General features: G+C 40.0%; 1 protein-coding gene and 1 long non-coding RNA gene across 3 annotated transcripts; one reads left to right on the forward strand and one right to left on the reverse strand.

Annotated features, from left to right (window-relative positions):
• Nucleotides 1–321: 321 nt before the first annotated feature.
• Nucleotides 322–20,255, forward strand: LOC118677379. The gene is made up of 3 exons (XR_004974388.1): nt 322–472; nt 3,072–3,350; nt 19,729–20,255. It is a non-coding gene; the product is annotated as an uncharacterized LOC118677379 (long non-coding RNA).
• TM4SF18 (transmembrane 4 L six family member 18) lies at nt 9,326–45,879 on the reverse strand. Of its 2 annotated transcripts, XM_036352466.1 has the most exons (6): nt 45,772–45,879; nt 45,483–45,676; nt 42,358–42,447; nt 14,829–14,971; nt 11,713–11,893; nt 9,326–9,634 (listed from the first exon to the last, which is right to left on the reverse strand). In XM_036352466.1, the coding sequence occupies exons 2-6, from the start codon at nt 45,657–45,659 to the stop codon at nt 9,620–9,622; spliced, it is 606 nt and encodes a 201-aa protein (XP_036208359.1). In that variant the 5' UTR covers nt 45,660–45,676; nt 45,772–45,879; the 3' UTR covers nt 9,326–9,619. The 2 variants fall into 2 exon arrangements, with proteins under 2 accessions (XP_036208359.1, XP_036208358.1); XM_036352465.1 differs by lacking the exon at nt 9,326–9,634 and having other exon boundaries at nt 11,433–11,893.
• Nucleotides 45,880–51,743: the final 5,864 nt, after the last annotated feature.

Genomic DNA, 51,743 nt, shown 5'->3' on the forward strand with positions numbered 1-51,743 from the left:
GTTCTGGATGATAGCCATTTTTGTCTTTGTAGCTGGACATTTGTAAACAAGGATCTGAAGTCCTGCCAAGAAGAAGTGAATGTTCCATCAGGAACAAAAACGTGACTTGCAAGTGAGTCACGCTGGGTCAAGATTGCACACAATCTTGATTTCCTGGAACATTTCCCTCTCTGAGAAAGGATAAGATTAAATAGTCATGGGTACAGCAGAAAGGGAGGGCACAGCTGCAAGTTGTCTTCAAAGCATTATTGTAATATAGAACAAAACAAAATTTAGTTGATTAACTGCTGACGCACTAACCTCATGGCAAACCCCAATAAAAGCAATGGTTAAGGGTACAGAGGTTGCTACATGCCTGAGCGAGTGGTAGCCCTCTGCCCGGCATCAATAGCCTCTGTGCTCGTCTTACCTCTGCATCTTCAGTTCATTAAACACCCCTCAACACTTGGCGCCCAGAACGTGGGACCTTAAGGTAAGTGCGGGGAAAGCACAGGAACGAAAGGGAAAAAGTCTGTGACAGTTTACGCAAAACTTTCGGCAAGCCAGGCAGAGCAATGTGGAACTCCCTGACAGCAGAGAGTCAATATATGACTCTGCTGCATTCAGTGCTTAAAAGCACTGGGGTTAGTGTGTCTCAAGATACTTTTAGGAAATTAGCTAGAGAAATAAGAAGGCATTGTTATTGGTTTGAGCCGACAGGCAGAAATCAGTCCGCTTGTGAAACTGATAAAGACATGCCTAATAGACCATTACCTTCTTTGCCTCATGACAATAATACAGAGGAAAAAGGGAAAGATTTTGAACAGAAGTTGGAGGGATATGAAGATATAGAAGGGACTGATAAAGAGGGCATTCAGGATTTCTCAGAAAGTGAAACTAATAGCACTGATTCTAGTGGTTTTAAAAAAGAAAAGCAAGACAAGGGATGACGAACAAGAGTTATTAAAAGATTTTCTGATTCATATGAAGGCTTTAATATGTGGTATCCCACTGCCTCATGTTAAACCCACTAATAAGTTACTGGACTTAATGAAAAATGCTTTTTCAGTTCAACTGCCACTGCCGGAGGAGCCCAGGAAAACTCCCACGGCTCCTCCTCCAGACCCACCGCATTATTCCACAGGGGCACATCGGCAATTCCAGCTGCCTTTGCCTACTGAAATAAACAAAATATTATTAGATTTAGAACCTGGAGATGAGATTGTTCCTCCACCTGGAGAAGAAATGATGATTTCCTTGCATTTCCGATACAGCGGCAGCAAAAGCCACCGGATATGCAACAGTATCCCCAATATCCAAATGGTTAATGCAGAAAAGGAGGGGGGCCATTGTCAAGAAGAGCAGGGAGAGATAGTTTCTTATCTGAACTATGCTGGACTCAAGGCTGCAAGCTGCTACTAAGCACAACAAGTTTTTCTCTGCCCCGTTTTGTTCTCTTTAACCCTTCCAATACTAAATCAGACTAGTCAGGCATATGTACATCAACCTTTAGAAATAGTCAGAAAAAGATTTCCTAATGCTCTAATTTATCATTATATGGATGATATTTTAGTAGCTTCTGAAATTCAATCACAATTACAGGAGATTTACCAATACCTCCTTGAAAAACTCCAAGACTATGGATTAGAAGTAGCTCTAGAAAAGGTACAATGGCAGGAGCCATGGAAATATCTTGGGCAAAAATTAACAGATGTATCCATGATTCCACAGAAGGTTCAAATTAGAAGAGACAGTTTAAAGACTCTAAACGATTTTCAAAAGTTATTAGGAGACATTAATTGGTTAAGACCCAGCCCTGGTATACCTACTTATCAATTAACTCATTTATATCAAATCCTAGAGGGGCAATCTGAATTAGATAGTCCCCATGTTTTAACCCCTGCTGCAGAAAAAGAATTAACTTGGATAGAAGAGCATGTACAACAAGCACAATTAAATAGAATTCTTTCCATGGACAATTTTAAATGATTAATCTTCCACACTGAGCATTCTCCTACAGGGTTACTTGTTCAAGACAGTAATGTTGTTGAATAGATTTTCTTGCCTCATAAATCACAGAAAAAATCACAGACTTATATTCAAAAAATTTGCCAAATTATTTACAAGGAAGATTAAGATTAAGACAATTATGTGGTTTAGATCCAGAAGAAATTATAGTACCTTTTACTGTCAAGGAAATTCAAGAATTGTTTTGAATATATGATGATGGGCAAACTGCTTGTGCTCATTTTTTTAGGGAAAATACATAATCATTATCCTACAGATAAAAGGTTACAATTTCTTAAGAAAACTCAATGGATATTGCCTCGTATTATAGCTAATGAACCAGTTCAAGGCCCTACTGTTTATACCGATGCTAACAAGCTCGGAATAGCTGGTTTTCATTTCGAACAGCTAACAAAGGCAATTCAATCTCCATACACTTCAGTGCAATGGGCAGAACTATTTGCCATTGTTTTATTACTGCAACATTTTCCTCAAGCTGTAAATATTGTCACTAATTCTCAATATGCAGAATTCACTGTTAAAAATATTGAGACTGCCACTATTCTCAATGATGAGTCAGAGCTGCATGTTTTATTTCGACAACTCCAAACTTTAATTAGTTCTTGGGCTACTGCAGTGACGTCTGAGAAATCAGATGCAGTAATTACTCACTTAATGGAAGCTTTTGCAGTGATGGGAATACCTCAAAATATTAAGACTGATAATAGTTCTGCATATCTATCTACAAAATGTCGAACATTTTTTCAATTTCATCATATCACTCACATCACTGGCATCCCTGGTAACAGGACAAGCTATTATTGAAAGACAAAATCGCACCCTAAAGGAAATGCTCAAAAAACAAAAAGGGGGAGAATCCCCTAAACAAAGACTATTAACTGCTCTATTTACTTTAAATTTTTTAAATCAAGATGAGACTGACAGCACTGCTGCTCAGCGACATTGGGTAAAGGAGGTTTCACAAGAATTGAATCAACCTGTGTTTTATCATAATGAGTCCTCTCAGCCGTGGGATCCTGCATGGGTCCTACGATGGGAGCAAGGTTATGCTTATATTTCCACAGGTAAAGAAAAGTTCTGGGTTCCTGAGAGGTGTCTTAAGCTGAGACATGGGAACCAAAAGGAAGTTCTACTTAAGTGACCTGACCAAGGATTTCTCAGAGATGACGTTGACGGGGCCTCCTATCCGCAAAGCTCTACGGTCAATGCAACATTCATCTGTGCCAACCTGGGGTCAGGTGAAGAAGCTTACCCAAGAGGGAGAACAACTGGTTCCGCATCATGGTAAAGAAGTGACACGATCTACTTTGTTCCTTGCTATGCTTGCACTAATAACCACTCAGGTAAATGCTGAAAATCATACATACTGGGCTTACATTCCTAATCCCCCACTGAATAGAGGTTTTTCTTGGTTAGATTCAAAGGTTCAAATTTATGTTAATGACTCAAATTGGATACCCAGACCTTATGATGATCGAGGTCCATTATAACCAGAAGAGGAAGGTAGAGTCATAGAAAATTATACCACTGGAATGCAGGGAGTGCCAATATGCTTAGGTCAAGGAGAACATTGTTTAACAATACAGGCACAAGCCTGGCTGAGCATTTTGGAAAACACTACTACTTCAACAAAAAATAGGCGTTTGTTTCTTCTGAGTGCTCATGGGTTTAAAAATGTTAGTTGGGATAACAATAGTACACCTCCACTACTTCCACCATGTCATGTTCCTACGTTTACGCACTTGTCCAATTGGGTCCATTAGGAATCCTGTCGAGGATAGACGGTTCAGGTTTTATCTAATACTTCCTATGGACGCATCATTGGTTGGAGCCCTTCAAGTTCTGCCCGTTCCAAAGCCAATGGAGTTGATCTACAATAGTGTAGAGAAGAGAACAAGTCCATGTCCACGCAAGCGAATGCAAGCATCGTGTGGCATGGTCGAGGATTTGCCCCCCCCCCAACACCTCATCAAGAAGGACATCCTGTTCAATCTTGCCGGGGTCCAACCCCAGCAGGTCCAGGGGTCCCCAAAGGTGTGGATGGAGTCGGCGAAGAAGGAATGACACAGAGACAGCGTTCAGTTGATCAGCAGCCTAGCAAGGATCTCCAGCCAGGATCTCCAACCAAGTTCTGGTCTGGATCTCCAGCGAAGTTCTGCTGTTTATTGTCTTGTTACATCCGTATTTATCCCACTTGATTTTAATCCTGTCAATTTCTATTACAAAGGTTAGGGCGTTTCTTATCTCCATTCCAGGGAGTAAAGATTATGTAGCTTAAGCATGATTGTTTGTAGTGATTAACTACCCGCCTGGCACTTAGTTAAGGAGTTTCATCCCCTCCCTGACTTCAGGGAAAAATTCCTACCTGGGGAAACAACATTTCTAGGAGAGGCATCCCCTCCCTGACTTCAGGGAAAAATTCCTACCTGGGGAAACAACCTTTCTCGGAGAGGTGACCTTGGTTAAAACACACAGCAAGGGGAGCAAACATATTAAGAACAGTATGCTATATACGCCAGGTCCCTTGAAACATATGCTGTGCAGATGTTTCTTTCCTGCAGCGACTGTGTCAAGCAGCAAGGATGGACCGGCTTCCGGCACAATCTGACTTATAGAAATTAGGATCTGCCTTACACTCTTTGAAAGCATGGACTGGCTTCTATAAAAATAACTCTGGGAATTACACCTTACAATTTTATGTTAACAAAACTGCCTTTGTACAAGCCTGTGTTCAATTACCATTTTTATTAATGAAAGGAGATGTTAAGTGGAATGCTAACTCGGGGGAAATTTCCTGTATTAATTGTTCTTTCTATACTTGTCTAAATTCTTCTATTGTATTTAACCAATCATCTGAAAGCATTTATATTTTGAAAGCTAGACCTGGAGTATGGCTGCCAGTACAAAAGCATCGTAGATGGCAGGATTCTCCAGCTACTGCTATGCTACAGGATATTGCAGAAGATTTGCTTAAAAGAGGAAAAAGGTTTATTGGAATGTTAATTACAGTAATTTTGGGACTTATAGCGATTATAGCCTCTGCAGCTGTTGCAGGAGTAGCATTGCAACAATCTGTTCAGACTACTGATTTTGTAGCTGATTGGCATAAGGAGTCAGAATGATTATGGTCCGTCCAAAGACAAATCGATACTGAAATACATGCAGAAATTGCTGATCTGCAACAAGCTGTATTAATGATAGGAGATCAAATTGTAAGTCTGCAAAGACAAATGAATATAAAATGTGACTGGAATTATTCATCATTTTGCATTACCCCTGTACCTTATAATGAAAGTTTGTTTCCATAGGAAAAGGTTAAAAAACATTTGTTCAATCATATGAATCTAACAGAAGAAATTCTAGATTTACAATCTCATATACAAGAAACATTTCAGAAGGAATTGCATAGATTAACTGGGCAAAATGTGTTAAAAGATATGGTTGAGGGATTGCAACAATTAAATCCTATACCCCATTTACAAGCCACTTTAGGAGCTTCTGCTGGAATGCTATTATTAATAATCTGTCTCTGTATCATTTTATATTTAGTCTGCCAAAGACTCAGGAAAACCAAGCAACTAGCTAATAGAAAAGCAGCTTTGTTATTGCTGATGCTCCATCAAATGAAACAAAAAAAAAAAAAAAAGGGGGTGATTTGTAGCTGGACATTTGTAAACAAGGATCTGAAGTCCTGCCAAGAAGAAGTGAATGTTCCATCAGGAACAACAACGTGACTTGCAAGCGAGTCATGCTGGGCCAAGATTGCACACAATCTTGAGTTCCCGGAACATTTCCCTCTCTGAGAAAGGATAAGATTAAATAGTCATGGGTAGAGCAGAAGGGGAGGACACAGCTGCAAGTTGTCTTTAATGCACTATTGTAATATAGAACAAAACAAAATTTAGTTGATTAACTGGTGATGCACTAACTAACCTCATGCTAAACCCCAATAAAAGCAATGGTTAAAGGTACAGAGGTTGCTACATGCCTGAGTGAGTGGTAGCCCTCTGCCCGGCATCAGTCGCCTGTGTGCTCATCTTATCTCTGCCTCTTCAGTTCATTAAACATCCCTCAACAGTATTTTAGTTGTAGTTTTTGTGTGGGTGTGGGGGGCAGCACGTCCAAGTGTGTACCTATGCCGCCATCTTGGTTCTCTCTGAACTTCTCTCTTAAGACTGTTTTTGCTGTGACCCAGAGATTTTGGGTTGTTTTGTGTTCATTTTCATTTGTTTCCAGGAAGTTTTTAATTTCTTTCTTGATCTTGTTGGTAACCCATTCATTGTTTAATAACATGCTATTTATCCTCCATATGTTTGAATGTTTTGGGGTGTTTTCACTGTAGTTGATTTCTAATTTCATTCCACTGTGATCTGAGAAGATGCTTGATATGATTTCAATCTTCTTGAACTTTTAAAGACTTGTTTTGTATCCTAACATGTGGTCTATCTTTGTGAATGATCCACGTGCACTTGAGAAGAATGTATATTTTGCTGCATTGGGATGAAATGTTCTGTAAATGTCTACTAGTATTAGATCCATCTGATCCAGTGTGTCCTTCAGAGTCTCTGTTTACTTGTTAATTTTTTTGTCTGGAACATCTTTCCAGTGAAGTTATAGGGGTGTTAAAGTCCCCTATTATGACTGTATTGTTGTCAATCTTTCCATTAAAGTCCTCTAAAATTTTTAAAAATATATTTAGGTGCACCTATATTGGGTGCATATATGTTTACCAGGGTTATATCCTCTTGTTAAATCTATCCTTTAGGATTATGTAGTGATCTTTGTTGTCTCTTGTGATGGCCTTCATTTTAAAGTTTATTTTGTCGGATATGAGTGTTGCTACTGCAGCTTTTTTTTCTTTTCCATTTCATGGAAAATTATTTTTCCATCTCTTCACTTTCATCCTGTGTGTGTCTTTTGTTTTGAGGTGGGTCTCTTGCAGACAGCATATAGTTGGGTCATGTTTTTGTATCCATTCAGTTACCCTATGCCTTATGATCGGAGCATTTAATCCATTTAAATTTAGGGTTATTGAGAGGAACTTATTTATAGCCATTTTAATTCTGTATAGCTAGGTTTCTCTCTCTGTTTCTTCTTCTCAGCACTCCCTTTAGCATTTCTTGTAATGCTGGCTTGGTGGTGATGAACTCCTTTAGCCTTTTTTTTTGGTCTGGGAAGCTCTTCATTTGACCATCTTTTTTGAATAATCGCCTTGCTGGATATAGTAATCCTGGTCTCAGATCCTTGCTTTCCATTACCTTAAGCACGTCATGCCATTCCCTACTGGCCTGTAGGGTTACTGCTGAGAAATCAGGTGTCAGCCTTTTGGGAACTCCTTTGTAGGTAATAGTTTTCTTTTCTCTTGCTGCCTTTAAGATTCCCTTATTGTCTTTAATTTTGGGCATTTTAATTTTAATTATGATGTGTCTGTGCATGGGTCTGTTCATGTTGTTCTTGTTCTCTGTGCCTCCTGAACTTGTGTGACTTTTTCCTTTACCAGGTTGGGAAAGTTTTCTACCATTATTTCTTCAAACACCTTCTCTATTCCTTTCTTCCTTTCTGCCTCTTCTGGCACAATTGCTACTCTAATATTGTTATGTTTCACATTGTCCCAGAGCTCCCTCTAGCTGCCTCCTGTTTTTTAAATTTTTTTTTCTTTTTGGTTCTCTGAGTGATATTTTCAATTCTGTTTTCTTATTCATTGATTAGATCCTCAGCTTCCCCAAATCTACTGTGTATTCCTTCCAATGTGTTCTTTGTTTGTGTTATGTCATTCCTTATCCCAGACTGTTCTTTTTCCATAGTTACTATATCTTTTTTCATATTGTTGAGCATTTTTACCATGATTACTCTGAACTCTGTTTCAGGTAAGTTTCTTATCTCTGCTTCATTTACCTCTTCTTCTGGAGAATTCTCCAGTTCTCTCATTTGGGGGTTGTTTCTTTGTCTCCTCATTTTGGTTGTCTGGGTTTGTGACTATGTTTTAGGTAGATGCTCTACACCTCTCAATTTCTATTGCAGGACAGTGTTAAAGTCAGTTTCTGACTAATTGGATCAGGCAAAGACTTAAAGCCTCCAGAGACCGCCTCTGTCTACAGACTAATAGAATTCCAACTTGAATTGCCCCCGGACAATCATCCTCAGGTATAGCAAGAGTTTTTTTCAACAGGGTGGGTCAGTTGCTTCTGCCTGGAGGCTAATTGCTACTTTTAAGATTTTAAGTGACCTCAGGGCAAGGTGTTGTCCAATAGGGTGTGTTGACTTTCTCCCCTACCAGGCAAGGCAAATGTCTATGTGGGAAAGATGTCCTCTGCTGTGTAAGGGAGTGACTCAGCCCAGGAAACTTGGGGTGTCTGCCTTCTGAGCTCTACCCCTCAAGTTCTCAGTCCTGGGTTCTGCTCTCACAGCTCCATTCCTCTTCACCCTCTCTCTGCCAGAGCACAAGTTGGGTGGCACCACAGGGAATTTTTGTACATTGGCTCTTCAAGAGGGTGCCTGAACTTTCAGCTGCCACTCCCTGGCAGACAGCACCCCACTGCTTTTCACAGCTAGATGTTATGTGGGTACCATCCTCAGATTTTCTGCTCTCTTCTGGGGAGCCCAGCTTGAAGATTAGATCCCAGAGTTCTCAGTGGCACCCCTCCACAGATGAGATAGCTCTCCAAAACTTCAGTTCCTGTCTGTGGACACTTGGTCAGCCCTTTTGCATCCCCACCCCTCATACCAGTTTCTGTGTGGTCTCCACCTTCAGTCCTCAGGTATCAGGGTTCTCTCCTGTGAGTTTTCTGTTGATTATCAGGGAGCATTTCAGTATTTCAGTTGTAATTACAGCTTGTTCCTGGGAGCATGTCTTTGCAGCATCCACCTGCTCTGCTGCCATTTTTAATCCTTGTTATCCTCTTTTTAAAGATTAAGAGACAGGTTCAGAGAGGTTAAATAGTTTGCCTGCGGACACAGCCAAGTTTCAAACCTAGGCCTAAGTCCAGTTCTTCTGCCTGACCCTTACACATGTTCCCTAATAAACTAAAGGGCTGATGAGAACAACAGTAAGAATGAAACCTTCTGAGATGCCTTTCTGTGCCTTAACCAAAAAAAATCTGTTTTATTTGTTTTAGATATAGTTTTTACTGTAAATGTAAGTTTGTAATCTGTTTTTTCACATAGCACTATTCATAATCTTTAAAACATCATTTGTAATGACTATGTAATATTACAACTAATGTACCACTCTTTATTTAATCTTTCCCCTAAACTTTAAATTTTTTTTGTATCTAATTTTACAGAATATTAAATTATGTTGAAATATATGCAATTTGCATAGAGTTTCATCTTTTATTCTTATTTATTTCCAAACTACAGGTTACTAAAAACAGACTTGTTTGCTCAAAGTGTATAAACATTTCTAAAGATCTTGACACATATTGCTTAGAAAAAAATCTAAATAAAAGTGTGGCATAATTTTCACTTTCAGCCAGGACTGTAAATTTCACAAATGACTACAATGAACACCAAATGGAGAAAATATCATTTGAATATTGCCAAGTCTAAATAAAAGACTTATATAGAAGATAGATGACCATAACTTGATAATGGAAAACATTCTTGTCCTCATTCAAATGATTCCAGGCTAAAAAAAAAAAAAAAAAAAAAAAAAAGGAAAACCAAAGTAAGTAAAGTAGTAAATTTGACTTGACTAATACTTCATAATCCAGGTAGCAACTGAAATTTATAGTTTATATTAAAAACATAATGGACTAGAAAAATATCTATTTGAAACTGCTAGGAAAGGAATTATCTAATACTAGAGGCCCAGTGAACAGATTCGTGGACTGGTAGGGTTGTGGCCTGCAGGGATTGGCCTGCTGTGGGAACACCGCTCATCTCGGTGAGCAGAGTGGCACTCCCACTGTGGGAGCACACTGACCACCAGGGGGCAGCTCCTACCTTGAGTGTCTGCCCCCTGGTGGTCAGTGCACATCATAGCGACTCGTCGACCAGTTGTTCTGCCGTTTGGTCACTGGGCTTTTATATAGAGACTAGAGGCCCGGTGCACAAAAATTTGTGCACTTGGGTGGGGGGGGGGTCCCTCAGCCCGGCCTGTGCCCTCTCACAGTCTGGGACCCTTCAGGGGACGACCACCTGCTGGCTTAGGCCTGCTCCCCAGGGGATTGGGCTTAAAACGGCAATCAGGCATCTCTCTGGCAGCCCGGCAGCCCTTGGGGGATGTCCACTTGCCAGGCCTAAACTGCAGTTGGACATCCTTAGTGCTGCTGAGGAGGCAGGAGAGGCTCCCAGCACCACCGCTGTACTGGCAGCCATCAGCCTGGCTTGTGGCTGAGCAGAGCTCCTCCCATGTGAGAGCCCCCTGACCACCAGAGGGCAGCTCCTGCATTGAGCGTCTGCCCCCTGGTGGTCAGTGTGTGTCATAGTGACCAGTCATTCCCAGTCTTTCTGCTGTTAGCGTCAGTTTTCATATTACCCTTTTACTATATAGGATAGAGGCCTGGTGCATGGGTGGGGGCCGGCTGGTTTGCCCTGAAGGGTGTCCCGGATCAGGGTGGGGGTCCTGCTGGGGTGCCTGGCCAGCCTGGATGAGGGGATGATGGCTGTTTGCAGCTGGTCACACCCCCTTCAGGGTGGGGGTCTCCACTGGGGTGCCTGGCCAGTCTGGGTGAGGGGCTGAGGGCCGTTTTCAGGCTGGCAGGTGACTGAAGCTTCCAGCCTCTCCTTTTTTTATTTTTTTTATTCTGGGATTTATTTACCTTCTATGGCTGTCACTGGAGCTGAGAGCCAGCTTTAGCTCTGAGGCTCGGCTCCAGCTCTGAGACCTCGGCTGCTGAAAGCAGGTATCTGGGTTTGTTTGGCTTCTATAATTGAAACACTGTTGCAGCTCCAGCTCTGAAAGCAGGTTTCTGGGGTTTGTTTAGCTTCTATAATTGCAACATTGTTTCTTAGAGTGCAGCTCAGAGCGCGGCTGCAGCAGGTGGGGAACCTTGGCTTCCTCCATCACTGGAGCAAGCAAGCCTCCTGTTCGCTTCAGCTGCCTGGCTGCCAGCCGCCATCTTGGTTGGCAGTTAATTTGCATATCGCCCTGATTAGCCAATGGGAAGCATGTCAGAGGTACGGTTAATTACCATGTTTGTCTATTATTAGATAGGATATGTTGTTAAACAAGACACAAGATCTCAGTTATGATTTCTCTTCACTCCAGACTTGCTTGATAGGTTTAGTAGTTTCAATTATAACTAAATTAACATTAATATTTTAGCAGATGATGCAGAAATAGTTCCAATAGATAAAGACATATTTCACATCTTAAAAACCACTCAGTACAAAGAAAGATTTTTAGCTGAATGTACCAGCATTCAAAGAAATGAACAAAAAATTCTCAATGCACAAAAATGCATATATTTATTTGAGCTTTGGGTTATAACTATATGGAACATTAAAATGTTTCTCACTGAAAACACTGAGTTATTTTCATCATGCAACACGGAATACAGATTTTACTATTACATTGATTTAATCCATATAGACAAATCAACAAACACATAGAAAATATTTAAAATATTAAGGGTTGAATAAAGAAAGGTGAGGGCAGTTGGAATGGAAATAATGGAATTCTAAAAGCCTTTTTAAGAAACTCATTGAATCATGGGCCAGGGTAAAATGGGTGAGGTACAGGTGCCAGTGGGGGTCTGTTACCTGGATGATGACTGAATAGGTTCCACATAGTATCTTGGATAACTGAATGACTACTCTGATGAGGCAGATGATCACTTGAAGCCCACTGAGTGCTATGAGAATGGAAAACAAAATGATGTTCCACTCCACTACATGTGCAGGTTCAAGGCACTGAATCCATATGCTGGAATCTATAAGGAAACTGAGAGCAAGGAAGGAAATGGTCAACAAGAGCCAATAAGGCCAAAGCCTACATACTTGGTCCAAAGAAGAAGGCTACAGTTATTTATATGTTTGGGACAGTAATACATATGATTAAAATATATATTATTAAATATGAAATCATATATTTAAAGAAATCATTCAGTACATATATTGAACATCTCTCTCTATATAAAAACCTAAGTGACCATTATGACAGGTTGACCAAATGACTGGTTGCTATGATGTACACTGACCACCAGGGGGCAGATGCTCAAAGCAGGAGCTGCTCCCTGGTGGTCAGTGCACTCCCACAGCCAACCTCTCACAGCCAGCCAACCTCCTGTGGTCCCTCCCCCTGGCTGGGCTGGCACCCTCCTACCCCCCTGATCAGCTCCAATCACCAGTCAGGCTGAGGAACCCCACCTGTGCACGAATTCGTGCACTGGGCCTCTAGTATAGTATATATATAGCACCAGACTATGCTTATTGTAAACATGGTACCTGCCTCAGAGACAATTACAATTCAATTAGGAAGCAAGACACATACTGAAGAGTTCAATAGTAATGAAAAGCAGCATATGTCAATACCAAGAGAGGTAGAGACTGCCTGTCTCTGGGAGTCCAGAAGTTAGCCTGAGCTGTAGGGGATAGAGCTGAGCTTGCACTGGATATAAAATCGCAGAGGTGGCAAAATGAAAAAGAGAAATTCTGCTAGATATTCCTAGACACTGTCCCAACACTGTCTAGAACAGTGGTCCTCAAACTTGAGCATGTATCAGGATTGTGGAGGGCTTGTGAAAATGCAGAATTTGGGGCCCCACCACAGTGTTTTTGATTCAGAAATTTTGGGTGGGGCTCAAAACTACATTTCTAAGTTCCCAGGTGATGGTGATATTGCTGGTCTGGGGTCCACAGTGTGAGGACTCCTTCATCAGAGTGTTACTGTCCTGCAGCTCTTAAGAAGATTTAGACTGTGAGGTGGGAATGCAAAAGCTGGAAAGGTTTGATCAGTCTAGTTCAGCATAGAATTGTGAGAATTAAACAACTCCAAGATAATTTTAAAGCCACACTGAATCGGCCTGACAACTTTTGCCCACTTCCAGGTCTACCATGACCATTAACTCTTCTTATAAGGAGGACACACTCTCTGTTCAACTAAATCAAAATGGAAAACTGGTCTTTAAAAAGAATCACCCCCCCAAAAAACCAATCAATCCTATTTACAAGGCAGAATTTTCTATAAATATCTTGTTAATAGTAAGATGATTTTTCTTAAAACAGCAATTTGGGCAACCTGGATACCAGCCAAAGTGGCTGTGGGTATTAATGCCTGTGGCAGAAAGGATTAGTGCTCTCACCACCACAACCTTTATTTTCTCTCTCCCCACTCCATTTCTTTCTTATTCCCCTCCATTAACTCTCTTTCCTATTCTCTATGCTCCAGTACACTGAGAGGCACTCTGAGAATTTCATGATATTGCCAATGACCCTGAGGTCTCAAGAGGTAAAGAGCATTGAATATGAAGTCACAACTCCCAGATCTGTAGTTGGCTAAGAGATATTACATCTCTGACCTTTAGAGTCTTATCTGGACAGTGAGCTTCAAATATCTAACTCTAAGGTTACTGTGACTGTTTGTTGAGAATTATGTAAAAATTCTTGTAACCTATAAGCACCAACAGGGTCTTCAAGGATAGAGAATCTGGACCAGGTGAATGCGAATATAAAGGGCAACTTGAAAGGTGTAATGGAGAGGCATGTGGGAAGCCTGAGATTCTTGCAATTTAAAGGGGAGGCTTCTTTGGTTTTGGGGTGGGGAAAAGTTCAGGGGCTAATGGTATAAAAAGAGGATTTTTTGCAGCCAGCAGGACTTGATACATAGGGTCCCTTTCCTGAAGTCCTTCAGTTCCACAGGATTGTCTCTAAATTCTCAGAAAGGCCTAGGGTTGTGTTTCAGGTTCTCCTGACCTGAGGAAGAGCTTTGGCCAGAGCACCTTGTGGAACCTTCAGAATAAAGGCAACACAGAAGCAGTTCTGCCAAGGAGCTCTAGGTGAGCATGTGAGACTGCAAATAGATGTGGGTCTTGAACAATAAAGGCAGTCATGGGGAGTTAAGAAGAAAATGTGATTTTCTCAGGAAGTGGTACCGACACTCCCTCATTTTATTCCACTAGAATTCTGAGTGCAGGATGAGACAGGACAAGATTCAGTTACCCTCTCCTGTGTCTCTGCCTGGGCCCTGCTTCCTTTTGAGCTGCCTCTGCAGATACTGGTAGGCCAGTAAGCTCAGCACAGTACTAGTGGGAGGCATTCTGTGATCCAGGATGAATCCTTCAACAGCTGAACTATCATACCAGCCTCTTGAGAAGACTCCTAGACTAGAGTCTTCTTCAGTATATGCTAGAGACGCTTTTGGCTCCATCTACAAGCCCCTGCACCTAGGCATGTCTCTGCATCTCAGCCTGCACTTTGTTACTCGCTCTGCCCCTGCTGGCATAGCTCTGGGTGGTGCCCATCCACGGGCACTGTGATTCTCTCTCAGCTGAGTCCTTTTATATCTGTAATTTACCACATGCTCAACCTGGCCACAAAGCAAGACTGACTTCCCAGAGCCACTCAACTGCTCCAGCAGTTGCCAGACCACAGTAACCATGAAGTCCTATTCTGAAGTATGGAAGAAACATGTCTTTCATTTGGATATATCCATGATAGCCTCAAAACAGTGAGTGCATGTGGCATTAAAAGACTGGAGGAAAAAAAAACCTGAACAATGATCAGAGCAGGAACATACTGGTCTGGAGATTAGTAAATGAATAGGAAAATTCTGCACTAAATTGACTGCATGAAACACCAAAGTGATCATGGAAAATGAGCATGAGCATTAAGTCAAGTAATTCAAGCCTAATTCCTTGGCTTGAGGAATTATTCCTTACCGTCCTGCAGTGCCTTCAAAGGCATATTCCCAGCCATTGACGGTGCGGCAGTATGGGCCTTGGATGAGGCCCAAAGCTGATATGGCCAGGCAGTATCCAGAGAAAGAAATTCCAAGGCCAGAGAATATAATTGACAGCAGTGTCTAAATTAAACACAGAAGAAGGAGGTTAGTGCCATAGAGTGAGACAAGGGGATAGTGTGGATAAATGATCAGATAGGTACTTTCCTCTACTCATCCAAGCCTACTCAATTCTCTATAACAAAAAATGTCCTGACAAAAATGGGAATTTAATTCAAACCCACCTGATTCTAAAAATAAGTTTTCAAATGACTTTTTGTTTGGCATTCCATAGAGATGACTAATTAATTTACTAAATTTCTTCCTTTTTTTCTGGAATTTGACATTAAAATAATGATTACTTCATATATAATGTAGTGAAGGAATGTAATCAATCAACCTATACTTATTTATTGAAGATGTTATTTTATAAGTGGGGGGTGTCTTTAAGAATCATAAGTTATGATCCCCTATTTTCTCACATATATAAATATGAAGGGAAATATCAGGTGTTAACCTAGATGGTCATGTTTATATTTAAGTCAGGCTGGGATTGATGGGGAAGAGAGTGTTTTCATTTGGATGGAGAAAATGAGCAATGTTCACAGCAGAGCAGCACAGGCAGAGTTGTGAGAGTGAGATTAGTTTGACTTAAGAGGGGGTCCTGTAGAGGAGTAGAGGAGAGAATTATGAAGATGATGGTGCTAATGCTGGGGAGACAGGGTTGATAGGACACACTCTAGCCCTTGTATCTCTTACAGACTGACTATAGCTTGATAGATCTAAGTGGAACATGGCCTTGAGTGCTGGATCAAGGACTCTGGACTTTCTCCTTCCAGGCAAAGGGCTTTCCCTCCATAACCTTTTATTTATAAATTTTCAAATCTACAAAATTTTAAAGTATAGTACAATGAAGCCCTACATACCCCTTACCTAGACTCACCTTTTGTGAATATTTACCACTTTTGCCTGTACAGTCTCCCTCTCTCTCTGTATGTATATGTACATGAATATATTTATTTATAAATTTTTGTTGCTGAAATTTTTGAAAGACATTATGATTTCTTACTCCTGCATACATTGGCTCATATCTTCCAAGAATAAAGATATTCTGTTATTTTGTAGCTGTTTTTTTACTGTTTCATATAGGAGCCAATGAAGATTTATGCACAAAATCACATCTCTTTAGTTTCCTTTCATCTACACTAACTTTACTGCCTTTTTGTTTTTCCGTATATTAAGTTATTTTTGAAGAATCCCAGCCAGTTGTCTTGTAGAATGCCCTACATTCTGGGCTTTTCTGATTGTTTCCTCTACTTTGGACTTGGGTTGAACCTATTGGCAAGAACACATGATTGGTGTGGGTACATTGTGGGCCTCTCACTGCTATTGGTAATGATAAGTTTGAGCTCTTGGGTAAGATGGTTTCCTTCAGATCTATAAATGTACATTTTCCACTTTGCAATTAGTAAATAATTTTTGAGATAGTACTTTGATATTGTGTCATATCCTGTTCCCTAAAGACATTTGAACTGATGGATTTAGCATCCACTAGTGATCCTCATATCCATTGGTCACCAATTATCACAATAATTGGTTGCAATGTGCTGCTTTTCTATCATTTCTTTTGCATTTATATTATCATTTTTTTCTGCACAGAACTTCCATTTCTTTCTCCACTGCATTTTTCTTTTTGTACATATTCTAATTCATACAAATTAATAACTGTTATTATTCTTTTAGATGTTGAGATGGTCCAAATATGGCCAGTGGGAACATCCATTCAAAGTCAATTCCTGTACCCCTTGACATGTCCTTATCATTCTTTGAACATTTCCTTGCTTTCTGGCACAGATGTTTCAAGCTCATCTTGAATATATGTTGCCCTAGACATGGCACAAGTTATTGTTCTGACAAGCTATATAATTTTCTTTTGAGCAAGAATCCTATCTAATAAAGAGGGAATATATTGACTGCCCTGCCCTCAAAGGTGGTGGCACCCACAGCCAATAAGGAGGGAATATGCTAATTGACTGCCCCACCCTCAATGATGGCAGTGCCCACAGCCACAAGATGGCCAGCAGGGGAGGGCAGGTGTGGGCGATCAGGTCAGCAGGGGAGGGAAGTTGGGGGCGACCAGGCCTGCAGGGGAGGGCAGTTGGGCCAGCAGGGGAGCAGTTAGGAGCGATTGGGCCAGCAGGGGAGCAGTTAGGCATCGATCAGGCTGGCAGGGAAATGGATAAGGGGCAATCAGGCAGGCAGACAGGCGAGTGGTTGGGAGCTAGCAGTCCCAGATTGTGAGAGGGATGTCCGACTGCCGGTTTAGGCCTAATCCCTGGCCTAAACTGGAAGTCAGACATCCCCCGAGGGGTCCCAGATTGGAGAGGGTGCAGCCTGGGCTGAGGGACACCTCCCCAGTGCACGAATTTTGTGCACCAGGCCTCTAATATAGTATAAAACAAAATATGATTCTGGAAATTTCTCTAGTAGTGATGTCATGCCAACTGGAAGTGAGAAAGCCCAGGAACAAGGATTCTATATGGAGACAACTTCAAGTCAAGTGACAAACACATGTACTGGAGAAAAAGGACATTCAGGAGGAAATGAGTCGCTGAAGATGACTGAAGAAAAATTCCAGAGTTTAAAACTTGGATGAAAAGGAGGCAGAAATAGAAATGTCAAGAAAAATTGTTTGGTTTGGGAAAAAATTAATTTAGTTTTAGAAGTGTTTTTTTGTGTGTGTGTTTTTTAAATAAGAGTAGGATAGCCAAACAGAAACATGCAGTAGCAACTTGATGATAAATTCAAAAGCTGAGACTAGAAAAAGAGAGAACAACAAACCTGTAATTTTAGGAACAGGGTTATCTATATTTCTTTGTTTAAAATTATTTTACTGATTATAACATTAATACATGTTTATTATGGAATATTAGAAAATATATTTCAAAAACAAAAGAATAATTGTTTTTCTCTTCTCTGATATTTTTTAATCAATATCCTCTCATATGATTAAAAGCTCTTTCAAGTTATATTTCTCATATTGATTTTTATAGGATTTTGCCCCATGATGGAATGAGATAAACAGAGCTACTTTTTGTTTTACAGTAGATTGTTGTTAGTTACACTTTGTAAAGAAAATTTGCCTATTCACCAATGCCATCTTTGAAAAAGGAAGAAGGATGTTTTGAAAAGATTGAGCTCCTTGTTTATTAAATGTACTCTTAAGCAGTTCACTGGGAAGATCAGTGAAGAATTTCTTCATTTAGCAACCATAACATCTATATATATAAAGGCAGTGACCGTGACGACCGAAATGACCGTTCCACTGGTCACCATGTGGTGCTAGCATAGATGCATAGACACAGGTAAAGTCTATGAGTGAAATAAGAATGAACAAGACCAGTGCTTGTCTTTGCAGAGCTTGCACTGTAAGAAGGTTAGGTCAGGGATGAGAATTCAAAATTGCCACCAGCACAGACCTGAGGTGCTGCTTCCCAGAGCGGCCAGAGATATACCCGGTAGAGGACTAGGGGCTGACTGAAGGGCTGGTGCCAATATGAAGGCGGGTCCATTCTGGATTTCCCAGAGGAGCCAATGGCTACCTAGGAGATGGAGCTTTTGACACTGACTGGCATAGAAACCGACCAATCAGAGCTAAATCTGGGTGAACTGCAAGGAGCCAATGGCTGCCTAGGAGGCGGAGCTTTTGATGCTGACTGGCATAGGAACTGACCAATCAGAACCTAATCTGGGTGAACTGTGAAGGCAGAACCTAAGGTGGGGGCTGAGGAGGGTTTTAAGGGCAACAGCTGTTTGGTGTAAGGTGTAATAAAGCAGTTTAATTTTTTAATAACCAGTTTGGCAGTATAGTGCATATGGCTGGCTATCAGTCCAGATATAGGGGTTATGTATTTTTGTCTGCCAAGAGCATATACTCCTGCTGAAAAAGGCTTTCTACTCCTCCCCCCGCATTTAAGCAATCCTATCCTATATAATCTATCTATACTAATAAAAGGGTAATATGCTAATTAGACTGGTCGACTGGCCATCTTCCAGACATCCGACTTCCTTACAGACAAAGTCATGGTGGTGGGGGCTGAGGCAGAGGCAGTTAGGGGCCATCAGGCCAGCAGGGGAGAACAGTTAGGGATGATCAGGCCAGCAGGGGAGGGCAGTTGGGGGTGACCAGGTCAGCAGGGAAGGGCAGTTGGGGACATTAGGCAGGCAGGCAGGTGAGTGGTTAGGAGCCAGTGGTCCTGAATTGTGAGAGGTCCCGGATTGGAGAGGGTTCAGGCGGGGCTGAGACCCACTACCTCTCTGTGCATGAATTTAGTGCACTGAGCCTCTAGTAATATATATGTATGTATACACACACACTACAATATAATTAATGCTGGATACCATTGCACAATTGAGGTAAGCATAAAAATAAAGTGAGAATAAGAATCTCTTAGCCCTGGCTGGTATGGCCCAGTTGGTTGGAGCATCAGTCCATGCACCAGAAAGTCTTGGGTTTGATCAGGGCATGTACCTGAGTTGTGGGTTAAATCTCTGGCTGGGGTGTGTGCAAGAGGCAACTGATCTCTCTCTCTCTCTCCCTCTCTCCTCTTTCTCTCTTCCTCCCTCTTTTAAATCCCTAAAATTAAAAAAAAAAAATTAAAGAATCTCTCTAAATCAGTTTCATTTTCTGTAAAATGTAGATTATGTAGATGATTACAGTACTTATATAACAAGGCTGTTTCAAAAATTAAAGCCTATAAAATTATTTGAAAAGTGTAAAGTAATTCAAAATATTACCTATTATTTCAAAGGCCCCTATTTGGCCAATAATTGTTTTCCAGGAATAAGAGCCCACAGAATTTTGGAAGAAGATGACATTCTCTGAAGGAATGGATAGAAGCCAAGAAGTTGATGAACTTGAGGATATGCTACACTAAAATATAGCACCTTGGCATATTAAATATCTTAAGCTGGAGGAGTTTAAGAAAATTGTAGAAGTGGGATTCCATGTGCAGATAATTGCAAGTTGAAGTAAGTCACTCTTCCCCATACCTGCCTTTCTTCTCTGAAAAAAACCATGAAACTCACCTGACAGGTACCTTCCTTGTACCAGGAAGAAGGAAGAAATTATCACCAAAGACAGGGAATTTGGGACCAAGAAGTAACAAGCTTTAACCAAGCTTGTTAAACTAAACTTTATCTTCTAGTTACTTCTTCACCATTCACTATCCCTAACTCGAACTGATCCATTTTGCCAATATTCAAAAATTTTTATTGTTTATTTGTGTAAAAGAAGATTTTTGCCCTGGCCCACCTCTTCAGGTCTTTATTCTCTTGTGAAGGATTTCAGATGCATGTAAAAATTCAGTAAAATCTGTATGCATTTCTGCCCTTGTCTGTTTCATTTTCAGACCCAGCTAAGGATTCTAAGAGGGTCAAGTAGAACATTTTCTTCCCTACAATTTCTTGCACCCCAAACACTGCACCATTAGCTGGGGACACCTTACTTGATCTGGAAGTTACACTTAGAGATTTGAACCTCTGACAAAATCTTGCAGAAGGTAAAAATTCTCACATCATTTTTTTAGATCTGCTTGCTGCAACCAGTTGGGCAAAGGTGGTAATAAAATTTTTTCATTTCTAGATTTAGATTGGCAGGAGTAAAACATTTGTAAGAATTAGTTCTTCATATTGTGACTCTGGTTAAATTTTTGAAGATTAAAAATGGTGGCAGAGTAAGTGGAAGCTCACAAGCATGCTCTTAGGACCAAACTGTAATTGCAATTAAAAGACAGAAGAAGCACCCAGAAAAATCAACTAAAGACTAGCTGGAGAGAACCCTGATAAGCAAGGAAGGAAAGTGGAGACTACATAGAGACTTGTAGGAAGGGTGGAGGCATGAAAGGGCTGGCAGGGTTCCCATAGACAGCAGCTGAAGTTCTGGAGAGATATCTCAGCTGTAGGGGTTTGCCACTAACTCTTGGGTATAATCCCCAAGCAGGGCCCTGCAGTAGAGAGCACTGGAACTGAGGAAGGTGCCCAAATAACATCTGGCTGTGAAAAACAGCAGGGTTGTTGACTGCCAGGGAGAGAAGGCTGGAAGAGAAGGCACCCTCTTAAAGGACTAACACACAACATTTTTAGTGTGGCCACTCACCTTCAGCTCTGGCAGAGGGAGGGTTAAGTGGAATGGAGCTGTATAAACATAAGCCAGGGTTGGGGGATTTGGAGTTAGAGGTTAGAAGGCAGACACCCCAGTTTCCTGGACTGAATCATTCCCTCACACTTGGAGGTCATCTTTCTCAGGAAAATCTTGGCTATCTTGCTGTTTTTGCCTGGGGGGAAAGACAGTTGACCCACCCTATTGGAAATTCTCATACCCCACCCTGTGGAGTTTCTGTGGCCCATTAAGAGACAGAGAATAACAATTTGCCCTCAAGGCAGAAGCATGTGGACTTGCTTGAGGATACTCCAGACTGATTCCAATCAGTCTGCAGGCAGAGGCAGTTCTCTGGAAGCTTGAAGTCTTTGCATTATCTAATTAGTCAAAACAGCAGGTTGGGTCCCTGCTGCAGATAACATCCTGGACTTCTAACAAGGCCAGTGGGACCCCAAGCACCTGCCTGCAGCTGGCACCTGCAGGAACAACTCCATGCAGGAAGGAAGTAGAGCTCAGAACAGGGTCAATCAAGGTGTGAGACTCAAGGCAGACACAACCTCTTGGCTAAGGAGTCCCCAACCACTGAATAGCTGGAATGATGATTTTGGGGTTGAACCTCACTGGCAGCACGTAGGAGAGGAGATTCCTCCCACAAATGGGACACCAACAATCAAATCCCAATTATAAGAAAATATCCTAAAACAATGCTCATAAGAGGCATCTAGCTCAGGTGAACAAAGAGACTACACTACTGGACCCCCTCAAGACAACTTCTACATAAGACCATCCCACAAAAACTGGGAGGCATAACAGTTCTAATACATAGAAGCAAATATAAAGAGACAGCTAAAATGGGGAGACAAAAAATCAACCTCCAAATGAGAGAAAAGAACGAATCTCCAGAAAAAGAACTAAATGAGATGGAGGCAAGCAACCTATCAGACATAGAGTTCAAAGCAATGGTTATAAAAATGCTCAAGGAACTTAATACAAATAACAACAACATGAAAAGGGAAATAGAGGCCATGAACAAGAACCAGACAGCAATGAAGAAGGATGTATCTGACATGAAGAACACAATGGCAGGGAATAAATGTAGATTTGATGAAGCAGAGGACCAAATCAGTGATTTGGAAGAAAAGGTAGAAATAAGTACCCAATTAGAGCAGCAAATAGAAAAGAGAATTAAAAGGCAGGAAGAGAGCTTAAGGAATCTCTGGGTCAACATGAAACATAACAACATTTGCATTATAATAATACCAGAAGGGGAAGAGGGTAAGCAAGAAACAGAGAGCATGTTAAAGGAAATATGAAAGAAAAATTCCCCAACCTGTTGAAGGAAAATGTAACACAAGTTCAGGAGGCATAGAGAGTCCCAATAAAGATGAACCCAAAGAGACCCACACCTAGAAACATCATAATTAAAATGGAAAATGTTAAAGACAAAGAAAGAATCTTAAAGGTAGCAAAAGAGTGAGAGAAATTTACCTACAAAGGAGTTCCCATTAGAATGTCAACTGACTTCTTAATAGGAACACTTCAGGACAGAAGGGAGTGGCATGAAGAAAATGATGAAAAGCAAGGGCCTAAATCTAAGACTACTATATCCAGTGAGGCTATCATTTAAAATTAAAGGTGAAATGTAAAGCTTTCCAGACCAAAAAATGGTTAAAGGAGTACATTATCACTAAATCAGCAATGCAAGAAATGTTAAAGGGACTGTTTTAGTAAGTAGAAGTAAGGGAGAAAGAGGGGATTATAGGCATAAAGAAAATTAAAATGGTAATAAATAAATACCTATCAATAGTAACCTTAAATGTAAATGGATTAAATGCTCCAGTCAAAAGACATAGGGTGACTGAATGGATAAGAAAATATGACCCATACATATACTATCTACAAGTGACCCATCTCAGAACAAAAGATACAGACAGACTGAGAGTGAAGGGGTGGAAAATATATTCCATGCAAATGGAAAGGGAAAAAAAGCTGGAGTAGCAATACTCATTTAGACTTCAAAACCAAGGCCATAACAAGAGACAAAGAAGGACACTTCATAATACTAACAGGAATGATTCAACAAGAAAATATAAACCTTTTAAACATATATGCACCCAATATAGGAGCACCCAAGTACATAAAAAACTCTTGATGACTTTAAGGGAGAGATTGACAGCAATCTTATCTAATAAAGAGGGAATATGCTAATTGACCTTCATGCCATTGCAAAGATGGCAGAGCCCACAGCTGCCAGAAGCCAATTCCAGCATGTCATAATTGCAAGAGTTTCATCAAAATGTTGATGGAACTTGGGGACTCAACAAAGGCTGAGTCACATATGTTATCACCTGTTGGGAATGGCTAAAGGCATTTCCCCAAACCTGAAAAGGGATTATTGCTTGCTGCCAGACAGCTCAGGGCATCTTAATCTACATGTTATTGCCTCCTACTGGCCAAACACCTGAATAGCCATAGGCAAATTCCCCCATCTGACAATGCTTGTGTATACGGAAACCTTACCCTTTGAAGTGTATATCTACCTTGCCTTAGGACAATTTGTGTTAATCAAAAGCAAAGGGTCCTGAGACAAAAAGATCTTAGTTCCTTTTAGCTAGGCTCCTCTGACCCCCAAATGCCTTTCAAAATTATGTTTCGTCTCTGGACTCTTTATTAAGTTACATGCAGCCTTTCTCCAGATTGCTGAACCCTTCTAGATGCTGGAAAAAGAACTGCGGCACACAGCCAATAAGGAGGGAATATGCTAATTGACTGCCCTGCCCTCAAAGATGGTGGCACCCACAGCCAATAAGGAGGGAATATGCTAATTGACTGCCACGCCCTCAAAGATGGCAGTGCCCACAGCCACAAGATGGCTGGCGGGGAGGGAAGTTGGGGGAGATTGGGCTGGCAGGGGAGCAGTTAGACATCGGTCAGGCTGTCAGGAGAGTGGTTAGGGGGTGGCCAGGCTGGCAGGCAGAAGTGGTTAGGGGCAATCAGGCAGGCAAGCAGGTGAGCAGTTGGGAGCCAGCAGTCCCAGATTGTGAGAGGGATGTCCAACTGCCAGTTTAGGCCTGATCCCTGTGGACATTTACTGAGGGGTCTGGACATCCCCTGAGGGGTCGCATATTGGAGAGGTTGCAGGCTGGGCTGAGGGACAAACCCCCCCTGCCCCCCCATGCATGAATTTCATGCATTGGGCCTCTAGTACAGTCATAGTAGGGGACTTCTACACTCCACTGACATCACTGGATAGATCTTCCAGACAAAAAATTAACAAGGAAACAGAGGCCTTAAATGACATACTAAATAAGATGTATCTGATATTTACAGAATATTTCACCCCAAAGCAACAGAATATATATTCTTCTCAAATGCACATAGAACATTCTCAAAGATAGACCACATGTTAGGGCACAAAACAAGCCTATACAAATTCAGGAAGATTGATATAATACCAGGCATCTTCTCAGATCACAATGGCATGAAGTTATAGATCAACTACAATAAAAAAACTCAAAAACACTCAAATACATGGAGGCTAAATAGCATATTATTAAACAACTAGAGGCCCAGTTCATGAATACATGCATGGGTGGGGTCCGGTCGGCCGGGGCCCAATTGGGGCTGATTGGGGTTGGGCCTGTCAGGAGGAGCAGAAGTTGGGAGGTTGGCTGGCCGGCCTGCCCCAATCCGGCCTGATCATGGCCGGGCCGGCTGGGGGAAGGATTCGCAGGTGATTATCCGGTGGGCCCCGTCCCCAATTGGGTACCGGTCTGACCATGGGGAGGGGCTGTGGGCAGTGGGCCAGCTGGCCATGCCCCCCTAATGGGGTGGGGCATGCTGATCAGGGGACAGTGGCCTGGGGGAGGGGACATGGATGGTTGGCTGGCCAGCCCTGCCTCTGATTGGGGTGGGGGGTGCGATCAGGGGCAGGCTGGCCGAGGGGGGTGCTGCGGGCCTATTGTGGCAGGGCAGGTTGATTGGGGGCGGGGCTGGCTGGGGGGAAGGGAGGGGACATTTGGCCAGTTGGCCCCGCTCTTTTTTTTTTTTTTTGGCAACTTCATGACTTTTATCTGAGGTGCCTGTGCTATGTCTCAAAAATACCTTCTCCCCCTGACCAGGACAGCGTCTGGGAGGGGGAAGCAAAAAATAGAAGACATCCCTCCCTATTGCACACAGACCCTATATACAGGCCCACCTGGCCCAGGCTGGCAGGATGCTTGGCACATTCTTGGATCCCTGCTTGGCAGGAGGGGCGACTGGTGGCAGCACATGTGAGAGAGGACCTCCCTGTGGCCACTCTGGTCCTGGGTACTGGTCCTGGCACTTCCTGGTCCTTGGTTCCTTCCTGGCCTTGCCTGCAGCCCTGGTCCCCCTACCTGGCTCAGCCTCCTGTCTCCATGGTCTCAGATGGCCCCCTTGGCTCCTGGGGGCTCTGTCCTCTCCTCCCAGCCTGGAGGTCCAAAGGGGAGGTTATGGCTTCTCAGAGACTCCCTGGCAGCCCTGTCACTCATGTTCACACAGGGGAAGTGGTGCGTGTGGCAGAAGCAGCTGTATAAATGCGGGTGCAGGGGCAAATCCTCTGGGGTCATTTGGACAGTTTGCTGATGACGTGGATCAGGGCCGCATTCTCGTCCTTGAGGCGTTGGTTGTTAGTCCGGAGGTTGGACAGGCCCTTCAGCTCCTCTTCCAGGTCAGCAGCCTTGCACTCCAGGGCCCTGCACTCAAATCTCTTTAGCACCAGGATGGCTGGCCTCTCTGCAAAGTGCTCCTGCCTCTGCGTGGTGCGCTCCAGCTCCGCTTTGAGCTGCGCCAGCCATAGCGTGGTCTAGGTCAGGGCCTCACGAAGTCTCTCATTCTCAATGTGCAGCTCTGTGTAGAGCTTCCTGAAGCCTCCCTCAGGCTCTTCTGATTCTGGCTGGGGTTCTGGGCTGAGAGCCTGCTGCCTCCAGGAGGAAGGGCTGGATTCTGGGCTGATGTCCGCTGTCTTCGCCTCTTCCCCCTTTGGAAGCATAGCATTACAAGCCTACCTCAAGAAACAAGAAAAAGAACTAATAAACTATCTAACCCTACAACTAAATGAATTAGAAAGAGAACAGCAAAAAGAGCCCAGAGGAAGTAGGAGGAAGGAAATCACAAAGGTCAGAGAAGAAATAAATGACATAGAGAAAAAACAACAACCAGTATCAAAGATCAATAAATCCAAGAGCTGTTTTTTTCATAAACATGATTGATGAACCATTAGCCAGACTCATCAAGAAACAAGGAGGGAGGAACCAAATAAATAAAATCAAAAGTAAAAGAGGTGATATAACAATGGACACCAGAGAAATACAAAGGATTGTAAGCAAATACTATGAACAACTATATGCCAACAAACTGGACAACCTGGGTGAAATGGACAAATTCCTAGTTACATACAATGTTCCAAAACTCAATCAGGAAGAATCAGAAAACCTGAGTAGGCCAATAACAACTAATAAAATTGAAACAAAAATTAAAAAACTTCCAGCAAACAAATACCCTGGACTGGATGGATTTATAGGTGAATTTTACCAAACATTCAAAGAACTAATACCCATCCTCCTCAAGCTATTCTTCAAAATTCAAAAGGAAGGAACACTCACTTCTAAGCTCCTTTTACGAAGCCAGCATTATCCTAATTCGAAAACCAGATAAAGACACTACAAACAAAGAAAATTGCAGGCCAATACACCTGATGAACACAGATGCTAACATCTTCAACAAAATATTAGCAAATTGGATCCAGCAATTTATTAAAAAGACCATACACCATGATCCAGTGGGTTTTATTGCAGGGATTCAAGGCTGGTACGATATTCACAAATCAGTAAATGTGATACATCACATAAACAAATTGAAAGATAAAAACTACATGATCATATCAATAAATGCAGAGAAAACATTGGACAAAATCCAACACCGTTTTTTAATAACAACTCACAGTAAAGTGGGAATAGAGGGATCATACCTGAACATAATAAAGGCCATATATGACAAAACTACAGCCAGCATAATACTAAATGGGCAAAAACTAAAAGCGTTTCCCTTAAGAACAAGAACAAGACAGGATTCCAGCTTTCACCACTCTGATTCAACATAATACTGGCAGTCCTAGCCACAGCAATCACACAAGAAAAGATAAAAGGCATTAAATTTGGAAAGGAAGAAGTAAAACTCTCATTATTTGCAGATGACATGATATTGTACATAGAAAACCTAAAGCTCTAGCTGGTTTGGCTCAGTGGATAGAGTGTCGGCCTGTGGACCGAAGGGTCTTGGGTTCGATTCTGATCAAGGGCACATACCTCGCATTCAGGATCCTCCCCAGCCTGGGCCCTAGTCAGGGCTCGTGCAAGAGGCAACCAATCAATGTTTCTCTTACATCAATATTTCTCTTTGTCTTTCCCTCTCTCTTCTGCTCTCTCTCAAAATCAATGAAAAAATATCCTTGGTTAAAGATTAAAAAAAAAAAGAAAGAAAGAAAAGAAAACCTAAAGGCTCTACCAGGAAACTACTAGACTTAATAAATGAATTCGGCAAGGTAGCAGCATACAAAATGAACATCCAGAAATAGATGGCATGTTTATACACCTATAATGAACTCTCAGAAAGAAAAACTTATAAAGCAATCCCATTTACCATGCAACAACAACAACAAAAAGATACCTAGGAATAAACTTAGCCAAGGAGGTAAAAGACCTGGAAAACTATATGACATTGAAAAAAGAAATAGAGGAAGATACAAACAAATGGAAGCGTATATCATGTTCATGGATTGGAAGAATTAACATCATTAAAATGTTTATGCTACCCAAAGCAATCTACAGGTTCAATGCAATCCCTATTAAGATACCAATGGCATACTTCACAGAACAAGAACAAATACTCCAAACATTTATATGGAACCATAAAAAAACCCAAATAGCTGCAGCAATCTTAGGAAAGAAGAATGAAGTAAGAGGGATAACAATACAGGATATCAAACTACTATACTACAAAGCCATTATAACTGAAACAGCCTATTACTCGCACAAGAACAGGCATATAGACCAATGAATAAGAATAGAGATCCCAGTAACTGACCCACACCACTACGGTTAATTAATATTTGACAAAGGAAGCAAGAGCATACAATGCAGTCAAGACAGTCTCTTCAATAAATGGTGTTGGGAAAATTGGACAGATACATGCAAAAAAAATGAAACTAGATCACCAATTTACACCATACACAAGAAAAAAACTCAAAATGGATAAAAACCTTAAATGTAAGGCATGAAACCATAAAAATCTTAGAGGAAAACATAGGCAATAAAATCTCAGACATCTCACATAGCAATCTGTTTACAGATACAGCTCCTAGGGTAAAGGAAACTAAGAAGAAAACAAATAAATGGAACTACATCAAAATAAAAAGCTTCTGCATAGCAACAATAAAAAATATATTTTAAAATGGGGAAAAAATCATTGGCAATTGAAAAAAACATTTGGTTTTGTGGTGCCCAATAGTTATTGATGCTTTCCCTCCCAGGAATAGCTATTGCTTTCCTGTTTCTCTCTTATTTTGTGTCCTGAGAATCTGGCTTGCCTTTCTGTCTATTGGTGCATGCAAGTGACTCAGGCAACCAATTGTTAGACTGAGGGCCCTCAAATATGGGTGTACAGCCTTAACCTGTTTGGCTTAGTGGATAGAGAGTCGGCCTGCAGACTGAAAGGTCCCAGGTTCGATTCTCATCAAGGGCATGTACCTTGGTTGCGGGCACATCCCCAGTAGGAGGTGTGCAGGAGGCAGCTGATCGATGTTTCTCTCTCATCAATGTTTCTTACTCTCTATCCCTCTCCCTTCCTCTCTGTAAAAAATCAATAAAATTTATTAAAAAAATAAAAATAAAAATATAAAATGCTGTAACATTACACATATTCTTAAAAAATATATATGTTTGTACATAGATGTGGGCTGCATCCAATTTGTGACTAGTGTCCTACTGACTGTTGCTAGCTCTCAGGAAAGTCTTTCTTTTGGCTATCTTTGGGACCCGTTCTGCATCTTAGGAGGGCTGCATCTTTTTTACCTTCTTTGAGGATGACTCTTGAATTCACAGCTAAGTATTGGTTTTTGGTTTTAAGTCACTTGATAGGTAAATCTTTGATATAAATATTTGAAACAATTTTTTTAAAAAGAGCTCTATGTCCAGAAGTTGGCCAAATTGGAGGTTGATATTCAGAGCCTGACAGAACTTCTTTTAATGTCTCTGTCCTGAGCTGAAATGAAGCCATGTACTCAGAAGAAAAGCAAACATGCTAAAGGCTTTGTCCTGTGACATTAAAGCATTCCAGAGACACACAGCTCTAAATCTAGATCATAGAAATTTTTTACTTTTATCTTAGTTAAAAGATTTAAGAATCAAATTGAAGATAATGTAGTTGGATGGGGGTGGGTGGGTATCAGCCCTTTATATCCTTCCACCTACACTTAACAATACCCAAACATCCCCTACTCATCTCCAAATTATTGCAGATATAACAAATCAGGACATTGTAAACAGAAGTGTTCTGCACTTAAGGATTGTGTCCCTAGGAGAGGTAAATCTTACCATGTCTTTGAAATGAAAGCATCCCAAGGGATCACTAAGATACTACCCACAACCATGTGAGATTGAAGGGAAAAAGAAGGGAAAAGAGGCTTACAAAACCCCAAACTGCTACGAAAGCTCCCTTGCCCAAAATCTAGTCCACAGCCTCCGTAAGATTGCTTGCCAAGAGCAGATACAAATTTTAAGTCTTCTTCATAAATATTTTTAAAATGCTTTAGTTGTTGGCGTTGGTGGTATAGTGGTGAGCATAGCTGCCTTCCAACTTAAAATGCTTTAGCCATCTGAGCAGATAACCTTAACTTGCTCCATCTGTTCTTTTATACTAGGGAGGTTTGTATTAATGTACTTGACATGACTAAAATTTCTTAAGAAGCTATAAGTTCTGTGTGTCTGTCTATATGTTTATTTATATTGATATATGTGTTATTAAATTAATTAAATGGAAGGCCCTAAGAATAGAGGGCTTTAATGCCATGGAGCTTATGCAAGCAAACCAAATCTAAACCTGTAAATGCCTCAGGATTGTGAAATTAAAGAACAACCAATCACAAACAGCCAACTAGGTTTTAAGCTATAGCCAACCAATAATGTCCTTATTTGCTTTTGCCTTTTCTCTATAAAAGTCTTTCCCTGAACTCCTGTCTGTTGAGTGTAACTTCCTGTTTGGCAATGCCTAATTCAAATAGATATTTATTCAAACACTTTAAAAATTTTAAAGACCTCAGTGTATTTTTTAACAGTATGTTATGGATGTGTGATATTTTTTCTACCTTTGTGTAGTGCTATCAAATTAACTTATAAAATGTTTCAAAGGATTTTTATTCAAATTGGTTTGGATATAAATGAACTTACAGATAAATTAAGTAATCCTAAAATTCTCAGAAATATAGAATCTACCCACAGGTTTGTTTTTTAAGTTCATGTAGTTTGGAATAATCTTTGGTAAACATCTGGTTTTAAGAAAAAACATAGCATAACTTCAGAGTTGTCAGCATTAAATATAATGCAGATATATAATTTTTTCTACTTAGTTTACTAGTCAAAGTTTTGTTATCACTACTAGATGTTTAAGAGTATAAAACTATAAATTCAATCTAAAAACAAAAAATACGTAAACATAAATTGCTTAATGCATGTTGAGTATGGTAGCATGGAAAAGAGACAAATTATATGTTAAACTTTTTAGTTGCATTGTCTCTATGATATTTGAGGCTTCTCAATATATAGGTATACCAGTGACCTGGTGCACAAAATTCATGCACATTAAAAGGGAGTTAATTAGAGGAAATATTTTAATATTGCTATTTTCCCTTTCTCTATAATAGAAGTGTCAGAGATGAAAGAAAATTAGTAAGATGTATATGAAAATCTTCCTCCTGTCAGAGTCTGGGGTGCACCACGGGAACCAGAGTCAAGTTCCTGCCCACCCACGTGTGCCTTGAAATTGCGCGAGACCCAGACCCAGCCAGCCCCACACTCATTGGGCTAGATCCAGACCCAGCCGGCCCAAACACTGTCAAGCCCTGCCGGGTGCGGTTTAGGTTGCCTGGCTTGGAGCCAGGGTGTGGGGGGGTGGCCTGAGGTCCCCTGGCCTGGGCTGAGGGGTGTGCCTTGAGGTCCCCTGGCCCAGGCCAGGGGGCATGGCCTGAGGTCCCCTGTCAAGCCCCGCCCGGTGGGGGGCGCAGCTTCAGGTCCCACGGCCCAGGGAGGGGGTGTGGCCTGAATCCCCCCAACCTGGGCCAGGGTGGGGGACGCACCTTGAGGTTTCCTGTCAAGCCCCACATGGCAGAGGGTGCGGCCTCAGGTCCCCTGCCCCGGCCCAGTGCCATGCAGCCTCAGGTCCTTGCTGATTGCTCATTAAGGCTCGTTACAGGAACTTGGCCTCTGCTGTGGGTGCAGCCATCTTGACTGTTACGGTGTGATGGTCAATTTGCATATCCCATTTTTATTAGATAAGATGTCTATATATGGATGTGTATATATATTTTATGAACTATATGTTAAAAAATTTGTTGAAAGAGAAATGACATATGATGAAGGCTAATCTTGTCTAATGTCTCATTAAATTTTCATTAGTAATTTAAACACAATTGTTATGAGTGAGTGAATTAATAAATCTGAGATGAAAGTTTATAATAAATGAGCTTTTCAACAAACATTATGTTTTATAAAATATGTCTATTTAAATAGGTTCCAAAATCTTTTTAGTAACTTGAAACCTTAAAGTTTTACTGTTCAATTAAATGATGGTAATTCATTGAGTATCTAGATCATTTCAAAATTAGATAAAATACTGAGATATTAATTACTGAACATAAGTTTATTTACTTTTGACTTCCTATTACAGAGGAATTAATGATAACACATTCTGTGCCATTTTGAAAACTATACTTTGAGAAAGTGTATACTTCTAGAAATGGTAAAATGTATATTCATAAAAACAGTTCATAATTATTTAGTCTCTAGTTTTCACTAGAAATTAAGGATTCTGAGGCTTAAAAATTCTAATTAACATGTAATTAAAGCTAATAGAATAATAAGGGAACAACTTTGTATGCAAAAAAATTAGGATGTGTTTTTGATACAAAAAATATGAGGTATGAAATCGTTGTTGGTTTTTTTTAAGTGATTTTATTGATTTCAGGGAGAGGAAGGGAGAAGGAGAATCATCAATCAGCTGCCTCCTGCTTGTGCCTTGACTAGGAATTGAACCATGACCTTCTGGTTCATGGGTCAACGTTCAACCACTGAGCCACACCAGCTGGGCTGAAAATGTGTTTTTTTAAGAGAAAAAGAGAGTAATTTTGTCCTGAAGGACTGATAATATCTGTGATAATTCTTTTTTTTTAAAGATATATTTATTGATTTCAGAGAGGAAGTGAGAGGGAGAGAGAGATAGAAACATCAATGATGAGAGTGAATCATTGATTGGCTGCCTCCTGCACACCCCCCTCCTGGGAATCAAGCCCGCAACCCAGGCATATGCCCTTGACTGGAATTGAACCTAGGACCTTTCAATCTGCAGGTCGATGCTCTATCCACTAAGACAAAGCAGCTAGGGCAATATCTAATTATTAACTAATTATTATTAAGTTAATTCTAATTATTAACTTAAAATATTCTATGTCACAAAAATAACCAGAATTCTGTGTCAATTATAATAAACTCTCATCAAATCTTTAATTTGGCCACTTTTAAGTCTTTTGCCATTTACAGACAGCTACTTATTTGTTCTGATGCTTTTGCAAAAGTGCTTGTCTTCAAGGAGATTCATGGAAAGAACTCTAAGAAGTATATACATCTGAACTGGTAAAAATTTGCTAAAACTCTAATGGAGAAACTGAGGCATTCATAAAATTGCTAACACAAGATCAAATAGTACAAAAATTAATTATAGTACTGAATAAATTGATGAGGATGATTCATTTTTATGACTTTAAAAAATTGCTGGATTCTTAATATTTTGTTTTCCAGGTTTAAGGAAACTTTTTTCTTTCTTCTCTTAAGCTATCTAAGACTTACAGCAATTTGATAAAGTATACCTTGTGAACAAAGATAAAACAATTGCTTTTCTTCCTACTCTATTCTTCCAGAATTAGAAAATTCTTAGTGATTTTTCTTATTTTCATGGCAATATAGCTATTTGCATAAGTTCAATAAGTCTGTTCTCCTGCCCAGCTAGTGTGGCTCAGTGGCTGAGTGCTGACCCATGAGACAGGAGGTCATGGTCTGATTCCAGGTCAGGACACATGCAAGAGGCAGCTGATTTGATGATTCTCATCATTGATGTTTCTCTCTATCTTTCCCTTTCCGTTCCTTTCTCTGAAATCAATAAAAACTTACTTTTTAAATAAAGAGTCTGTTTTCCTTATAAGGGAGACAATTGAAAAGATACATTGCATATATTACCAATACTTTGACTGGAATGTCATATTTAAGAATATGTATAGAATCAGATATTACAAGACAGCTTTAAGAAACTAAGGTTGATTCTATGGAGCCAAATGAAGCCCCTTGGCAAAACTAGTCTGGTACCTTGCTTACAGGGTTCCCAGCAGCCTTAGCAGGTGAGTAAGAAAGGTCACTTCTGATGGGCCCAGGAAACTTAGGATATTTTGGAGACTTCAAGAAGAAAGAAATTAACCTAAATCTATAGGTATTGTAGGCAAAGTCTAGTGGCAAGTTCTTGGCTTGGTTTCTTAGCCTTGAGAAGCTTTTAAAGTCTAACCTGAGTAATGAAAAGTTCCAACAAAGCAAACTTTATTTATTCATTTTATTTTTTTCAACAAAGCAAACTTTAAAAGAGCTTATATGATCATCACTATTCTTGCTGCTCCTATATGAATAACCAGGCCAAGTTTAATGAGACTAGACTTATTGTGCAAAGAAATTAGTCTTACTTTTATTATCTCTGATAGAAATGGGGTGATTAAAAAATTTTTTTAGCAGGAAACTATAACACACCCTTGTGAGATCCAATACTGGTTCTGCTCACTTTTTTGGAGGTTTGGTTATCTACCTGTAAACTGGACTGGAGTCTCCAATATCTGGCTACAACTCCTCAAATTAATGTTCCAAATTTCCTCCCACCCGCTGAGTTGGAATCATTGAAAACTAAAACTGCCTTTTCCAAAGCCCTAAAAGCTAAAGTTGGACAACTTAATATAAACTTCAGAAAAAGTACCACAATGACTCATGTTTAGACAATCTTGATGCCTGTTGTAAGTTTACCAAAATACCTGATAACATCCCCAGGGACACCCAACTACAAACCAGGAAAATCTGTCAGGTTACCGTTGCCTGCCCTATTCTATCTGAAGATGCTTGAAGCCCAACCTCTAAAAATCTTTTTAAATAACCTCTAGACTTAAGTTAGTTATAACCGTTAACTTTCCTTTTCCATAGAAATGCTCCAGACTGAGATACTGCTTCCATGGGTTATGGGACAATCTAATTCAGTTTGTGGACTGTGAGACTTCTTGGGGGAAGTTTCAGATGGGGTTCAGGAAATGCTAAGCCCTAAATATGGCATCTTTAAAACCAGAATATTTTAAGCTAAAGGGGTATGAAAAAGTGGCAGAAGCAGAAGGTACTCTGACCGAAGCCCTCACCCCTGCTTTTCTTCCCTGAAACAGGTCATAGAACTCCCATATGAAAGGTGTCCTCCCTATACCTGGAAGAAGAAAGGCATTCATATCACCAGAGACAGGGAATTTGGGCTGAGAAATATATATAATCAAACCTTACTAAAGGAACCCTTGTCTTCCCAGTCACTTCTTATCCATTCATTAGCCCAAGCCCTTTTGTCTTGCTAATTCTTCACTTATCTGTTTCTTTATCTAAAAGGTATCAAAGCCTGATGCTCTGACTACTTCCTCAGGACTTTATTCTCCTGTGAAAACTACCATGTATATGTAAAAATGTAATAAAATGTGTATGCTTTTCTCTTGTTAATCTGTCTTCCATCAGTTTAATTTTTCAGACCCAGCCACGGACCCTTAAGAAGGTCAAGGACAGGAGAAGGACAATGGCTGTAGACAGGAAGGCAAACTGCAAGATAGTGTGTGAGTGAAAGAATGAAGGGAAAGTGTGTGCTTGCACGGGGAGTGTTTGTTTGTGAGTTGAGGGACAGCTATACCCCAGGGGACTGTAGGGGGTGGGGTTCCCCTGACCTGGCAGCCTCCACTGCTTCTGGGATCCCTCCTGGAGCGACCAACTCTGATGAGGAGACCACGCCATCTTGAGGGGGAGAGTGGATGTTGTTGGAAGCCTGAAAATCCTGGGAATCTACAAAAATGGCACCCAAGGAACAGCTGCGAACCCGGGAACACCAGTCCCCAAACGGTGAGAGGACTCGGATTCCGAGTGGCTCTGCACCCCCTCACGGAAAGGTCAGATTTTGCCTGGGATAAGGTGAGGTCTGTGGTCCAGGCAGGAGAGTGAAATCAAAGAAGAAATAAAAAACATCATGGCATCAAAAGACAATGAAAACACAACAATCCAAAACCTATGGGACACAGTGAAATCAGTCTTGAGAGGGAAGGTCATAACTCTACAAGCCTGCTGCAAAAAACAAGAAACAATGGTAATAAATACCCTAACCTTACAACTCAAAGAGTTAGAAAGAGAGCAACAAGAAAATCCCAGTGTAAGCAGAAGGAAGGAAATAATAAAGATCAGAATGGAGATAAACGACATAGAGACCAAAAAAAAAAAAAAAAAAAAACCAGTACAAAAGATCAACAAAACCAAGAGCTGGTTCTTTGAAAGGATAAACAAGATTGATGAACCTCTAGCCAGGCTCACCAAGAAGCAAAGAGAGAGGATCCAAATAAACAAAATCAAAAATGAAAGAGGAGAAATAACAACAGACCCCACAGAAATACAAAGGATTGCTAAAAAATACTATGAACAACTCTATTCCAACAAACTGGACAACCTGGAGGAACTGGACATTTTCCTAGAAAAATACAACCTTCCAAAACTCAATCAGGAAGCATCTAAGAATCTCAATAGGCCAATAACTATGGAAGAAATTGAAGTGGTCATCAAAAAGCTTCCAGCAAACAAAAGCCCAGGACTGGGCGGCTTCACAGGGGAGTTTTACCAAACATTCAAGGAAGAACTTAAACCTATTCTCCTCAGACTACTACAAAAAATTCAAGAGGAAGGAACACTTCCAAACTCATTTTATGCAGCCAGCATCACCCTAATATCAAAAACAGATAAAGACAACACAATGAAAGAGATTACAGGCCAATATCCCTCATGAATATAGATGCCAAAATCCTCAACAAAATCTTAGCAAATTGGATCCAGCAGTATATCAAAAAGATCATATACTATGACCAAGGAGAATTTATCCCAGGGATGCAAGGATGGTGCAATATCTGCAAATCAATAAACGTGATACATCACATAAACAAATTGAGAGATAAAAATCACATAGTCAAATAAATTGATGCAGAAAAGGCATTTGACAAAATCCAACACCCATTTTTGATAAAAACTCTCAGCAAGGTGGGAATTGAGGGATCATACCTCAACATAATAAAAGCCATATATGACAAACCTACAGCCAACATCATACTCAATGGCCAAAAACTCAAACCATTTCCCCTAAGAACAGGAGCAAGACAGGGATGCCCCCTCTCACCACTCCTGTTCCACATAGTACTGGAAGTATTAGCCATTGCGATTAGACAAAAGAAGAAATAAAAGACATCCAAATTGGAAAAGAAGAGTAAAACAGTCCTTATTTGCAGATGACATGATATTGTACATAATAAACCCTAAAGACTCCATCAAAAAATTATTAGACTTAATAAATGAATTTGGCAATGTAGCAGGATACAAAATTAATGCCGAGAAATATATGGCATTTCTTTACAACAATAGTGAACTTACAGAAAGAGAGACTAAAAAAGCAATCACATTTACCATCACACCAAAAAAATTAAGATATCTAGGAATAAACTTAACTAAAGAGGTAAAAGACCTCTACTCAGAAAACTATAGGATGTTGAAAAAAGAGATAGAGGAAGACATAAACAGATGGAAGAATATACCATGTTTTTGGATTGGTAGAATAAATATCATTAAAATATCCATACTATCCAAAGCAATGTATAAATTCAATGCACTCCTTATTAAAATACCAACGACATATTTTCCAGACCTAGAACGAACTCTCCCAAAATTCATCTGGAATAAAAAAAGACCCCGAATAGCTGCAGCAATCCTTAGAAAGAAGAACAAAGTAGGTGGGATCTCAATACCAGATATCAAGCTGTATTACAAAGCCACTGTTCTCAAAACTGCCTGGTACTGGCACAAGAACAGACATATAGATCAATGGAATTGAATAGAGAGCCCAGAAATTGACCGGAACCAATATGCTCAATTAATATTTGACAAAAGGAGGCAAGAACATACAATGGAGTCAAGACAGTCTCTTCAATAAATGGTGTTGGGAAAATTGGACAGATACATGCAAAAAAATGAAACTAGGCCACCAAGTTACACCATACACAAAAATAAACTCAAAATGGATAAAGGACTTAAATGTAAGATGGGAAACCATAAGAATGCTAGAGGAATCCAAAGGCAACAAAATCTTAGACATATGCCAAAGCAATTTCTTCACCGATACAGCTCCTAGGGCATTGGAAACTAAAGAGAAAATAAACAAATGGGACTATATCAAAATAAAAAGCTTCTGCACTGCAAAAGAAACCATCAACAAAACAACAAGAAAGCCCACTGCATGAGAGAACATATTTACCAATGTTATCACTGATAAGAGTTTAATCTCCAACATTTATAGGGAACTCATACAAATTAACAAAAGGAAGATAAACAATCCAATCAAAAAATGGGCAAAGGACCTAAATAGACACTTTTTAAAAGAGGACATTCAGAAAGCCAAGAGACATATGAAAACATGCTCAAAGTCACTAATCATCCAAGAGATGCAAATCAAAACAACAATGAGGTATCATCTCACACCTGTCAGAATGGCTATCAACTGAAGTATGGTAGCAATCATCTCAGGCAGAAACTATAGTTTAACTTTAGCCCTGCTGTTTGGCTTCTGTACTTATTTGCTTTGTTTAACAATAGAAAAGTTATTTTGATTTTCTGAATTATATAAATCATCCCATTAGATTAAATACCCTATTGATTATGTGAATATCCCATTTGTAGTGGTCATACTGGTCTTAGAAAGCACATTTTCCTCTACCTGGGAAGGACAGCACAGTTATCCCAAGGTCAGAGGGTTCCAGTTAACGTGTCCCTGTTGACTCAGTGTTCCGGAGACCCAAAACTGTAATTTAGATAACATGCCTAAGTTTAACCCAAGTTCCTCATTCTAGACCCGAGGGCTCTAGATAATGTGAATGTGTTTCTGTCAATTCAGTGATCCAGAGACCCAAAACTATATATTTAGATAACATGCTGCTTCTGCTTCTGTAAACTGCTTTTTTGCAAACCAGGCTCCTCATTCCAAACCTTGAGATGTAATCAATACCTTTGTTATCTTTGCCTATATAAGTCTGGCTTTGCCACCATCTTATCACTATGAGATTTGGGAAAGCAAAATGGCCCCTCATAGTCCCGGATTGCAATAAATGTGACTCTTTAATTCGACTTCTTGAGGCATCCTTCTGTGATTCGCGGGGTACATTACAACACAACAAATCAACAAAAGACAAGTGCTGGAAAGGATGAGGAGAAAAAGGAACCCTCCTTCACTGCTGGTGGGAATGCAGACTGGTGCAGCCACTATGGAAGACAGTATGGAGTTTCCTCAAAAAGTTAAAAATGGAACTCCCATTCGACCCAGTGATCCCACTTCTAGGAATATACCCAAGCAACAGTAACACAATCAGAAAGGATATATGCATCCCTATGTTCATGGCAGCACAATTTACCATAGCTAAGATTTGGAAACAGCCTAAGTGCCCTTCAACAGATGAATGGATTAGAAAACTGTGGTACATCTACACAATGGAATACTATGCTGCTGTAAAAAAGAAGGAATTCTTACCATTTGCAGCAGCATGGATGGAACTAGAGAGCATTATGCTAAGTGAAATAAGCCAGTCAATGAGAGAAAAATACCACATGATCTCACTCATTTATGGATAATAAAGACCATTATAAACTGATGAACAAAAATAGATACAGAGGCAGAGCAGCATCGAGCACACTGTCAAACTATAGCAGGAAGGCCGGGGAGGGTTGTGGGGGGCGAGGAGGGGGCAAAGAAATCAACTGCAGGACTTGTATGCATGCATATAAGCATAACCAATGGACACAAGACACTGGGGGTTAGGGGAGGCTGGAAGAAGGTCAAGGGGGAAAAAAGGAGATATGTACTACTCTTGGTAATACTTTAAGCAATAAAACAAAATTTTTTAAAAAAAGAAGGTCAAGAATAACTTTTCTCCCTAAAAAGTGAATCTTGTATGATTTCATTTTCCATTCTGGAGCTTCAGAATTTACAAACTGGTACAGACTCAAATTTGCCCTGCAGAGGGGGGCTTCATTTAATGTGAATGAGAATGAATTGCCAACATTTACAGTTGAGAGATTTTAGATAAAAATTCGTATTTCTACTTTTTATTTAAAACAGAATTATTGACCAATTTTGTCATGGTAATAATTGGCTGGACTAGAGTAGCAGCTCCCTTCCTTCCATAAATGGAAAGTTTGCTCTGATGCCTACCAGGCTCACTTCTTTAGCTTCCATCAGATATTCAGCTCCTGGGGACATGTGAGTTGGACTTCTGTTCTAGAGCCTACCGTGAAAGGGCCAAGCAGAGACCCAGGGAATCCCCTCTCCCTTCCTTCTGGTCTTCCCATTGAGATGGCAGTCATTTCATCAGTGTTGGTTATAAGACCCTTTTTAGACTCTAGCATACATTTGTGCTGGAGATGCTAATACTGAGTTCAGGCAAATTGAACATACTGATTTTTATTAGCATATAAATTTGTTTTCTAGAAATTTCTTGAGTTTCATAGCTTGAATTTACCTAAATTCATTGCTTCCCCTAGGCCCGTGGTTGGCAAACTGCGGCTCGCGAGCCACATGTGGCTCTTTGGCCCCTTGAGTGTGGCTCTTCCACAAAATACCATGTGCGGGTGTGTACATGCAGTGTGATTGAAACTTCGTGGCCCATGAGCAGAAGTCGGTATTTTGTGGAAGAGCCGGTATTTTGTGGAAGAGCCACACTCAAGGGGCCAAAGAGCCACATGTGGCTCACGAGCCCCAGTTTGCCGACCACTGCCAGGCAATTTTGAAAGCTTTCCCACAAATATACTACCAGCAGCTACTGGGGGATATCTGGGTCACTTGGTTAAGAAAACACACACACACACACACACACACACACACACACACACACAGACAAATATTAAAATTTTTCAATTCTTCGCCATGGGCACAGTGCTAAATTAAGCAACTAATTTAGTCTTCCAAAGGCATTTGTTAAAGAAGCATCTTGGCTGCACATTAAAATCTGGTTGCACCTCAGACCAGCCAAGTCAGGGACTCTGGGGGTGAGATTCCAACTCCAAACTCCTAGGTCAGGGGTGAGAAACTTTTTTCTGCCAAGGGCCATTTGAATATTATAACATCATTTGAGGGCCATACAAAATTTTCAACTTAAAATTAGCCTGCTATATTTGGTCAAACATTTAATTAACTCACCCCTTATGCCTTAGAAGGGCCAGTCCAAATGATTTTGGGGGTCTTATATGGCCTGCAGGCTGGATGTTCCCCACCCCTGGCTTAGATGATTGCAATGTGCAGCTATGGTGTGGAGCCTTTGCTGCAAAGAATGCATACCAAACCTCTGGGAAAACTCCTCCTAGTTGATAAACAACATGATGTCTTTGAGCTGCAGGTGACTCATCTATAAAATAGGAGTAAGAATGATCTATTTCACTGGCTAAATGTAAAAGAACTATAAAGTGCTATGAAAATATGAATGAGCAATGACGATGATGAGGAGAAGAATAATGGTGGAAATGTAGCAGCCCAACTCATGTCTATGTGGCACAGGCTTAGAAAATTGGGGCATATTATTCTCTCTTGATTCTATTTTAATTTTTTTAAAGTTCTGATTTAGAAATGTACATTGCCTATACTTAACAACATGGATGTATCCAAAAATCATTATGCTGAATGAAAGAAGCCAGATACAAAAGACAAATACTATATGGTTCTGTTGATACAAAGTATAAATCAATCTATAATGACAAAAAGCAGATAAAAGATTATTCTTTTGGAGTGATGGAAATGTTCTATTTGAAACAGGAATTTTAGGAGAATATAGGCAGGTTTAGGGAATTTTTAGAATTGGGGTCCATGGAAAAAACACAGGGCTACAGATTGGGAGAAGGTACATTTCCATAACACAAGGAAGCCAGGCATGGTTAAGTCTTTATAACACAAGGGAGAGACAACAGTTACATCTACGTAAGATAAGGGTTTCTGGGAGTAGCCAAGAGGTCTATATTTACATAATAAAGGAAGAAGAAAGCCCAGAAGGAATAGGAGGACAATGAGGGAGGAGGGCCTCAGGAGTTACTATAGTAACCAATTCGAAAGGGAATATTGACCAATCAGAGGGGATATCAGGACACAGGCCCTGCAGCCTTTATAAACCATGGAAACAGGAAGTCTGTGGGACCTTTTATCCCTCCCCAGGTGGGAGTCTGTACTTGTTGCTATACCATCTTCTGTCCATGGATTCATTCTTTGACTCTGGTAGACAAAGAATTCCGGTTTCAGTCTAAAAATACCGTTTCACTTTCATGGGTGTATTCATTGTCAAAAGTCATGGATTTGTACTCTTTTAATGGATGCCACTTATTATATGTAAATGGTCCTCAATAAAGTTGTTAAGAAGAAAAAATAAGACTATACAAAAACCCAGACTGGAAAAGATAGTATTATTTCTAATCTCATGTATCTTTAAATTCTGAATTTGTGAAAGAACATCAGCAGAACAAAGGTGAAGAAAAACTGTAAAAAAAAAGGAAGATTATTTTTGGAGTAAACTCTTGGGCTCTGTACTAAAAAGATCATGGTGAGGGTACCATAATGTTAATAGTTTTGTGTTTCTGAGTAAGAGGAAAGAAAGCTAAAGCCCACTCAACCATCTTCACAAAACTGTTGCTCTTACCGTGTATTTTTTGCTGCAGTTTTCACTCTGGCAACATTGACAGTTGTTGTCACTCTCTAGGACAAGAAGAGCTACTGCAACCATGAGCATCTGCCATAGGGAAAAGAAAAAAGATCAGAAATAGGTACTAGTGAACATTCATACTCATAATCTGAGCACAGTGATTCAGAGCATAGGTTCTAGGTCAGGTAGATCTGGGTTCAAATCCCAGATCTGCCACTGTCTTAACTGTAAACTCATAAGTCCTTCCTATAAATGATGTTATTAGAGTACTAGAGGCCCATTGCATGAAGCCTGGCCGGTGATCAGGGCCAATAGAGGCCAAACGAGGCAGGCTGGCAGGGGGAAGGGACCACTGGAGGTTGGCCGGCTGCAGGTTGGCTGTGGGATCTCACTGACCACCAGGGGGCAGCTCCTGCATTGAGCTTTTATATATATAGATTATGCGATAATGTATGTACAACTTTGAACATAGCACTTAATTCATAGTAAGTAATTGATAAATGTTAGCTATTATCATCATGGTTAATCAGTCATCAAAATCTAACAACTAAAGAGGAGTAAATGGTATGGACATGGGAATACCACCTGGCATTTCTCATTGACCCAGTTGTAAAAGACAAAGGAAAGCCATTCACAAATTTTCAGTTTGCAAAGCCTCTCTCCTTTTATTGCTGTCTGGGATTGTAGGTGAGATGCATGGTGAATATGGAAAGATAGTTCTTTTTTTTAAAATACATTTTTATTGATTTTAGAAGGAAAGGAGAGGGAGAGAGAGATAGAAACATCAATGATGAGAGAGAACATTGACAGGCATGTGTCCTTGACCAGAATCAAATCTGGGAACTTTCAGTCTGCAGGCTGATGCTCTATCCACTGAGCCAAACTGGCTAAGGCAGTAAAGTAAGTCAGTTCCCCCATACATTAAAGCCATCTCAGGTACAAATTTTCCAGTGTTTTGTCTGTAGCAAGCCAACAAATTGTGAGAATTCAATATATTCTACTTCCCCTTTTTTTAGTATCTTATGCAAAGCATTGTATTTTGTTCTGGAAAGACATGAATTTCTTGATTTTTATAATTCATGGTTGGGGCAGGTATGGAGCATGAATTGCTTCTGGCAAATTCTCCACACATCTTTTACTCCCACTGTTCCCCATACTGGATCTTGAAGCTAAGTTCATTGCTATTTTACTGTTTGTGGTCAACATTTCCAGTTTCCAAACTCCTCCAGTCTTTATTTATTTATCAATCAACTTAATTATTTATCTATATTCCTCTCCTTTCTCTTAAAAGGATTTGATGCAGCAACAATAATATTTTTCAAAAAAAAATCTTAGACAATAAAATATAGAGAATAGGTTCTTTCCCTGTTTTAAATTTCGCATGAATATAACAAAGAAGTCTCATGTTACCCTCCTTTCAACACATTAGTTATCACAGATTTTAATAGATTTTAACCCAATCATGCCTTGCAACTCTTCCATTTACTATAATGATATATGGAGGGAAACAAGATAACCAGCTTCATTTTAATATTGGCAGAAATACCTAGACCTAAGCTCTGGAGTCCTATGCCAAAAGAGAAACACAAGCTGGGCCTGTGTTGAAAGAGAAATTTTCTTTTTTTGTTGTAAAACATAATTTCAATACAGAGGGCTCAAGAAAAAGGGAGAAAAGTTACCCATAGCTCTGCCACCCTCACTTGTTTTCATGTATGTATCCCCAGTGTTTTCTCAGCTGTGTATATTTTACATAGTTGCAATCATAATTTATTCACAAGTTTGTTATATCTTTTTTCACTTACAAAATGTTCATTTTCCTTGTTGTTAGATCTTCATCATTACACTTTTCTTCACCGTATAAAATGAATGTATCACAGTTTACTTGGCTATTTCTATATTAGGATGCTTCTAACTATGTCCTATTACAAATACTGCTGCCAAAAACATCTGTGTATACATCTCTTTCCTTATTTTGGATTATTTCCTCAGAATGAATTCTCAGATTTAGGATTACTGACTTGGAAGACAGAGCAGTCTCATGAATCTTAATATATAATTTCAAATTCATCCAAAAGTTGGCATTTATTTATAGAATCATTGCACCATTTGTTATGTACATATCATATAGTAGTTTTAATAGCAATGGGTATTAATATTTTAAAGTTTACTAATCTAGTATGCAAAATAGTACAAAATGAAAACTGTTTTCCAACATAACTATTCAAGTATTATAAAAATTAAAGCCCCACAAAGATGTAGAGATAGGTTATAATGGATTTGCTTTTAGTTATTGGTGGCATAGTAAGCTTACAGTGTAAAATGTGTTGTTTTTAGTATTGATACTACCAGGAAAAATCTCTTTTCCTCTGAGTTGCCAACATGATTAATTTTTTTAAAAGAAAAGTCATCAGGAAAACACTCATGGGTTCTTACTGTGCATAATTTGATTTAGTTTTCAATATTACTCTGCATTATTAGGGGTGTAATGTCGCACTATTTAATGATGAAATGGCCTATCCTTTGATAAGTATTTATAATCACAATAATCACTGTACTGGGCACTTCATACATGAGATTTTATGAAATGCCTACAACTACCCGAAAAGTAAATGTCATTATCCCCGTTTTCCAAATGAAGACAAGACACTGAGTAACTTGCTCAAGGTCTCATGGCACAAATGCAGAGCTTTGATCTGAATGCGAATTTGTGTGCAGTTCCAAGCCTCTGCTTTTCTGTGCTGTCTTAGTATCAAGCTAGAGAAATTGTGAGTGCAGGTAGAAAGTCTTTCTGGAAAAGAGCAGTGCCACTAGGGATTAAATGGTTTAAGTTGACACACAGAGCTCATGAAGACACAATATTTCTATAGGCCAGTCTCGCAAACTTTTATTAAGACCAATTTCCTGTCCTGCCGAAGCTACAAAAATGAACAGCTAACCAAAATACAAACCTGCTCTTCAAGTCCCAAGGGACTACTTGCCTCCCCACCCCACCCATCTTTCAAATCCCAAACCCAGGATTAGTGGAACAATTTTACCATTATTGATAACTTTTAGTAGGAACAAAGCAATTCTTAGTAAAAACTTCCCCTTTGGTGATCCCCAGTCTCCCAGATCACACTTACCATGATACCTGAGAAACAGATTCCTTCAAAATACCACACGTAGTTGGTGAGTTTACTGCTTGATGCATAGGAAGTTTGCCCATTTGGGAAATACAATAGTATATTCACAATTATACTCCAAAGCGCAAGCGGAATCAGCAGACCACTTAGGCAGCCTCCACATTTCTGAGACCCCATTTTACCCTGCTCAGAACCTGCAGGAGATTACAAGAGTGTAAAATTACATAAAGCCTGTTTTTATCCTACCTATCTCCCCCAACCAACCCCCCCCCCTTTTTTTTTACATTACCTCCACTTTCTAGGTCAGAGCCCTTTACTTCCTATTCAGGAGGAGCCCAGGATTCAGACAGGACTGCAACCCACAGCCTCTCACTGTGAAAGAGTGGTTTACTGTTTGGAGAACAATAGATAACGATCTAGGACTGAAGAGCTGAGTTGGTCTTCATCCTGTGCCAGAGGAATGCTGTGTTTTTACTGCTTTTAAAATAAGTAATTTTCCTTTGGATTAGAGCGCTACACACTTAACCCCGAGTACATGTTAAGAAGGAAGTCGGAGCTGGTGTTGACATTGAGTCTGGCAAATTTCATCTAACAGTAGAAATGGATTAAAGAGAAAACTACCAAGAGAGCTTATACTAGAGCATGGTAGGCATGTGGTATGTTTGCTCAAATGTCCTGTCATTTTATACTGTTTTAATTCAGTCTTCTTAATTGTGGGCTCCTTCTTCTGCAAGCATTATTTAAATGGCAGGGGACACAAAAAAGACAAACAAAGGGACAAACAGGCTGATGGTTGAGAAAAATAAGACATCACAGTGTCTGAGTTCATTGTCGCAACACCAAGAGTTCATGTCTATTTCCTCTACCTCTCTGAAAAACAATAACAGGGATAAATTCATATCTTTCTTACTGCTTAGGAAAAGGGAGTGAGTAAAGTTGGGCAATTTAATTAAGATTTTGTGAGTAATAAGTTTGAAATAAGGATTTAAGAATTCTCCCAAATAATTGTCCTAAATTTAAAGAGCCACAGATCCCCTCTGATTATGGTGACGTGAGGCGAGGATTGAGGGAAGGAATCTTGGTGCTAACATGTTAGAAACGATGTAGACAGGGGTGGTAAAGAATTCAAAGATTGCCTGACCTCATTGCCAAGAATATTGGTAACCTCAGAATCTCAGAATTCTGCTTGACTTCACTTTCTCAAATCTCAACTGTCTCTGTGTGAAATGGGAATAACATATAGTGCCTCGCCTACAAGAATAATGTGAACATTAAATGATATGTGTGCAATTAAATTAGATTATTATGCAGCGTCAGGTAATATAGGAAAAGTAGGCAATAAATGGGAGTCATTATTAATAATAAAAACAGCAGTTATAAGAATATAAATAATACAAGAGGTCATGATCTTCTTTCTGACCTAGATTTCTGTATCATGAACTCTTAAAATCTTGATTCCAGAAATATTTAATTTATTATTATGCTCCATAAAATATTATTAATAAGAGAATAAAAGCTTATTTTTATATGAATAATTCTAAATTGTATTATACTAATACTTTTTTAAAAAATTGAGATACTTGAAGCCACTTATGGATTAAAACAAAACAAACCTAGAAACAAGCAATCTTACACTGTGACAATGCTAATGAGGTTTCTTGGCATCTCCTGATGGAGTGCCTTTTTTCCTCTAGTGTTTTGAGCAAAGTGCATCAACAAAGTCTCATCATTAAATTTTCCCCCCAGGAACATAGAAGCAACCTAAAATCATTTTTACTAGAGTCCTTGCGACAATAAGGACAGCAGTAACATTTTTGGTTGAATATTTATTGAGCACCTCTGTGCCGCATGGTTCTAAGAGCTGAGGAGAGATCACTGAACAAGACAGTCCAAAATCATAGTCCTTGTGGAGCTTGCATTCTACTATAGGGAAGACTAACAATAAAAAAAAAAATGGATAAGTAAAACATATAGCTTATCAGGTAGTGATAAGTGTGAATAAAATAAATCAGGAAAGGACAACTAAGAGTACTAGAGAATAAGGATGAGGATATCATTTTTTAAAGGGTGGTCAGGGAAGACCTTACTGAGAAGGTGATATTTGAGCAAAGATCTGAAGGAAGTGGAGGGTGTCAACCATGCAGAGAATTTGAGAAAAAGTATTACAGGCAGTGAGAACAGCAAGTGTGCCAAAGCCCTGAAGTAGAAGTGAGTCACAACAAAAAGACCACTGCGGCTGGAGCCAGGTGAGGGAGGGGAAGAATAGTAATATCTGAAATTAGTTTTGAGTAGAAAAATGATTTGATGTCTTAAAAGGCTCACTCTGGCTGCTGTGTTGTGAATAGGTTGTAACGGTATGTGAAAGAAAGGAGGTGAGTTTCGAAGCCATTTCAACAATCCAGCCTTACAATGAATGATAGCGAATCAGACAATGATGGCAGTAGCAGAGATGGTGAGATACAGCTGGATCCTGTATGTATTTTGAAGACAGAGCCAAGTATGTGGTGACAGATCAGATTGAATGAAGAAAGAAGAGAGGAGTCAAGTATGACTATGTAGTTTGGGGCCTGAGCAACTGGAAGAATGCAGTTGTCATTAACTGAAATGAGCAAAGCAGTGAATTAAGTAGGTTTGGGAGGGGGAGATGAGGTGGTCAGTTTTAGGCATCCCACATTTTGAAATAACCTATTAGAAATCCAAGTGGATATGCCAATTAGGCAGTTGGATACACAAATATGAAGTTCAGAGAAGAGGTCTGCGATGGAGTATTTAAATGGTATTTAAAGCCATAAAACACTATGGAAATGAGTATGGGTAGAAAAGAGGTCTGAAGACTAAATCCTAGGCAATTCAATAAATTGAGTTTTGGGAAATGAGGGAGCTGGGAACTGATCACTGAGTAGGAAGAAAAACCAGGAGCTTATTCTGGAAGTCCAGTTTCTAGTTGAGGAGGAAGTGATTGACTGAGTGAAACGCTGCCTATTGAGCAAGTAATACGGGAGACCTGAGCACTGACTACTGGATTTAGCAATGTGAAGGTCACTAATGACCTTGAAAAAAGGAGCTATAGTGGTGGGATAGACATGAGAGTCCAGCTGGAGTGGGTTCATGAAAGAATGGGAAGAGAGGAATTGGAGACGGAGGGAAATAACCTTTTTGGAAAGTTTTGCTATAAAGGAGAGCAGAGGAAGGGGACAGTAGCTGGAGGGAAAGTGGGAGTCAAGGTGAAACATTTAATGAGAAAAATTATAGCATGTTTGTATACTGATAGCAATGTTTTTGTTGGGGTGGGGAAAGGATGTGGGGATTGATAACCTGAGAGAGATAGATGATAGATGATGATAGATAGATAGGTAGATAGATAGATAGATAGATAGAGAGAGAGCTAGATAGACAGACAGATAGAGAATGGCTGAAACAGTGAGTGCCCTTGAGTAAGTGAGAAGGGGTGGGAGTGTGTGCAGAAATGGAGGAACTGGCCTTAGACAGCAGCGTGGGCCGTTCAGTCCTAGTAACAGAAAGGAAGACAGAGCATATGGGAAAGGAGGTAGTGGAAACTTCTGATTGTTTCTGCTTTTTTCAGTGAAAGGAAGTTTATCAGCAGAGAGAGTGAGAAGATAGGGAGAGGGTATTAAAGGTCTGGAGAGAGAAGAGAATGTATGAAACAGTTGCCTAAAAAAGTTGTATGGTGAATGATCTAGAGAAATGTGGCAGGATTACTAGTAGGCACTGAAGTCCCCCATGAGGTCATGAATTCATAGTGAGACTGGGAAGCACTGTTGAGTGTTCAAGTTCAGCTACAGAGGTAGAGAGAAAGCTGGAATAAACCTGGGACTTTACCAGGCAAATACCATGAAGAGAGAGGGGTGAAGGAATCAAGAATATATATAATGGAATGATTATAATGATAGACTGTGGGACTTAATCTGAATAAGGACACGAGAGAATGTGAGGAACAGCAAAAAAGAGGGTTGGATCTGCAGATTGTCACAGTGTGGTTTTGGGCAGCAGAGAGAGAAAGAACTGGAAAGATAAAATTCAGTGATTAAGAAGTGGGATCTTCAAATTTGAGATTAAGATGTTTTATGAATTGGTGAAGACAAAGTCTAAAGGTAAGTTATAGGTTGAACTGTGTTCTCAAAATTCCATTGTTGAAACCCTAATCCTCATAACCCCAGAATGTGACTATATTCGGAGATAGGGCCTTTAAAGGCGTGATTAAGTTAACATGAGGCTGTTAGGGTGGGACCTAATCCAACCTGACTGGTATCCTTATAAGAAGAAATTTGAAAACACAGAGAGCTACTGGGGATTCCTGTGTACAGAGGAAAAACCATAGGAGGACACAACAAGAAGGTGGCCACCTGCAAGCCAAGGAGAGAAATCTCAAGAGAAACCAAACCTGCTGACATCTTGATCTTGTTTTTATAGCTTCCATTACTGTGAGAAATAAATTTCTGTTGTTTCAGCGACCTACTCTGTAGTATTAGTTATGGCAGCCCTAATACACTGATACAAGGTATAACCATGATCGTGACTGGCTGAGTGAGGTAGGGTGGATGCAAGAGGATTGGAGGAAATGAACTGACAGAGCTGGGTATTGGAATGACTACTTAGAATGAGTATTAAAACCAACAATTACGACAATGGTAGTTTTGGAGAGAATGGCTACACTTAGAGAGTCAGGTGCTGAACTCTTCAAGAAATAAAAGGAAGTAACCTTGAGATGGAGTGAACTGAGGGTGGGAGATGACAGCAATATAAACCAGTAGTGAAATTTACACTCTCTTCTGCCAATACTCAACCATCTCCTCTCTCATCAACTTTGAAGCAAAGCTAGTCACAATACTGAAAATGTTTGATTTGGCTTTCAGTTTTCCTCACCTTGAAATTTCTTGTCATAGTAATTCTAACAGGTCTGAAATGATGAGAAACGGTGAGAAGAGGCTGATCTCTCAAGAGGATAATTGGCTACCAAGAAACCCAGAAGCAGTTCGTTTTACTAAACATATTTGCAAGCTTCTGAGAGGGTGTAATTGAGATTTCATGGAGTTTTATTGCTAACAGTTTGTTCTTTGGAGGGAAGTGACTAAGAATACCTTTTGTTAAAGTTCATGTGGAGGGAATCACTGAGCATTTCCCATCCTGTATTAATGATTAATGTATTAAATTGTAGCTTCCAGAAATTTTCAGTGTCAGTGAGGTGAGTTGTAACTGCCAATCAGCACCTCCCTCAAACTAATTATGATAAATTGACATCTTTTGTACTGGAAGCTTTCAGATACATTGAAAACAAATGAAAAGTATTCTCACATGACATGAAGGTGAAGGCATTATTAACCTCATTTTGAATGTGGGGAGAAAATGGATCCAAGAAAAAAATTTAAAACTTGCCCAGGAACTAGAAGTTAAGCCCAAGACTTTCATATTCTTTGGACTCTTCCACTATGTTCACCCTTGCCTGATAAACTTTTATGCATGAACACTCTCTTCTTCATTGCAAATATTTATTAAGTGTGGGTATTCTGATTCCTACAGTGTTATTTTGAAGATACACTGGTTTTGGTGTGAGAGATATATAGTCGGCTGTTAGCTAGCTAGATTGCTGATGTCTTCTGTGAAGACGGGGTTGGGGAAGAGCAACATGCATGGCTAGTATTCCTCAGTCTTGGTCACACTCCAAAAGATGTCTCTGGTGATGTTTTCATGACACAGGCAGTTATGAAGGAAGACTGTTTAGTAAGGGTGACAGAAGAGAATAAAGAAGAAATGACAAGCTGGAAACCTTGATAAAACTGTGAAAAGGGGAAGTAAGCAATTTCCTTGTCTTTGGTTATCACATTAACAAAAATATCTAATGAATTCTTCCTGGGCAACTAAAAATTTTGCTTAATTTCATTCTTAAGAAAACTCTTTTTTAACATGTCTGCTTAAAAAAAATTGTACTCATTAAAAGCACTTCTAAAGTCATTTGTCTCCAGTAAATTCCCAATTTTCTTGCCAAGGAATTCTTACTAAATCAGGATTTTCTTGCTAGTCCTCCAGGAAGTGGGAAGAGTCACTGGGTTTATACTCATTGGCTGTCCCTGGCCTTGGCTTCCCATTCTCTCTAGCAGAGCTGAGGAAATCCGCAGGATGCCTGCTATCAGTAGACAAGGTGACTCAGGAGGAAACACTCCACTTAAAATAGTCTTGGTGTGCAGTCTCTGAGTCACTTTAAAATCAGAGTTAAAATATGATCCTGGAATTAATCCACAGATG

Source organism: Myotis myotis, unplaced genomic scaffold (assembly GCF_014108235.1).
Source record: "Myotis myotis isolate mMyoMyo1 unplaced genomic scaffold, mMyoMyo1.p scaffold_m19_p_2, whole genome shotgun sequence".
NCBI lineage: Eukaryota > Metazoa > Chordata > Mammalia > Chiroptera > Vespertilionidae > Myotis > Myotis myotis.

Excerpts from the sequence above, each read along its gene's own strand:
- TM4SF18 (XM_036352465.1), bottom strand. The coding sequence starts at position 45,659 with ATGGGGTCTCAGAAATGTGGAGGCTGCCTAAGTGGTCTGCTGATTCCG. Across the intron at positions 14,972-42,357 it reads ACTGCAGCAAAAAATACACG|ACACTGCTGTCAATTATATT; the intron begins GTAAGAGCAACA and ends TGTTTAATTTAG. Across the intron at positions 11,894-14,828 it reads TTTGAAGGCACTGCAGGACG|TTTCCTTATAGATTCCAGCA; the intron begins GTAAGGAATAAT and ends CCTTGCTCTCAG.